Source organism: Symphodus melops (genome assembly GCF_947650265.1).
Source record: "Symphodus melops genome assembly, chromosome: 7".
NCBI classification, from domain to species: domain Eukaryota; kingdom Metazoa; phylum Chordata; class Actinopteri; order Labriformes; family Labridae; genus Symphodus; species Symphodus melops.
Genome location: NC_136697.1, coordinates 17,808,397 through 17,880,485, shown reverse-complemented (window position 1 = coordinate 17,880,485; position 72,089 = coordinate 17,808,397). Strand labels below are relative to the sequence as shown.

Sequence of the window (72,089 nt, the reverse complement as noted above, 5' to 3'; positions counted from 1 at the left end):
TCAGTACTGCAGAAAGCCTATCTTAATTCACAAATATTTTACTTGAGGTTGCCCTCTTTTTATTGTTCAACCCAGCTGAGGTTTAAATGGCTTATTTATAATTGGTTGTCATAGCTTTGTGAAGTATAATCAATGGATAGACAGGATTGTTTTCAGTGCCAAACTTTAACAAAATCAAGTAACACAAACAAAGCCCTTTGCTTAATGTAAAAGTCTGCTGTATTGATCCATGGACCAATCAACACACTGTAGCTTGCATGGAAGCAATAAAGCACAAATATGAACACATGTAATGGCACATACCCAAAGCAATGACGGACAATCATTTCTGAAAGAGAAAAATCAAACCTGACTCACCATCAGCATTACTGAAGATACTGGTGGTAACTGTCGCACAGTCTCAAGATGAATAACCCTCCAGTCATAAGTACACCTTTAGCAGTGAAAAGTCACTTTCCAGGGCCAGCTAAGCCCTCTCATTTTGGTAACAAGCTGCACTCTCCCAGAGTGAAGTATAACACTTTAATGTAGTTCAGTCAGTGTGGAATATATTGTTTGCCATGTAGTGAAACATCCAGGGTGATGTTTCAAATCTATGGCCTCTCTAAAACGCTTCTCTGTTGTCGAGGTTGTACCACCCTCTGAAAAAATACGTATTTTAAATTAATTATTACTTGTGTCTCCAAAGGGCTGTGGTGGCATCTATTAGTCCAGGCGGCTCAGAAGGTGGTGCCGTGAGGGGATGGAGGAGGTAGCCGGCGGGTCACACCTGAGCAGCAACAGCTGGAGAGTCCAGAACTTTGTTCGGCGCAAGTTTCTTCCGTATTTACACATTTGCTTGGTAAAATTATTCCTTAGCAGCTAAAGAGTGATCAGTTTCCATGGGATTAGTAAACAAAGGTAAAATAAAACAATTGCTAAAATCCATCATATTAGCTTGCTAATTCCTTTTTTCGTGCTTAATAATTGTTGTTACATGCATTGTTGTGTACAATTCACAGTTGTTATTGATATTTTAAAACTATTGCTTTTGATATTAAATATTTTCTTTCGTTTTGTTTGGGGGCGGGGGGGGGGGGGTATTAATGGTGCTACACCATATTAATTGTCATCCCTTGTTTCTATTGTTTCTAATCTACCTCATTTTATTATGACTTTGTCTGTTTTTAAGAACAACCCTTTTGATAATTCAACATCAAAGGAAAAAAGAGACCTTATTTTCCACTGCAGTATGTATTTCGGTTTGCATTACCTATTGCAATGCTACTTGAACCTGCTTGCACTCCCTTTCTGTCACCACGCTGAACTAAAAGACATGACTGTAAGCACTGGTACAGCCAGGTCAGAGAGGATGTGTCACTGCTTTTCCAAAGCATTTTCAGTAAAGGCACTCAGGCCAAGGGCTTTAGAGATAACTAAATTGAAGTACTTCCAGGACCACAGTCTAATCTCATAGAGAGCGAATAACTTTTAGGAGGAACCTGGAAGAAAATTCAAAGCAAGGCTGTTGTGCAAAGTGTTTATAAAGCTTATCTGAATAATTACTTTAGACCTTTTTGTTTGTCATTTCAAGGAAAAACTGACTGAAACCTACAGAACTAGATGGTTCATTTGGCTTTGTTTGATTTCCAATACTCCAACAATAATAATAACCCAACTGAGAAACTATCCCCTTTAAGTTTTCGGTGCAATTAATGTCAGTGCTACATTTTTATAGAAGTCATACATAGTCTGTCAGAAGCCAAGCAGCATGCCAACTAATTTCTGTATTTGTGGCCTTTGACAAAGAAAGCTAAAAGTAATAAAAATGAATGCTGGAAAGTTTCACCAGAGCATTCTCATTAGATTGTTTATGATCGCTCACTTTCTGTTGATGCTTTTAAGGAAGCTACATTAATGTGAAAGAAACACTGTTATCAAATGAATAGTAAATCAATCAAATCTGCTTGTTTGCGCCTTCCAGTTATGCTTTTACAACACCTCCATCCATTGACCACATGCTATAATATCATGGAGAGACTATAATAGAGGCCCCTTAGAAAATGAGTGGTGATTATTGAAAGCGATGATGCTCGCACCATTGACAGTATGTAAATTTACCTGGTAATTTGTTTTTTTTTTCCAGCGTTAGACATGTCCCATTTAGTAGAGCAGTAATGAGAGGCGAACTCCATATATAATAATAATACCACTTACTGCAACTGGACAGAATCATCAGAATGTCAGCATGGTGTTTATAGCTTATCCGCCAAAAGAATGGCAACAAGAACACATTAAGCCTTGTTTTTCTTTCATAACCTGCAACCATGAACAACATGAATTTCAAAATTAAAAGCAAGCTCTGAGACTTAGGCGTGCTTGAGTCGATGATTCAGAGGATGTTAACAAATCAATACCACTGACAACTAATTTTTCAGTTTGCCTCATACAGTACGTCCTGTCACCTTGTGCTCAGACGTGCGCCTGCGGTCGCTGTAGAAGATTTATTTTTTTGATGGAGATAACGGAGATTAGAAGCAGGGTTTGGTTACACATCTGTACACGTGAAGACATATCGTGAAGCACACCAAACAAAATGAGAGATGGCATATGATATGAATGTCACATATTGTTTAATAATCAAGTGTATGCCGCCTCTGTTTGCAGATTTATTATTATGTCTGTTTATTCTAGTTCAGTACTTTCTGTTGGAAAATGGCAATCTGTTCTTATTTGGAAATGACTTCAGCCCAAATGCTCAACATCAGTAGTGCAACTCTAATTACACAGACAGCAAGATGTTTCCACTCTATGGCAGGATTAATGGTAATAATAAACATGAATATGGCCCATGAAGGACACTGTAGGAGACTGTTTAACATGTCACTATGCATGTAAGAAATCTAATTAGCTTTGATAAGATTATGTTTTTTCCTATAGTAGTTTGCATGCAGGGAGATGTCCTTCTCAAATTGTTAAGTGGGAATACAAATATGTAATTAACATCATGATATTGCAATGGCAATTTCCAGCATCCTTTTCATAGCCTTTTTTTATTCTTTGTTATTGTTAAGTGACAGGCTGAACATATTTGTGTTGTCTGACGCATGTGAGAAATAGATTTTTCCTAAATCCTCAGCCACATTCACGGTGCTTTCTTTCCTGCATCTTCTGCGAAGGTTAAGGAAAGAACACCAAAGATGTCTAGCTTTTCAGCTCAAAGCTTTTGCAGCGGGAGGATAATGATGAAAGGAAGTCATGAAGTAGTTTCTCTCCATATGTGACTAAGAGGACTCATCTCATCAGTGCACATCAGCAATTAATCATGAAAAAAAAAACAGCTTTCAAATATTCAAGGGGATTAAACATCAGAAATAACATCCCTTTCAAATCAACCATTCTAATCCTTTAAGTAATAATACAGGTTTAAGCAAGGTGATTCACAGCCAATGCAGCAGCATTTTAATTGAATAACATTGAACGCTATAGCACGAGCTAAAAATGCATTTTAATTAAAAGCAGTCAATTAGAGCTGGACAGCTAATTGAAGCTAAGGAGCAAAAGATTAAAAAAGAAACAAAAGCTTTACAAAACTGCATCAAGTGAAAAAAAAAAACTGAGTAAAAAGCAAAGGAAAACAAAATATATAAATCTGACAGTGACGTTTTCTCCTGAGTTTCGTAAAAGCTGCTATTAAGTAGAGTAGACCACAGGGTATGTATAGAACAGGGCAATATCTTTGAAATTCAGAAAGCTCAAAGAGTAGCTAAAAATAAAAGGTAGGTAATGGGAAGCGGTAAATCTCGGCTGGGTTCCTGCTCTCTTCTACAACCATATTTTGTGATTTCAACATGATGCCTTGGGGACGTTTGACTTGTTCCTAGTTTTATTTGGATAGGGAGCTTTGATAAGAAATGGTTATTTCTAAAGATGCTGTTAGATGTTTTTTTACAGCATTTTGTGTCTACTTGGAAAAAATAAAGATGAAAAAAAAAAAGAGATAGACATGGCTCTGTTGAAATGTGAAATCCCTTGGTTCACAGTTATCATTTAAAAAAAAAATTGTTTGGCTACACAGACTCTTCCTCTCAGTGCTTGAACAGTAAGCCTGTCAGGAGTGAACAGTCTTCATGTGCTGACTGCTTCTCTACACCTCACTGCCACCTTGTTTAGCCTGAGCCGCCAACCTCCAGTGGACTAATGCAAGATGACACTTTGTCACCAGAATCCTAAACTCTGCCCACAATACAATTTGTCATCACACTCAGGAGCCTGTGACATTCATAAGAGCTTCTCCGTCAGGATCAATTTCAGTCTTATTTTAGGGGGTCTGGGCCCTGGCATCCTTACGAACAGATGCTCAAACTGTTTCCCTGAGGTTCATCGTGTATTTGTAAGGCAAGAGTGTCCATGACCCTGACTGAACAGCTGGGAATATTCATATGGCACAATGTACATTTCCACTTCATGTGAATGTTTGTTTTGGATTAAATACTCCTTTTGAAACTAACAAAACATGGAAAATACTTCATGGAGAACAAATGGTGCAATGGATTAGGAAATTATGCAAATTAATAAAAACAAACAAACAAACACATGAAAAAATCTAAAAACAGGAACTTGCTGCTACAAAACATGCAGAAGGCTGAAACACCTTCCATGAATGCAAACAGGCTGCAAAAAAACTAATTTGTGCTTTTTTAAAATTATTTAAAAATGTATTGGCCATTACAGCACAATTGCTCGAGTAGGCCGCCTTAAGAGACAGGGTTATAATAATAGTAATTCTTAAATCAACACATGTATTTAGAGTTGTATATGACATCCTGTTCTCTATTCCTGACCTTTGAAGCAGGAACTTTGTAACAGTAACCTCTAATCAAGGTGACGTGTGTCTAATGTAGCCCTGCAGGCAGAAGTGAAATACAGGCGTAATGATGCGTTTATGATAAGTAATTTCTGACCCTCAAGGAAACAAAGTAAATTAGACACTTGGGTATTAACATTTCAGCTTTTGACCTTGTCACTATTATACTAACATTTACGTTACTGCTCCATGTATTTGAGAAATGAGAAGGAGGTTTTAATTGAAGGTTGATGTAACCTTTTCATGTGTAAGGTTGGGCAATCAGTCTTAATGTAGGAGGGTGCAATGCTCGGTTAACCTACTCAGGTTACATCATGTCTAATATATCTGCTGTTTGCAATCTGGCTGCATTAGAAAAGCAAAGTAATGAAGTTAAAATGGAAGCTAATTAAAAGTTGACTGTGAATCTGTATGTCGACAGGTCAGCAGTCTGTCTTACTGTAATCACCAGCCTCACAAAATTGACCTTGTCGAGTTAGATTAGGCGGAAAAAAAGAATCCACGGGCAAATAAAGAAACTCAAATATAAGCAGCTGCTCAATGAAATCGATTCTTTAAAAGGTGATGTCGTAACCCTCTGTAAATTAATGCCAGGCCCTGAAAAGTGATTAATTTTTTCTATTTTTAGATCAGTTTCCCATATATTTATTTCTTTATTTAATGTATAAGGCAGACGGCAGTTCAGCCGACAGAAATACTTTGTCAGCAACTTGATTGCATTTACATGGTAGACTGAAGCCAAAGCTGGAGCAAATTAGAGCGCTAAGCCATGGGCGATGCTGAAATAACAGGCACTCCAATAAATGCTATGTGAGGAGACTTCTCAAAATCAACACCTCAGGAATGTTATTTTCCTCACCTTGTGTGTTTCACACATAACCATCCAACAAACTTCTCTCTATTTTTAACAAACTGTAACAGGAGATGACAAAAGGAATGGTAAGAACCGCCTGCAACAACAGATGGCGTGTTGTTCGCGCTCAAATCTACCTGGGAAAATTCCCTCGTTGGTTACTTTTATACAGTAGATATTTAAGTGTGATGTTCAGAGCATCTCAGGGATTGTTTTACGGTTTGTAATTTAGAAGCATACAGTAAATATGGAACTAGTGCAGAGTCGTCAGGGAGGCTATAAAAACATCCTTCTTTTCTGATTTGATTGATGTTTTTAATGAAGTATTTCTGCTGTGATGTATTTCCTCTTAAAAAGCTACAGCAACGGGGAAAAAAACAAGGCCACACAAGGTGACACATTAAAACATCTGCAAGAGTTAGGCTCAGAGAAGTCGTTTTTGCTGCAATGATTTTGTTTGAAACTGTACTTAATTATTTGGCCCCATGCAGACAGTAAAACAAGTTAACATGACATTGAAATACTAGGAAGTCTCTCTGGCTTACATTTACTTTCATACACATCCAGCAAAAGCGGAGATACACTGGCGTGTATTTGGAGCTGTGTTTTCATTTATCTCAGTTTGGTTTTCCATAACTTCTCAGGAGGATATCTGGCTCTTTCACCGTTTGATGCATCAGTATATAACCAGCTATTAACTAACTCTTTTTCTGCCAGCTATTTGGCACTGGGCAAGTAGTAGAGTGGGTTAATCAGACCTTTTTTGGCCTAAAATATCTGCCTGCTGGAGTTGGGAACCAATTGAGAATGGCAAGATCGAACAACAACATTAACAGTGCAGGAAGCCAAAACAATTCCATTTTTGATTTGAATTGAGTTGAAAGATGCTAAAACACTTCACAGAGTTGAAGGAAATGTAGCATTAGGTGATAAATTAACTTGGTTGTGGAGCTGAAAGGTGTCACTTTAATTTCACAATATTAATTTTTTAAGTGAAAGTCAGTAAGAAATCAGAAGAAGACCGTGGATGCATGAGATATGTTGTCCCCTTTGGTAGGCTTATAATTCAACATGTTTACATTGAAGGCATTCTGGACTGTATATTATTACTGGACATGCTTTGTGGCCCAACAGAGCTCTCATGGATAGCAAATGATATTGCCGAAATTAAACAAAAGCAGGGTTCACACAAACAGCAGTGGCCCATGAAAATCTAAATCAAACAATAAAAGCCCAATTTAAATTGTGAGTTTGGATCATAGCAGTGTGAACACAACAGTTGTGTGAGGCTTGTTCAAGTAATATCCTCTTCTTTCTGGCTCCATACTCCTGCTGACACAGCAGCTGTGAGCAATACGTATGCCTATGTGTGTGTGTGCGTGCGTGCGTGCGTGCGTGCGTGCGTGCGTGCGTGCGTGCGTGCGTGCGTGCGTGCGTGTGTGTGTGTGTGTGTGTGTGTGTTTGTGTGTGTGTGTGTGTGTGTGTGTCAGTGCAGGTGGTATGAGGGAGGGACAGCAATGCCTGTGAGCTGAATAACAAGTCTAGCATACTGCACACCTGAGAAGCTGTCACTGTCATAATCAGCCGTTTATAATGCATGGCAGAAGGGTGACAGGAGTCGAGAGGAGGAAACGAGGACACAGTCGGTATCAAAGCTCTGTCGGTGTTATATCCTTTTCTTGTTATCCTCTCTGTATCACTGTGTGCAGAATTGAAAGGGTAAAAGTTTTTTTTTTTTTCCACTCTGCTCAAATTCCCTTCAAGTTATTGCTTTAGCTCTCTCTTATCCACTGAGTCACAGTCATCACATATGGCACACTGGAAAGCCAGATTTAGTTTCTCTCTGCCTTCCTCCTTCCTCCTTCCTCACACCCCGCCTGGCCCAGCAGGTTTGTGTCCGGACGTCTCCTCTAGAGAGCTCAAGGTGACACACGGTAACTCAGGCACAGATGAGTGGCTGTGTCCCCAGGCCTCTTGATGACCGCCAGTTTGCCCCCCGCCCTACCATGAGCAAGCCTGCACTAACACCCACCCCCCTCCCCCAGAGCCTTTTGTTGTTTCAGTGCAACGCTAATCTAGGGGTTCTGCTGTGAGGGCCACAACAGTGGCAGGTTGACTCACTTCCAGCTCACTGACACAATCATTCACTGCCTGTATTGGGAGAGCTGTGTGTGTGTGTGTGTGTGTGTGTGTGTGTGTGTGTGTGTGTAGGTGTGTGTGTGTGTGTGTGTGTATGTATGTGTATGTGTGTGTGTGTGTGTGTGTAGCCGGAACAGTGCCTGTTAGACATCCTGGCTGATATTTTTCTGCAGGGTCAGCAGAGACCGGGCCAAGCCAGCATCATGGAGGAGTAAATCAATGAAACCCAATTAGGCACCGGGAAAGGTGAGAGAGGAATTGAGCAGCTAAAAAATCACAAGCCGAGACAAAAAGTGATCGTTGAGACTTTTTTTTGCAGAACAAGCGGAGAGTAAATCAAACATCTTTGTTATAGACTCGCACGCAAGAGAGCGCTTTGTGTTAAACGGAGCGAAATCATGCTACGACAAATCTGAACGTAGCCTCATTCAAGATCTGTGGGAGTTTAAAATGATTGTGTGGGACGTGCTTTGTGTGCCTGCGTGACTCACACTGGTGTATCATTCTGCTCTTCTATAACCAAACAAATCTCTGCTATGACTGTGAACTGAGTCTTTTGTTCTTACAGTGCATGAACAAACATTACTGGACACCTGAAATATTTGCCGATTTCCTGTGGTTGAAGAGAGCAGTCATGTGCCTGTGCGGAGGGCGAGAGTAAAGGCAATATGTCTCATGATCACCTCCTGAGCGAGCCAAATGAGGCACCCTTTGCTCTGAGCAACCTGCCACTAACATCTGCTGCTTTGGCTACAAAAGCCCTTTTAAATTGTATAAATCCTCATCAGTATAAAATCTGATTTTTGGTTAAAACCATTTTCTATACTCCCAGAATAAAACCTGGAATAAAACCGCAAACCCATTTTTTGATGTTGCATTTTTCTTAAAGTTCCTGTGAGGAGATCTTAGCTTGTTATGAACTAGACTGAAATTGATGTCATTGCCTTTTTATGAGCAACAAAAGCTAATGAGATTGTCAGTGAGAAGGCTATTTCTATATGGTATGTTTCCTGTAACCACTGCCACGGCAGTATGTAATTTGCTTAAACTGAAGAATAACTTTTTTCTGCTCTTTTTTTTCTCCAGTTTTTTTCCAATAACTATTCACAATTACTGATAGAATTCACTGTTAGGACAAGAGAGAATGATTTTTGTTTGTTTGTTTGTTTGTTTGTTCAAAAAACTATTCAGGTGCACAACATACATACATACAGCTTTTTTCAAAGAGGGTGCCAAAAAAACCCCCAAAAAACCTGAAGCTCCTCACAGGAGCTTTAAACGTATCATATTTAGGCCAGCAGGACCTTGCTTTTGAGGAGGCAAAAGGCAGGTCAGCAGTGCAAAGTCAAAGACTTGGTGTAATGCAATGAGAATCACTACACCAGCAACACTTTTTGTGCCCCATATTGTGTTTTAATCTTTCAGCTATTATCAGATTCAGATGGAAATTCGCAAAGCGTTTCTTTCTGCACTAATGAAAGAAAAACAACATCTTAGATATTTAATAACCTGCTGACTGCTAATGAGCTGTGTAGATAGCATTACGCACAAGATAATAATCCTGTTCATGTTGACAGGGAAGAAAATAGATACTAATACCCACAGGCAATCGTGCTAGTATAGGTACTATGGCAATTATCACCAATAAGGATCATATTCGAACCTCATTACAACAAACTATATTGTGCCAAATCAGGGATACTGTATACAGTAAAGAAATATATAGCTAGCGATGGCATGCTATGACAGAAAATTACAATAATTCACAAGAGTATTCTATGTTTTGGATTATTTACATGTAGCTGCATTTTAACAACTTCGCCTTTATAATATTTTCATGATTCATGATTTTAATTCTTTTAATGAACACATTGTAGCTGTCTGTGCAATCTAACATACTCAGAGAACAAGATAGCTCTTCACCACATTCTTGAGCTCACAGCAATTATCCACAGGTTTTAGTAATCAGGCACCTCTGGCATTTGCATGAAAGCAGTCTTAAACTAAACCCTCCTGAGAAGCACATTTCAATGACCAAGATTAAAATCTAGCTCTTTTTATTATAGTAAACTGTAACCTTATTTACTCAATGATTACCAAAAAAGGAAGAAAAATAAAAACAAGACCTCTTTTACTGACTGACTGCCCTTTCAAAATTAAGCCCATGGGAGGAAATCTCAGTGTGAGACAAAGAAATGCACATGGGCGGATGAGTCCTCAAATAAATCCATCCAGGCACCCGTGCTCAGACAGGCTGTTGGTCCACCACTAAATCAGATAGGCCAGGCTGTCACCACCAAAGACCTTGTCTTCTTGCAGATCAATAGTGATAAGGGAAAATACATTTGAAGCTGCAAATATTGAAGACACCAAAGAGATGCTCAGGTTGGCAGAAGTTCTATAAACCTGTGGACTGCAAATGTTTACGTTAAAGTTTTAAATACTGCATACTGGAAGATATAATTTGATTGACTGCACACATGTAGATAATAGCAACAAAAAAAAAAAAAAGACAAAAACAATAGGTTTCATTATGTAGAATATGATAGTCACCATGCATAAAGCATATCAAGCGTGATGTTAATTGCTGTAATTTTTTGAATCAATTTGGAATACAGCTTTAAATTGTTTGAAACAAGAGACAGCTGATAAGAGCTTTATTATACATATCTTTCAATACTTGTGGGCTAACTTGTTAGCTGTAATGTAGAGGAAGAATGCTAGCCAAGCTAGCTAGCACCAACATTGCATTCCACACGGAGCACCACCTTTTTCAATGATCACTTGTGCAAAACGTACTACCTTTAATTTTATACTGACTCAAATGTTGATTGAAATTGTGCTTCAGAACTATAGATTGTGAACATTACTGGACGAACCCTGAGTGACATCACCCATCTGTTACAGAGGCAGAAAATGGGTTTAATCGATGGCAGCATCCATATTGGAACTGTTGTCTCAACGTAACTTTACAGTACAAAGCGGGATCAACCTAACAAAGGTGCGACTTAACTCTGCCGATGTAGCTCGACCAGCTGGACGCCTGCTAGCAGTCCACTTTACAGAGCAGATAACAACAGCTTTAAATCACGGCTTTCCTGTTCAGAACACGACGGGCAACTGTGCCTAGTGTAAGTACACTCTTAATTTCCTTTTGAACAAACATACTGTCACACAATGTATGTTTTATGTCTTAAGTAAAACCTGGTGGCAAAACGGATATGGCAATAATGCCATGTTGTCCTAAATGTTCAATAATGTTGCATATTTATTCATACAGTTTTGGACTGATAATAATGAAAATAAGCAAAATCTTCCCTGCAGAACAGCCAGTTTTGTTAGGAATAACATAAAAGATAACAAGTGAACAGTGAGTAATAGAGACAACTGCCTTTTTGCACACATGTGCTGTTACAAATCAATAGCCACACTTTTATTGCATCACTTACTAAAGATGCTTTCCTTTCTGCTCGGGTTGCTCTGGAGTTCAACACAATTTGCCTTAATCAGGCAATCAATCACTATTAGATCTGTGTGCCACGCCAGCACACAGCAGGCAGATGTGTCCCCCAGCAAAAGCTACAATTCGTAAATTGAGGCAGACACACACTTGTATGAGCTCAGTGACTCAGTAGACGCTGCCAGAGCTGCTGCCAGAGCTCGCAAAGCAGCATTTCTCCTTTATTTGTCGACAAGGGGGTGGCACCAAGCTGCTTTACTGACATGTCTTTTCACTGGAAATTAAAGTGAATACACTCTGTGGAAATGTGCTTGGATGTCTCTGTCACTGTTTGTCACTTTACACCAAATACAATATAATCAGATCCTTTTAAGTTTACCATTTTTCAGTTAAGTCCTCATGCAATATTTTCATTACATGTCCATCAGGCTTAACATTTCTGGAGAATGACAAGGTGAGACCTTGTTATGAAACGCACTTGAAAACCAAAAGATTAAAAAAACAGACGTGATTTTATAAAAAAAAAGAAAAAAGAAAGAAAAAAAAAGAAAAAGAGGAACACCAAAACATGTGCGTCCTCTGTTTGGCTCCATTGTTTAAACGGCATTAAACATTGAATGAGCCGATTTGGCACAAGAGAAGAATAATCAGAGCATTGCTGTGGTCCTTAGAGAAGCTTTATTGAATGCATAACAATGAAGTTTGATTGGAATTGATAATGGCTCTGAGGACTGGGTTGCTCCTTTCCAAACGCTAATTTGTTCCAAAGCAACCTTTGACACACATTGGATTGCAGATGATGAGATAATAAGCCAGGAGTTTTGAGGGGTCGGGATATGTGTGGGGTACATTCTCCCTTACTTAGTGACTATTAAGGCTTTATAATTTCAAATAAAATGAAACTTTTTCAATGTCAATTAGGAGTAAAAAGAGAGATGATGTATTCAAATGTGTCACTGAATATAATCATTCATTTTTGGCTTTCAGTTAAACTGACAGAGCTCTGAACAGTAACAGTATAGAAGAGAAGAGGGTGAACTGTGTGATATTCCTGTTTCAACACACAGTCAGCAGGAGGAACTGCCGCAGATGTGAAAGTGCTGCTGACCTCGTCCATTTTTCTTCCCGTGCCATCAAGGCCACCATGCTGCATCCAATTGTGCAGAGTAAAAGGTGTGGAGTCAAGGGCTCCTATAGGCCACCAGTCCCTCGGACACCTGCGTTTATGAGAGTCAACCGTGGTGTCAGCACCACGGACAACATGCATCATAAGGCTGCCCCACATACATGCCTGCAACACAATGTTATCTGTCCACACACACACGCAGCACAGGCTGGAGAATACATTCAGCATGGACTGCATAGTGACCTTGGTGCTAAATTTCACCTTTGATAGCACAGTTTGAGGCCCATGCGTGATACAGGTATGCTGCACACAGGGTTCTCAGGGACTCACAGATTGGTCTTATGAATCATGCAACATGATATTGTTTGATTGAATGCACCAAGTCCAAATTGGATTCCCGCTAACGCCTCCTCCCCTCCCAGCCCAGACAAGCACTGATGAAAGATAACCGCCTCTGCATTAATCAAAGAGATGGGGGCATTTTGATCCCCCTCTCAATTAGATTACATTACATGAATTTAACAATTTGTACAAAATGTGATATCAATTATCAACAGGTCATTCACTCTGATCTGCCCTGATTCTTTCAGAGAAAACAAAAAGAGGGCACATTGAATCTGAAACATGATTTTGTCATGTTTCTTAATAGCTGTAGGGAAATCTGTGTGTTAAAGCATCAGGGGCATTTCCAATGGGTTGATTTAAATTAAAAAAAAACAAAAAAAACAACAACATTAATTTAAGAATGAGATAAGGTCATTGCATGCAATTCTGCATGTGTGCACATACCTATTTCACGGCACCCCTTGATAATAAGTCAGTGCCTGTGTTGGGCCCCTCACTCAAACAATTCTACATGTCCCTGGAACACAACACACATCTTTATTTGGAGGGTGAAGAATGTTGGCTTAATTGTGTTTCACTTTCTTCTTTGATTGCATTCATCCCCACCAAACAGACATCTAATTATTTTTAAAACAAGGATGATCAGGTATACTAATCAATGACAAGATTGTGCAGTGACATGAGTCACTTGTTACAAGGTATTCAGCCCTCTCTGTTTGAGTGTCTGTGTGTGCTGTCTATAAGCGGGTTGTGATGGTGCTCACTGTTAGCTTAGGATTACAGCACACTCTTCGGAGTGATTTATAGAAGAAAAGGAGCAGCATCACTCCGATCAAATACTCATGCTCCTCAAAATGCCATTGACTTGAGAAACAACAGATTGCCCAGGAGGAGGTGACCCAATAGTCGGTCCTTGTTTCTTATTTGAGGATATAAAAAAAAACACACAATCTTCCTCATCTACCTAACTGAGATGCCTCTGTGTCGCAGATACAGTACAATCTGTTCTTCTCGTGATAGTTAATTTGGTATCAGCAGCACAACCAAGGTAATTTAACCTTCATCACACCATATCACATGAGAGGATAATATGAGGGAATTATTCATTGCATAGTTTAGAGGAACGTGAAAAGAGCTTTACAAATGGATTCTACACTTAAGTGAAGATGAATGGCTTTAACGCAGAATTCAAAATTCCACAGTGATACAGTCATTTCTTAAACAGTGAGCTTGTTGGGCAGCGGAGAGGGAGCCTGTGTGGGTGTACATTTGTGTTAGAGAGGGAGAGAGTCAAACACACGTGCCAAAGAATTGACACTGTTGATCCCTAAGATCCTTTAAGACGAGACTTGCAGTAAACAGCAATTATTTTAGGGCAATGTGATTAAAAATGTTTTTTTTTGTTTTTTTAAAGACAACCCATCAATGAAGCCTGATAAGCTGAGAAACAACTGACTGGATCCTGAATTACTGATGTTCATGACATTGAAAAAGCAGAATTATGAAGCTAATAACCAAGACACTCAAATTAAGCACATTACTTATCAAACTGAATTTACAGGCTCCTATCAACTGTTTGCAGTAATACCACAGTCTCATTTCATTACAGTGAGTGAATTTAACCAATAAGCATATAAATGGTGACCTGAAAATGCTGATAACTAGGCTACTGTAATCGGAAAATGGGGAGAAATATCTTTAAGAGAGTAATTTGGATTAAAAAGACAATTTTAAAAATATGAAGGAGCACAACATTAGAATTGGTTAATGTAGTTAAGATAGGCTACAGGTATGAAAGGAATGCATTTTAAGTTTTTTATTTTTTTCAATATAATAGGCTGTACAACTCGTTATCAAAATGTTATCTAAGATTTAAAATAACACCGCAGAATCAACTCTGGGTACCACCCACTGCGAGTGTACACGACTACTACGTGTTATACTGTATTATAATACTCTGTCATATGGGATGAAGGGAGGCTAGGGTAGCCCTCTCGGTCCCAGCAGTGAAAATTGGCTGTGTGACCGGTAGGGAGAGACAGTGAGATGGGCGGCTTATAGACTAGTGGCTGGGGCTCTTATTGTTTTTGTGTGTCGGGTAGGACTGGGTGGGAGGGAGCAGCAGCAGCCTCAGTACCAGGCACTGCTCCCCCTCTCAGTACTGAACCGGATAGATAGAGGAGGAGGCTGCTGCTGCATGCCGCCGCCGCTCCTGCTTTACTCCTGCCTTTGTCGAAGAGAGGAACCTTTATCACCGCGGCCACACTTGAGCCAGAGGGATATTCTTTATATTTTTTTTTTTACTTCTTCCTCTTTTTTTTTATTTTTACACTGATTCCGAAGAGGGGGAATAAAGCAGTCACGGCCGTACCAATGTACTCACTACACGAGGGCAGCGGTCTGCTCCTGCTGGCGGTCTTGGCAGGACTGCAGGTAACGTAATTTCAAACCGGGTTTTCAAGCTAGCGGAGGAGTTACACCGGACAGTTTTAGCTGCTTGTTGTTCTTTGGAGATGATGTTTGTTGAGTTACGACCCCGCTGAGGCTGTTTGCTTCTCCTACGGGCACTCAACGCTCCGTGTAGTTGGAAAACAGTGCCTTTTAATGAACGCTGAAGTATATAACACGCACTGAAATACCAGCTAACAAGGCAGTTTTTTACTCTATGCGCACGAGACGCTGTTTTGGTTCAAATTGAGCTCATTCAAATTCATTATTTAATATTTAAAGAATTTTAAATTGAGGTGAGGTTGCAATATTTTTAGAGTTCATTGCTTAATGTTTTTATGCCCTGGAAGTTTAAGCCTTACAGGCACACATTAACCTAGTTTCTCCGGTTATATTTAGGTTTAATATGTCTGTAGATTGCTGCAGCGTGTCCCTGTGAGATGATTGTCTGTCTGCTATAAATGAGCAACAATGAAAAGTAGCCTACTGTAAAGCACACATTATTAATAGCCTGACTGCGTGTAACGGTGAGGGGACAATGATCGAGGTTCAACCACAAGGATGCAAACAGCGAGTATTTTTGACGTGTATTTCCTATTCGACTTTGTTGAATCAGCTCCCGAAGAGGCTGCACAGTTTAACAATGCACTTTCAGCAGATTGAAGTGTTAGTTAGCGAGGAGGTGGTGTTTTCTTTATGTCCAGAAATGCATATATATATATTTATATATATATATATATATATATATATATATATATATATATATATATATATCACGCTGTATCGTGTTTGAATCCCCAGCTCTGCTCCTCCTCCCCCCTCCTCCTCTCTGCCAGTATTTTCCATTTAAATTCCTTTTATTAAGAATGGCAAGTGGCACGGATACCCACAATGCTCTTTTTCAGCAGGACTCCTCTCGTTTTACATTCTTTTGAGAATGCATGCAAAGAAATAGGGCCAGGCCGCTCTCTCTTTCTCTCTCTCTCTCCCTGTTCCTAGGAGTCAATGAATCAATGCTGAGATTGTGTGATGGAGAATATTTTGAAACCACAGCATTTTATCCAGTTTTGATTTCTTGTTAAATTCATGTTTTAGCGAAACATAAGCCCACGCCAATCACACATCCCCCCTCTGCGATATCCAACTCTTTTCTCTAAATCTTTTGTGAAGGCACCCTTGACAGAGTTTTGCTTTGCAAAAAAAAGCACTGTAGCCTATTGATCCCTCTCTTTGCCTTACTGTTTCTTTAGACGGCACTAGTTGTTTTGTTGATTTTTACGTTTATTCTGACTTTGCTCATGTTTACTCCTCAAACAGGGGATCGTTAGCATTTACTTTTTATTCCCTTGTTCCTGTGCTTCAAAGTGGAGTGTTTGTCCAGAGCAGCATGTTGATCAGAGGGGCCGACCAAGAGAAGGAGAGAGAGAGTTGGTCGTAACCCATGCCTGGGCCTGGGCCTCTCCAGGGGGACAAATGGAGCTTGTTCTTGCTTAGCCATGCTTTTTGGCTAATGCTTAACCCTTTTGGCCTCATTATCCTAATTGCGGTTCCTGCTATAAAAACAACAGATGCTTTTGTGCAACGGTGGAGACTTCAGAACGTGACCAAGAGGTTTTGGAGGCAACAGAGTGCATTTTTTTTAAGGTTGATTTATGACTCATTGTGCCCACCCCCCTCTCTACTTCTTTCCCCTTCACACCCCCCTCCCCCCACTGTCACAGATTGTAGCAGAGGGCCGGGTCACCCCACCGTGCCGACTGGGCTTCTCTGAAGACGTATACAAGGTTGTGGTGCCAGATATGACGGAGAGAGGACAGCCCCTTTTCAACGGTGAGTGGTGAAATATGCCTGCCAGCGCCGCCGTTCTGGGCTTGGTGCTTGTCATGTCTACGTTTTTCGAACGTGCTCGTGTTTGTCAGCATACACAAGGAGCTGAGCACGCTCGTCTGTGTCGACATGTGTTGCATTTCAGGGAGGATCAGAGCAAGCGCCCATGTTTGAACAATTAGCTTCAGTGAAGTCGTGCCGTGTTGGAAGTCATGTAGTTTGCCTTGTAAAACAGCTCAATGTGGTTCAACTTTATATAGCTGCTGTTATTGTTGCTTACTTGCTGTTTTTTTACCCCTCCAGAGCAGACACATACACACAGGCAGATTGTTGCTCGTGTTCTAGTCCATACATCGGGTTTAACAGTTTGTGGTTTTGAAATGTGCTTTTAGTTAAAACTATCCGTTTTCTTCTGCTGGCTTTTATCCATCAGAGGCAGGAAAACATTGGCGATTGCACCAGGCACATTATTTCTTGTTGCAATGAATTTAAAAAGCACCCACAGATTTTGGATACTTGCATCTTTAAGGAGGCAAACAGCTTAGTTTCAAGAATGCCATTTCTTGTCCTGGTGCATTTTTCACTACTATTCACCATTATTTTATCTTCCCCTATTCCTTCTTACACTACTTTAACATCCCTTTAAACCATATGCTGGAAGCATTTATTGCAGTTACTTGCCTTGAGATTCATACTAGAATTACGTGGTAATGTCTCCAGTTGCAGTATTACAAACTCTACACCCCCACAAAAACCCAAATAACAGCAATCTGAGCGAGTGTTTGTTGCAGCTATTGCCTTTCTGTAACCCAGCTGTAGTAAGTTTATATTTTTAATCACAACCAGTTGCAGACAAAGAAAGTGTAAAATAATGATTACTTTTGCAGTAGTCCATTACATCAAAGCAATCATGACCAATACAGTCTCTTTGGAGTTTATTATTGGGAAGATGGGGATGCAGCTAGCATGAAATGCAATCCTACAGAAGGTAATAAGAAGTGGAATATATCACCAGTGTGCCATGAGGGAGGTTCGAGCCTTGACGTCATTTGGAGCAGAAAACATTCTGACTTGTGTTGGATTTCACAGCTAGTGCCTAAAAGTTACATGTCGCCGTTGATGTGAGTCAGAAAAGGTGGGGGGGGGGGGCAATGAAGAGGGAAGAAAGGAGGGAGGGAAGATGGGTGGTTGCAGCTTTCACTGGGTCTTACCTTGTGCACAAGTTTCCGTTTGATCCTGCAGGTGATGGATTTCCCTCTGTTGGCTCGTGGATGAGCCGTGACCAGGGGTAATCAGGTTCCCTTTTGTTAGCCCGCACCCCCCTTTTCTTCTTTCCTTTTTTTTCTATACCTCCCCCTCCCCCAGTGAGCTGTTGCTCTGAGGAGTTTTCCTTGACAGAGAGGGGCACTCCTGTGTCATTGTAATGCAGCAGGGCTCAGCAGCGTGGGATGATGTTAATGAAACTGCATTCTCTCATGAAAAGCTCCTTTGGCATGTTTTGAAAGACAAAGCCCCCACGTTGTGGAGAGTATGGTGAAAGTTTTTCAACTTTGCTTGCACCATGCTGTTTTTGGGATATTGTTTTTGACCAGTAGCTGAGAGCCTTTGTCTTTCATAATGGTGTTTTAGCCACATGTGGCTGACTAATGCGTTGAGTTACACTTAACATTTCAGTTTATGAGTCAATGGTGCTCCGTTAGAAATACCATGATTAATGTTAATTAATGAGTGAGTTTCGTAGCTGTTATTATTTACTGTACTTCAATTCTAAACATGGGCTTTTTCATGATATATCTGAGCCCGTCAGCTTTTTACAAGTATGCACACACTCCTTAAATCATTAGTTTCATATTAAGCTTGTTTGAAACGGATTCTGGGTTACTACCAGTACCTCGTGTAAGATGTCAGTAATGTGATCCTTCGGCTCATATTGTATTGCGTTCGACCCCCAGAACATGCACGCCGACGCAGCAGGGGTGAGCTGTTAGATATGGCTGTCCCATCTAATTGCATTCTCGTCTTTGTTATTGATTAGGTGAATACACATCCTGAGGTCTTTAAAGCCTGGAAATGGTAGCACTTCACATGCAAACAGCTGGCATTGTATGCGCTGAATTGGAGACATCCTGTGGATTTGATGATGGCAATCGCGGCCAACCAGTTGACAAAGCTATTTGACTGTAAGATTTAATCACGTTCCTCGGGGCGTACGCTAGACTTTTTAACTGTTTGCTGGCCAAGGGAGGCCCCATTGATTCTCTATAGATGAGTTCAAATGTGTTTCTTCAAAGTTGCTAGGCAGAGCAGCACAGGGAAAAAGCCAGGAAGGACAATTATTCTTCCATAAGAAGTCCTCTCCAGTGATCCATTAAAGGGAGGTTACGCTCATTGTTTGCAGATGCAAAAACACATCAGGCTTAGCAGGGCCCACATGACCTTGCTTTTAGGGTTGGAATATTTGCTCTGGCTTGTTACCAAGAGGAGGGAAATGACCAAACGTCGTTAGCTCTTATCAGGCCATCGAACAGATGAAAGCAGCTTTAAACATTGTGCAGTGTTTTCTCTTATCTTGTTTAGTCACTTGATGAAGTGTCTTGTTTTACTAAATTGCATTTAATTTCAGGTAGCCTGCGGGTGGTTTGCCCCTGGGTGTCTAATGGAATTCTGGTGGCTTTGGAGAGCTGACACACATTGTGCAGGGTTTTTTTTTTCCTTTCTTCCAGATGAGGCCTTTAAAGCAGGGTTGCAGAGTGAGCATTATTCAGCAGAGGTTTCCCTCCCTAAAAACTGGGTTAATGAAAAGCCCAAAAGCCTAATTGGGCTTAATACACTCTCTTATGCTGCTGTTCTTCCATCCCTACCCCCAACCATCTTTTCCTACTTTCATTTTTCCTCCCTGCGCCCCCCCACCGCCCTGTGTTGTACTTCATTTTCTTGACAATTATGCAAGCTCTGGTGATGAAAGAAAAGTGCGTCTGCCGCCTGCTTTAGCCTTAGTTGAAATACTTCAAGTGTGAGCTCGTCACGGAGGTCCAGTGAGGCGGATCCACAGACGAGTTGAAGGGAGGGACTTCCAGTTGACTAGTTTAATAATGTGATTGTAACAATTAGTGTCAACGTCAGCAATGAGAACACAAACTGGAAAGCTCTCTTGGGCTGTGCGGTTTCTCGGAATTTGCAGTTAATCCATCAGTAGGTTTAATCAGCCCTCTTTGCTGTTTGCTTAAATCAAACCTGTTAAACAAACCAAAGCTCTGCCCCTTTGACAAGAAAAAACAATGTGCTCTTGAGACGCTGAAATTTTGCACCAGCTGAAGCCGTTTTCATGTTGTTCTGGTTCTCTGCGCTCTGTTAACATCGTGATAGCTCTTGGGTACAGCTGGGGCCACTCAGATGTGTTTAAGGGGCCCCAGTGTTTGGCGAGACATGACCCTGCTCGACCCTCTCCTGTAAACTGGTAAACTGGGCCAAGTGCTCGGTGACGTACTCTCTCTCTCTCTCCCCTGAACACAGATTCGGGATTGGGCAAGTGGAGTGGGGGGGGGGTTAGGTGAGGAGGAGATGAATGAAAGACCAGCAAACAAGGTCCTGACCCCCACCCCACCCCCCCACCAGGGTGACAGCAATTGTACGGCACCCCTACCTCATGTTGTTGTGACCTGTGGGGTCGATCGTTCATCACGGAGAAACAGACACATCTGACTAAAACAGATTTTCAGGCAGCCTGCAAAGTCAAACTTTTTTTTTTTTTACATTTTCTGCTTCAACCACATGATAGACTGAGGTGTGTGGGGTCTGTATTGATGTCTGGGCCCGTGCTGAATTATTCAATAGTCAAACATGACTTTCTTGATATTCAAATTCTTGCTCAAGACGATGCCCTATAGAGCACAGTGGAGATACCATGCAGTCAAAGAAGAGTGGGGGGGAAAAAAATGAAGAGGCACGACATACAGCAAAGATCATTGACAAGAGCCATCTTTGTCTTTTACATTGGATTTAATGTCTTGGGCTTCTTGTTTCGTGATATTTATAATCTTAAGCAGCAGTTTCATTCTAAGTTTGTTTGTAAGTGCACTTTATTGCCGCCCCTCCCCCCCCATCTTTTTTTTTGTCTGGAAGTGGATCAATGAATGCAGGGTCTTTGTTTGCACTGATCAATATGTTGTAATGAAGGCTACGCTCCAGTTCCCAGCTAAAGCATCAATGGCGGCTTGGGTTTGAATTCCTTTTTCTTTCTTCATTGTCGTCAGCCCGCATACATTTCATTTCATCTCCATGTCACTATTTTTTTTTTCCTCTGGTTGCACCATGGCCTACTTATCCAGCACACATATTGTGACGGCAGGTTGGAGCTTGGCAGCGTATGGTTGAGGTAGTAACCTTTCATGCTATTTGCCCACAGTGAAGCAAGAAGGAAGAGTAAGTCTAAGAGCTTTTGTAAGGGCCGACGAGGATCTATATCATGAAAATGACAAAATAATGTTAGCATGCTGAAGCGATTGCACCCATCCGTGTCTAATTTGTGGGTGTGTTTTTGAGCCTGCTGGGTGGCATGGCAGGAGAGTACATATTTTATTTATGTCTGACCTTTTTTTTTTTTCAAGATCTGAGTTCTCAACAAAAAAAAACAAAACGATGGCTGGCCTGAAAATAATCTCTCCATATTCTGAGGCCGACAGATATCTGAAAAATGCCTCTGCCGAGATAAAGTATTTTGTAGAGGCGGACATTATCCTGATGGCTTCTCGTCACCTTTGCTCATATCACTCTTATCAGCTGCAGGCCCTGCCCTCTGCTGTTGGCACCTAACCGTGTGTGTCTCTGACATTGGTCAGTAGTTAAGGTGTCTCTCTCTCTCTCATGCCTGTGAGGGCGGGGGGGTTTGTCCTTGGCATATAATTAGCTTGAACCCAGACAGCTCCTGGTAACACAGACTTCTATAACTATCGGTTAGTCGAGGTGAAAATCAGCAGTCAGACTTTGCAGTATAATCTGACTTGGACTACATAAATACAGGATGTCATTTGTTTTTCCACAAGGCTGCATTTAACTACATTTGCCAGCTGAAAAGATCGTTGTCCTGATTCAAGGGGGCAGGGTACAGCTCAGCGTAGACCTTTTAACTGTATTTCTCCTCCTCACAGCCGTGTGAAGGTTAGACGGGTTTTATAGGTTATTTGGTTCTCGATCACACCTGGGCCTCCCCCGTCCCCCCTCCATCCCTGACGTTGTATTGCTTCGGTTTTAAAATTGATGTGTGCTTTCCATCTACAGCACTGTCGCAGGAGAAAAAAAAGATTTATTTCTTCCACTAAAACAATCTTTTCCTATTGGTCATGATGTGAGGGGAAGCTCGGAGCTTTCTTGGTGATTTTTCTCTGGTTCAGCTGACACACACTGCTTGTGATGGGATTTTATTTGATACAAAGAACACCCAGGAAGCGCATACTATGACCTGGCTATGTAATGAGTCCGTGTATAAATAGCTAAATTGACCTGACACTCTGCATATATTCCAACTTATAACTAGGCTAGTGTTATTTTTCACAAGAGAAATGTTTGAACGAGTATGGAAGAGAAAATGCCAGCTTGCACTTAGAAGACAATACATCAGCTCTGGGAGTGAATTGTTTACTTTTCTGGGGACTGATTTGTGGATTTGGGTGCCATTTTTCTTCTGTGGGGCAGCCTTTTTTTTTTTTTTTGGGCTGATAGAGCAAACAACACCATATCTCTTTCACAGATCCTGTCTCTACAAAGAAAGCCCTGTTTGCTGTGTTGCCCCAGCTGTTTATTGTGCAATACCCCCGTTGGATTTTACCCACAATTTCTCTCTGCACACTGCTTGTTTTTCTCATTATGTAGAGCTAGATTAGAGAACAGAGAGCCTTGGCTTCATGTTTTTTAATCGGCAGGCAATGTGAACGGAAGCTACAGCCAGACCCTACTTTCTCCATGTCTCGTCGAATCTTTTGTCTTTACAGCAACACATTTTCGCTTTCTTTACCTTTTAGCTTTGTTGCTGTTAGACAAGATTGCATTCACCGGCTGCCCAGATGTAGATTTAGCAGGACTGAATGACACACTGCGTCTTTGTGCGCTGGGTCAAACTAGCCAATACTCAAAATGAATATATTAATGAGACAGTTTGAGAAAAATGTGGAATTAGGGACAGAACGAGCCTTGTGTTTATCCCTGTATACGGGTGACACACATAGCTCACATAGTTAACCCTCGACTGTGTTCAAAAAGCTACATGAGTTGGCACGCTATTATTCCCCCTGACAACAAAAGGGGGAAAAAAACAACATTGAAGCAGGGAAACGTTAATTGACCCAGATAGTGTAACCATGTTTCACAAAGACCAATATCCTGCCTGGGAGGAGACGTCTACCTCCTGCCGGCCACGCCGACTATTGTGTTCCGGCGGAGGCTTCAATTTCAACACACCAGCGCCTCTCTGGACTGTAGCCTCCGATGAGTCGCGAGGTCGTATGCCATGACATTGTCTTCTCTTCTTTACACACCAGCCACCACTCCCTCCTCATTCCCCCCCCCCCCTTACACGTGCGCCTTGAGACGGAGGAGCTCCCTCGACTCTCCCCAGTGATTGATGGGACTTAATTGAGTAATGCAAGGACAGTGCTGGAGCATTTAGTCCTTTATTCTACATCTAAGATTCTCTCCCAGAGTGACCTTGGTTGGTTCACAGCTTCAGTCATGAGTGTGATGGGCGACTTTAGTGGTGTTGGTTATAAATCTGATAGATGGTTGTCTTAGATTTTGTGGAGGTTGTGTTATTTTTTTTTTGATGGCTTTTTGTGCTCAGTGCCTGTAGACATCCGGACAGTACTGGGAATTATCGAGTGAAAGTTGTTTCTATTTTCTTCTGCCTATCCAACCATATAAAGAACATCAGACAGTTTAATCTTGATTGACCAGATATTGAGGACATTGTTGAACTCTTTGTTCATCAGAGAAGCAAATGTGACCCACCATATTCCTTGTCTCAATTGATCTACTGTTAGCAGGCCTCGCTGACACCCATGTCTGCCATCACCACATGGATATTATGATTGACCTGCAGCAATTTCTTGTCCCCCCCATTTGAGCGTACACTATGGCCTCCCATCGCTCTGCATGCAGCCTGCTTTGTCTGAGTTCATATCATCACTGCCTCTGTCGATATTTACTGAAGCATTGAAGAGTGTGCAGCATGTCACCACTTTATCTCCTGTAGCACTGCCTCCTCGGCAGGACAGGGGTTGGGTTGTGGTTGGGGTTGGGGGGGGGGCATTCTTGCTGCTCCAAGTTAAAAAGCATTTAATTTCTCTTATGTTGAGTCCGACTTGCATGAAGTAACCCTGTGACAAACCTTCACCATACCGCAAGTTTGAATGTGATTTTGATTCAATTTGATTCAATATCTCGTTGTTGTTTCTTACGTAATCACTTAAACTGTGATAAATAGAATTGCGGAGACGACACAATGGCTTGGTTGTCTCTTCCTAAATCGATTTGTCATCAAACCAAGTGATTTAGGAATACTCCGTGTCACCACAACTACACCGCAAACCTTGTTTTAGAACAACATCTTGGCAAACACGTTCCTTTACTCCATCCAAAATAAGAGCAGCATTTTGGCATCTCAGTACAGAACTCCTTCTAGTCAGCTGTCAAATATTAAATGTTTGCATCTATAGTTCTGCTCCAGGTCCTGAATGTGGTTCTCTTTCCCTTCTTAATATTTACATTTATCCACCAGTTTCTAAGCTGTTTCCCTGTTTACTCTGAGCAGGTAGGGTTCTCATTGTGTGAGCCAGAAAACTGCCAACTGCCATCCATTAGAGCTGCATGATTAATTCTATTCAAATCAATATTTACGTTCCTAACTCTGAATCCCATTCATACACCACAATGATTTTGTGTTTGGATAAACGGGAGATCAGTTGAATTAAGCTAAACACTACTAATATCTTCCCAAACTGCAAACTGAGATAAAAATAAGTATGGAAAAAATTAAGCCCTGCCGTTGACTTTGAGAAAAAGGAAATACATGAGTCTAGTATAGAAAAAACAAACAGTACTTAAATAAGGGTTAAATAGTTGGAGGGCCCATTGCAGCAAATAAAGGGATCAGCATTGTTCGGTATGAGTCTGGAAAAAAAACTACAACACAATCCCTGTTGCCTTCTCTTGCTGTCTGGAGGGGGGAAAAGTACCTCCTCAAAAACTTTCAAGGGTGTTCTTTTTCCAAGGCTGTTGCATTGCATGTTGGGTTTAGTAACTATTCCAAATAAAGCAAGTCTCCTAGTTCCAGAGAGGCTTTCTATTCTGTTGTCGAATAGTATTTAAAGGTCTCACAGTCTGCCCTTTTTTTGGCTTCACGTATCTATTTGATGTGCCTCGTTCATAATCACTAATGTTCAAAATCAAGTGTCTGTTTTCACGTACTGCCGCTCCATGCAGCGTCTCTCATCTGCAGAGATGTAGTCCAAGTCACGAAAGTTTGTAACACTCTGAATCCCCCACGATCAAGGGTCCCCACACGTGTGGGCCGAGTCACTCTGATGTAATTGGTCAGTTGCTCAGCGCGGATGTCACACGGCCGTGCAGCACGAACTTGGTCACGCTACAACGACGCAAATTTTATGCGGGGGGGGGGGGGGGGGACATGCAGTGTTACATGCAGCTTCTGCTACAGTTAACATGAGGACGTAGGAGAAGACAGGATTCCTTGGACTTTGAATCTGTGCACATAGATATGCCTCATCATACCCTGGAAAACACACAGAAGAGCATTTCAAAGGAGAATATGGGACCTATAATAAAGCCGTACTGTATTTGTATGTAAACTGGGACTGCACACACTGTAAGCTTGACAACAGTGACACCAGTTTTCCAGTGCTCACCAGCATTCCAACGAGTCTCCATCTGATTGCAGCAGAATGTGATACACTCAATCTTGTATAGGTCCTGTGTCAGCCCTTCACTCTCACACTAATTGTTCTAAGCACTGTGACCTTTGTAGAAGATAAGCTTCCTTCGGTTGACTTGAAGAGTTTGGAATAACGGCCTCAACCATTAATTTATGGCATTGCTAACCATATGAGGGCTATGAGCCAAGGTTATTGACCTTTCACGCCTGTCACTAGTGATAGAGGGAGCCAGAGCCAGGAGGAAAATGAATTGGGCTTATTAAGGAGCTGGGCTTTGCATGAAACCTAGGGGGCATCTTTATTCTCCACTTTTCTCTTTCATTTAAGTCATGACTTTTTTTTTTCTTTGCACACCGTTTGACCAATTGTCTCCTGCCAAAGTAGAAACTGAGAGCACATGCACTGAGAGTTTCTCTGAATCATAAAGCTCCCCTTGAGTGTGTCGAGGAGAGATCAGGGTGCAACGCATGAAATGCCTGGAGGATTAACACTTGGAGCACAAAACACATTGAGGTCATGATTATTAGATGAAAGATTTTGCAGACTCAGAATAGCAAATCAAGATTTTTTTTTTCTTTTTTTAATGCAAAGACAATTTAAAGTGCTTGACAACACTGCAGTTATAATTCTCCCGCAAATCTTTTTGTCTTCGTGGGATTTAGCTTGTTATTTACAAGTGTAGCTGTTAGACAATGGAGAAAAGCTGGACAGGCACAAAATGAAACATTTGAACAAAATGTAGCATGCAAAGAATGCTGCGTGGACGCCCATGGTTTAGAGATGATTGAGCACATGTTATTTCAGCCCCATCCTCCCTCTTAGCTCCAAGTCTGTAAAACCCTTGTGGGAGGCAGGGGAGGCATGCATTTATATTGGATCAACATGCTATGATGTTATTTTTTTTCCCCAGCTCCACTACTTGTGTTTATAATCATACCCGGGTCCCTTGTGGGGTTCAACTAAAACCATTTTTATTGACTGGAGAAGCTTATCTGCGCGTGATGCATTGTTTGTACATATAGAGCCACAATCACATCCCAGTGGAAATAAGCAATAGATGACAACACAGAACTTGTACCATAACTGTGTTTTTTATTTTTTTATGATAATTATTAGAAGGCCTCCCCGGTGGGGTTCAACTTAAAGAACTATTTTTAATAATGCATGTTCTGTTTTTTATACATTTATCTTTGAAATTTCAGCTGGCCTCATAGCAATTACCTAATTTGGAGAGCAGGAGCAGAGACCGACTCAGTGATGCTGCTTCACTCCCCCCTCTACAGGATTAATTTAGAGGAGCTTGTTGAATTTTTCAAGTGTTTGTTTATTTGCAGCGAGATAGCCAGAGGATGAGGCAAAGGACGAATGCATCAGTATTTTGTGTGCCTGAGAGAGCTGTTTGTAAATGCATGTACGTTTGTGCGTTGGAGGGACTTATTTCCGCGCTCAGGTGGACCACTTATCAAATCGTACAGTACGTACGAAATATGAGGGGGGAAAAAAACCATTATCTCCACTGCTGAGTAGTGCTAGTACCTTTTGAGTGGGAGGGCTATTTTGGAACTGAAAACCTCACTACCGCTGGAGCTTATACCTCAAGCGGGGAGAGTGGACAAGTGGGAGATTGGGAGGGGGGGGGGAAGACATGCACTTAGGGTGTGATCACACTGCAGCGGTATATGGTTGTCACTTAAAAGCTTTAGGTTCAAACATAGCACAGTTGCAAAAGAGGATGCCAACCAAATACAGGAAAAGCTTGACAATGTCCGTTGAGTTTCTGTTTGTTTGTTTTTTTTTTTTTGGTGCTGGATTTCAGCTGGAAACACATTCAGTCACTCAAAGTGGGCAACATTATGGTAATACCTCGCTTCACTTCTGAGCGGCTCTTTTCCCCACGCAAGATGCAAGTCACTCATGGAGATAGAGATGAAATGTAACATCTTTTTCAATTTTCAATCGAGACGCCGCCTTTAAACTCCTTTTGCCCTCATTGTTGTCCACTTTGTGGCCTGGCACTGAACGCTGCACTTTAAGCTGAGCACTCACAGTGACTACATTTGTCAGGAGAAAAGCAAGGCAGTGTTGGCCGATGATATGATATTACACCTTTTGGTTGTTTGAGGAATGAAAGCAGGCTGAAAAAAAAAAACATTGCTGGTGGCCCCTTTTTATGTTCAAACTTGTGTTTCCGTGGTTACTGGTGTTGGTAATAGATAAGGATATTAATCTATTGGGTCATTTTACTCTACTGCTCTGATATACCAGTACTTGTCATTTTAAAGCCTTGTTGTCAGTTTTTGATACAACTATCAATCATAAACTTTGATTATAAACATCTGAGCTGCACATCATTGTCCATTAGTCACCCTCGTTTCAGGCGACAGAGATGTGTAGATGATGTTTTTTTTATGGTGGATGTGTGTGTAGCTATTATTCATGCTTTAGATCTACAGAAACCTTTTAGGCCCACTAATGTTTGACACCCAGTTTGACACAGTTTACAGTAATATCAACAGACTTAAAAAAAAAAAGGCCTCTCGAGTGGACAGGAAACTTCTCAGACATGAAGAGTCTTAAATAAAGTGAGGAGGGAGGATTTGCTCAACATAAACCATCAGGTTGACATGGCTTTATTGCTCCAGAATTTAGTGTTTGTTTAAAGCTACTCCCCCAACCGCAGCACACAACACACACACACACACACACACACACACACACACACACACACACACACACACACACATCTTATTAGATTAATAGCCGAAAAAGTACTTTGACGAAGTCGTGTGAATGTTTTCTCGTCTCTCCTACCAAGAATGTGTTGTCCTGGAGAGCTAAGGTCAAAAGACACAAACAAGCCTTTGTTCTGCAATTACCCGGCTTATTCTGTGCACACAGACTGCTGTGGACAACACTGGCACACGTTGTTCTCTTATATATCTGTTGATAGATTTTGGTTGTTGAGTGACAGAAGATACTAATTCGTAAGCTGTACAGTATATTAATAATTCTTCTTATTAGAATAAAGTAAAATTATGCACTGTGGGATATTTCATCGACAAAAACAATAAAAAATCAGAATGGAAAGATTCATGACCTACCCAAAGATCATTAATGGTGTTTGGAAAAAAATGAGTCAAATAATATCCTCTGGTATGTTTGAGATGTCAGAAGACTACAAACTTTGTAGGCATCAATTACTGCTAGTTTCATATGGCTTCACACTTATTATCAATTAGCTTAATCAAAATTGATAAAGGAGATCATCTATTATGGAGAAGATTCATTTATATTGTTGCTTCTTGCAAGTATAATCAGTACCATCTCACAGGAAGACCACATGGGCATGGTCGCGTTCATCTGCACGCATAATAACAAGCAGGACATCTTCAAATTGACCATCCCACTGAGGACCATGAACAGGGCGTTTGCAGACATTAAAGGGTGTGTATGTGTGGTGCACTCGGTGTCGGGCATTGATGAAAGCTGCGAGATTTTTCTATGAAACAACCTATGCGGTGTCTAGCCTGCCCTCAACCTATACTCTGATCACCAGCCTTCATTTATTGGTCTGTCTGCAGTCTGCTTGGGAAATGCAATCTCACCAACATTGATTTGTGTCTGTTTGAAAAAGAGGCGGTCCAGATACCAGGCAAATGCATAAAATGTCCCTTTGTTTTTCCATCTTTTTTCACCCTCCTCTCCCTTTCTCTCTTCATTTCCACCACTCGCTCTCTTTCATTCATTTGCTTCTTGCAAATCCATTCAAAGTGTTCCACGCAGACAGGACGGCAGTTCCTTAGCCTCTTATCGTGCCTTCCACAAGACCACCAAAGGGGGGGGGGTAAGCGTGTGTACACAGGCAGCTGTGCATCCACTGCAAGACTCCATTCTGTGCAGGATAAGTAGGGATTGGCATGTTCTCTGCTCAAAAATGCAACAGCTGGGCAGAGCTCTTCACTCTTCCCACATGACAAAGACTGACTGAAATGAGACATAAAGAGACCCGAACGAGAGACGGGACATAGACCCAAAGAGGGGTTTCCTCAGCTTCCCGGCTGTCGCTTGGAGCAAAGCAAATGTTGGCGCATGTGTTATGAGTTAGCACCGACCTAACTGTTTTTGTTGGCGTAACACATGAAAGATGTGTGGCTGACCACTCAACTTTCTGTCTTTACTCTTTATGCTGTAAACACTGAGCGGTAATGGAAGGAAGAGTAATTTATGTGCGGAGGAGATGCCTGAGATGAGCCCTCCCTCTGGGATTAATGGGAGTCTCTGTCTCTGTTCACAGGAAATATGAAAGGCCCTTTGTTGGTAAAGGGCTTGCCGCTGCCAGCAAATAACTACCCCCTGTCATATCGAAAATCCCCCAACCTCTAAATTCATTGCCTCCTCTGCTGCTCATCCTTCACCCCCCCCCCCCTTTTTTTTTTGTGCCTGTGTTTTCTGTCAAAGTCGCTCATTTATGATTCTACGCTGCGCCTGCTGTACAGAAGCCCAGGAGACCCTCGCTCGCATTGTTAGTATTCACTGTCACTTCTTGAGTTCTGGCCATCGGGCGAGAGAAGAAAAGAGTGGGAGAGATAGTGCCGTACAGGTGGAGATCCACACTTTGACTTGGTCTTTTACCTCTCCCGTTTTCTGTCTGCTGTGTTTAATTCTAGAGCTATCACACGAGGCAAGGAACTGCTAGCTTTCTGCACTTAATGTGTGTCGGGTGAACTGTGCTTAGGGTAAGGGTTTATTTTTAGTGTCGGTGCCGGTTTGTGTTGGTCTAAGCACACCTCCTTAGGCTAGACTAAATAAAGAATGGCCTATCAGTGAGGGGAAAAGACTGTTTGGCACTTAACTGGCAGTGTGTCTTTCATCAGGTCACACATTGGTCTCCTCACACCTGCGGCTCAGGACAGGGGGGTGAAAGCCTGTTGGCAGGTGATAATTGCTAAAAAAAAAAAAGGCCTTAAAAAAACTTGGCTGTATGTATCTGTGTGCATCTTCTTCCTCTCTACATAGCTCATGTTTCACACTGCTGAGAATCATTTCTGACCATTTTCTCTTTTTTTTTTTATTCAAAGAAGAAAAACATTTTTACTGTCCTTTGTCTTTGTCTTTTGCTCAACAATTTCAAAACTGTGAACAGATTATTATTATTATATAAGTTAGAAAAAGACCTTTTTCTGGGCTCTGACCTCCAACACCCTCTGAGGAAAGGTTTTCCTTCACATGTGCAGCTTTTCATTTCAGCATGGGTACTTAAACTTCTCATTTACTAGCTCATGGCTTTGAGGGGAAAAACAAACTGTGTACTGGAACATCTCTGTCACACCTGAATACATCTTCAATAAATGCATTAAGAAATAGCAGCTTTGAATTGCTTCTTGCCTGAGAAGATAGTCTTGCTTTAAAAAAAAAAGTGCAGTTGTTTTGAGCTGTCTGTGATAGTTTCAGCTGTGTTTGCCTTCCCTGCCTCAGGAGTTGCACAGTGAATCTATTGGCTCCATATTGACTTCCCCAGGCTGTCTCCAATGGATTTGACATGGATAACGCGGTTGTGTTTGTACCGAAAGGGGGGAGGGGAACTTAATAAAAGCAGGAGACCCCCAACTGGAAAAAAAAAAAAGAACGGGAGGAAGAGTGAAATGAAAAAAGAAGGGGAACTTAAATGGTGAAGGCTCAACTTTGCAAAAGCCGTGGGTTGTCAGGGGCAACTCAACTGACTCTTTGTCACCCCCCCCCCCTTCCCCTGCCTTCAGGAACGCTCAGATGCAGGAACACAGTAGCACAGGAGAATATGAGCCTGACATTGAAAGGATGAAACAAAATACACACATTAGATGTCTGCCTTATAAATGATGTATAATTGAGTTATCCAGCGCTCTGCTTGGAGTGTAGATGGAGGAGAGCTTTAATGAGCTGCATAGTTTCATGTTATTCTATGCTTTAATTGTGATACAGAGGACGCCATTCATTTGTTTAATTTACTAGACTTGGAGCTGATGGCCAGGCTGGCATGGTAAGGGGGGAATTTTATAGCCATCCTCTGGAAAGGATAAGGCTTATTAGGTCTGGTGGCGTCCTGTCTCATATAACCTAATGTGGTCATGATAGACAGAGGATTCTAGGTTTGGATACACAGGGACTATAAATCCAAACATATTTCCCAGACACCGGTCCTCATAATAGCCCATTACGCTCCATGTTTGTAGATGGAGGGGCCAGATGTCCCTCGTGTGGCTGAGGGTCCAATGTAGGCTTTGAGGCAGCACGCGGTTGAAGTGAGGAGGAGCATGGGCAGGACATCGGCACTCATTAAATCGACTTTGCTCTCTGCTAGCAGACCCATTAAAAAAAGACCCTTTTAATGTTCTTACCAGCGAAGCTCCACAATTTGAACATAATTCCACAGCCGTAAAACCGGGAATTGAATTCCATATGAATTCTCTGCTGTCATAGCTCACGACACCAGCTGTCTGTCTGTGTTAAAATCTAACCCTTGGGCGCCACTCCCTCTCCAATCGGTGTGTACTTCCATATGTTACATTGATCTTAAAAAGCTGGACTCCCTCTGGTCTACTTGAGGAGAAGACCTGAGCTTGATTGAGTGGGACATATGCAAGGACAACATCAAACATTTGAGTGTTTTGGTGAGATCATATGACCTTGGATTGATTTATGATGCAAACTGGGACTCCGATGTTACCACACTGCCTCATTTTTCATCCTTACCTCCTCATCCCGGGTACACGTATGCATAAAAGTGTGTTGTTTCTTCTCATGAAATGGTAGTTTAAATTACCCCCAGGCTGACTCTCTGCAAGATCATGTCAGTGTCATATTGTACATGCATGGCAGCACCCATCCCTCTCTGAGCATCCAATCTCTTGTTTGTGTTTGGGCTGTAAACTCCCCTGCACAGCTGCCACCGGGTCATGTCTGGGGGTTTCAGTAATGCCGATGACCTCCTAATGTGGATTCCAGTGAGGCAGAAAGGCAAATGTTTGTGCTTCCAGGTCTTCCTGGTGTCCCGGATCGCTACAGCTGTCATGTTATCCCCCTTCCCGCTCCAGCCTTCCAGCTCAGAATGCAACACAATATCTGCTAGCATCCCAGCTGCAGACGCTTAAAGATATCTGCTGTTATTTTGACAGAAGCCTGCATACTTAATCATTAGGCTTCCGGCACAATAGCCCTCTTTGAGTCTTAACTAGAAAACAACAACTTTAGTTGTTTTTTTTAAGGCAGGAATCTGATTTAATGCCCTCATAAAACAATAAGTCTCCCATTGCACTTTACATGACCCACACTTTTTTAAAGAGAATTCACCCTTTAAATGCTGTCGAGGGTAAGAGGTAGTTAACTCTCTGCTTAGCTACGCCCGCTTAGTGTGCAGAAATCCTCACTCTTCATTGTTTTGTTTTGCTGTGGAATGTTACAGCCCTGTTTGTTTGCTGGTCATAATGAGTGCCAATGGAAAACTTATTTACACTATCTGGGTTTAGTAGTGTTGGCCAGCACAGTGGAAAGTCTCTCCCTTTTTTTTGCCAGTGTGCAGGGACTACACTTAGCCCTGCTCCTGACAAAGGAGGGTTCTTTAACTGTGATAACTGAAAGAAGCCCCACAGTTCCTTCCATGGACCAGGATACAATAAAACAGCTACTAGTGAAGCTATGCATCCACCCCCTCCTTTTTCTTTTGGTTTCACAAGGGTTTGATTTTTTTTCCTACCTATTTTCTGCTTCCTCCTCTCTGTTTCACAGCGCTGGTTTCTCCGTCGTAAATTGATATGCAGACTGCTTCAGGTTACAGCACAGCCTAGGAGATTCTTTTCAAACGGTCACTTGTGTGAATACCAGAATGTAGCAGAGGTTCAGGGATGGAGGAACACATCACCTTGGGACGAGCTGCTCTACCCTTAGCCGCTAGGCTAGAAGCATTCAGCTCCTGCCTATTGTGAGCCTCACTCAAAGGGATTTGTGATGGGTCTGATCTTTGACCCTTCTACGCCCACATTATGTAAATGAGTGTACAAAAGAAGGGGATGATGCCGTTTTCTTTCCGAGACACACTGATTTTAATTTGAGTGTGTGCATGTTGTGAGTGTGCAGACCCTGAAGTGAGTCTTAGTATTAAAGTGTCTTTGTGATGATGCAAAAATGTCGGCCTTGTCTGTACTATATGGACTCAAAACTTTTATTTTCTCCAGTGTTTTTTTTTATTTTTTATTTTTCTCTGCCTAACAATCAGTGTCCTCAGGCACCTAAAAAACACATAGAGAAATATAGGAAGATGGACCTGTTGTCATGTAACTGATCTTCCCCCATATGTTGTTATGACAGTGGTTGGGAAGGTAACAAGATCCCCCTCTGTCAGCCGTGCAGCCCTCCTCCCTCTCCCAAATGCTGTTATTGTCCCTGTGCACAAAGGATGGGGGGATGTGTAACTCTAGATGAAGCAACAAGCTGAGGTTCATGGACAACGCCCTTTCCCAGACTGTATCTGAGCGCATCAACTTACGAATTTCTGGTCACAGAAGTGTGATTTATGTCACCCCTGAGAAACGCTTTGTCAGCATGAAAGGGTTGCACAAGACTTACTCTACTTGGGTCTTGATCCTGGATCCTCCCTACTTTTAGTGTGAATGGGCTGTATAGCAAGCGGAAACCTCCGATGTGGAAAAATGAAGCCAATGCAAAAAATCCTGCAGTTCATCAAGGTTTTAGTCATCATATGGCACGGAGCTGACCTAACCTGACTTATAGGCGGGCGTGGTGTAACTGTTCATCAGGAGGCTTAAACGCCAGTCGAGCTCCAGCTTTCTGCCTGATGTTAGGGTGAGACAGCATTTGTCTGCAACAGGCTTCCAAACTGTAGATCCAGATGTGTGACATCACTCATGCATCGTTCACTATTATGTACAGCCAATAGTATTTACTGGCTATCATGCACCTCCTGTGCTCCCACATGGTTCTGTACGTGGTTTAAAGCGGCTCAGTGACCCAGTTCTACTAGAGTCCCACCCGATGACTAACATAGCATTGGAGGGAGTTTGTACTGTCTGTTTCATGCTCTGTTTGTGGAAGACGATGGTTCCCATTAGTTACTCATTAGTTTTAGCCTTGTCTCTCTCCAGGAGTAAACATTTGCTTTTGCTTTGTGTGTTTGCTTTAACCACAACCTGGAGTCCACTTTTCCCTGTCCTTGTGCAAGGGTTAATGGGTAAAACACATCTCTTTTCCTCTTCTGTGATTTTATGTTGATTCTGCTGTAGCGTCGCATCTGAATACATGATAGCCTGCAAACTCTGTAAACTTCATCAATTCATGTGTACGTGTAGAAGAAGGAGGCCGCCGGGTTTGCTGTGGAAAATTTATTTAATTACATGTAATCGCTTTGATTTCTTGAATACTTCCCACTTCGATAGTGTGTGTGGAGGTTGGGAAAATATCCTGCGATACTTCAGCACCATTTTGGAAAGCCGATTGCTTGATTTAAAACGCATGCTTTAACTGTTCAGTTACAGTGAACTTTAATGACAAACACATCTTAGACTCTAATTTAAAACAGGATTACACAGTGAGCCAAGTATCTTTGTCTCCACATTCGAAAAAAACAAGTTCTTTTGAATTATGTGGCCTCGACACTACAGCGTCAGCATTTCTATACATCAACATGCATTTTTTTTAATGATTTGTTTTCAGTGTTTTAAATTCATCCAGCATTAGCAAATACATGGACCCCTTTGCTTGTTTTTCAAACTCAGTACGACTCTGATGTACTTGACTCGAACCATATGCTGAGCAGGGCTTGAAAGGGATCCACAGCATCAACAGACACAGCTGGCCAGCAGTCTGTGATCTCATCGCGGGCCATGTTTGCCATATTTTGCTGTACTCGTTGGCCTTGCCAAAGCCCTACCTCTGCTAACTAATTATTTGCCCTCAGCTGCCAAATCGCGTCCTGATGAATAACCTTCAAAAGTGGTCACTGTGATGCTTTCCTCAGAAAACAATCGAGCGAGATTAGTCAGACGATGTGGGGGAGCTTTTTGGGGAATTACTGGTTCCACTGAACTGGTGAGTTTGTTAAAAAAAAAGCGTTTGTTCTTTTATGGGAACTGTGGAGGGACATTTCTCAATACTCATGTTAAGTGTTAGCATGAGAATAACAGGCTGTATTGGCGATGTGGTGGCTGTAGACAGTGAGTTACAACTTCACTGAGCTCTGAGCTGATCATTAACAGGTCTAACACACTGGGATATTAAAGTTTGTTTTACTGCTCCCATCAACGAGCATGCAGGCCTATAGACACGTGTTATTGAATTCATATCATGTGAGTTATTAGGCCGTACATCTTGGGTGTCCATGTATATGTCCGGTGTGGTCCTAGAGGAAATAGAGTAGCAGAGGAGATCATATTGGTTATTAAGCAGCTGTGCCAAAAGCTCCCCGCGGAATGTGTGAATAAAAAAAAGAAAACAAAAGGTTGTTTATAATGATTATCACCCCAGGACTTCTTTTTCAATCACAGCGTCCATGTGACTATGCTCACACACCTGGATCGGATAGACTTTGTTCAAAACAACAAATGATAAGCCCACTTTTTTTTTTAATCAACCAATGAAAGTAATAAGATTAAACTAGTAAAAAAAATAATTCCTGTGCCCACTCCAGTGAATCAGAGGAATGGCGAGGAGTGTGTGTGTGGGGGGGACAGCCTTAGATGAGAAGCAGCCTCAGTAATAAAACCGGCCGCCTGGTGATGCAGCCTCCATTATTCCTGTTGGTCCGTTCATGCACTTTAAAAAATAGAATCAATTCCAATGTCGGGAATTGCTGTTCTTATACCTGCAAGCCTTGTCGTGTTCTAAAGAAAATAGCAACCCCGCCTGGAACAATTGAATCCTCCAACTCCTGCTTGTATTATGTGCATGTTGGCCAGTTGTTGCCAACTTTAAAAGCCCCCACCTTTGGACTGTTTTAACTGATGAAATGTAAGAGCTACAGTTGGCCATGAAGTGAGCTTTAGGTCCTCTCCTAAGCATGTAAACGATGGCGAAGCTTTAAAACAAAGGCTCACCAGCACTTTTCAAACACACCGTCTTATTGTGGGATTAATTTCTGAATAGTGTCAGGCATCGTCTCGTCTAAACTTTGCGTACATGCGAGAGAAGAAAGCGAGACAAACGGAGGCGCGTCAGAAACTATTTGGCGGATTAGGGTGCAACAGCGTGGTTTGATGTTTAATCACTCCTTGTGCGTAAGCTGTTCTGAGGAGTGTGTGTGGGGGGGAGGGAGGGGGGGGGGGATAGAAAAGCTTTCCTGTAAGCTCGAGCGGTAGTGGGATGCCTTTCCGGTGAATCTCGCCTCTGTGGGCAGAACTTGCTGTGAACCTGCATTTTTTTTTTCTTGTTTGCCTGAGAGGTTGCACTGAAGCAGAATGATAGGACGGCTCAGACCAAACCTGCCACTTCCCTCCCCCTCTTTCCGTCTCTCTTTCTCTTGGTGAGGGTGACTCAGGGTTGAGGCACTTGATACTTTCAGTCCGCCTTGTTTGACCCTGTACAGATGAACAACGACACGTCCTAATGACAGATCACGCGTTATTTGTGATAACGCCGCACAAGTAATCAAAACAAAAAGGGACAGACCACACGACAGCGCACGAGCTGTCAGCAGTGATTCACATGTTTATGTCACCTGCTTGCTCGTGCCACTGCTTGTGGATGTTAGTGTGACCCTGACGAACATCGCCATCACTGCGAGGAGACAGACTGCTCCCGTGGGTCCTTGCGTTAAAAAACCCAAGGTCTGGAAACATTTCCGCAGGCGGGCTTTCCAAGTGGAGACAGATTTGTACATGGCCATGCTTGTGGTTTGGTGTTATAGCTGCAGACAAACTGAGGACAGATGTGTTTGGAGTCGTTTTCATCCCCTCCTCCTCCTCCTCCTCCTCCTCCTCCCCACGTTATTCTCTCTTTTCCTCTCTCCTTCCAGTTCCCCTAATCTGGGACTCATTGTGTCTGTAATAAAGCACAGCTGCACAGCTCCTTCCTCTGAACCGACTCAGTTCAGCTGATTACATGAGAGTGAAAGGGCTCTACTCTCACGCAGTCACATAGCCCTGCTCTGCACATGCTAACGCTCCGTCTGTTACATAGATACTGCCTGTGAGAGGAGACTGGACTTTTGCCATGGCTAATTATTAACAACCTTTTTTATATTCACCATGGCCAAGATTCGGATTCTATTTCTATCTGTGCTGTATTACATGTCGCATACATTAAAGACATTACATGTCATTCTGTATTTCAACATTTTGTTCCCCTTGGAGCTGATTTTAAATAAAAAATGTAACTAAAGATTTGCAGTTTTTTCATTAGGTGATGACGTCAAGCTTTAAAAGAGCTGAGTTGCATTGCTTAGGAACAAATGGTATTTCAAGAGCTGATGTCTTTGCTGTTCAGGCGACAGCATTCTTTGAAACTTTTTTTCTGATTGGACAAAAAGTTTGTGTACTTTGAAAACGGCTCCTCCTGCTTAACACGAAAGCACGACTCCGTTGCAGTTTGTCAATTTGTCGGGGTTTGACTGTGTTAAATTGCTTCTGCCCTGAAAAAAAAAAAAAAAGAAGTCATGCATATGAAAGTGAGCAGCCCTAATAGAAAGAAAGATGTGTCTCTCTCTCTGCAGCGTCGAGCGTCAGCGGCTAAACTTCTGCATTAAAGGCAAAAGGGGGAAAAAAAACCCCAGCAAACAGTAACAGGGATAAATATCAGCTCTGAATGGTGCAGGAGATGTCTGTATCACACAGCGTTATCAACTTTCAATTCAAATCAAATGAAAGCCGAAGCTCTCGAAATCTTCAAACTGGCCCCGATCTAAAGAAAGCATTTCAATTGATTCCTTTTGTCTTCTGGTAGTACAAGTTGGTTCTATCCTTTTGAAAACATGATTTATTCCGCCTCGAGGTACAGACGTGAAATTATTTTCACAGTAGATGTGTTTTCTTCCACCCTTCTATAGAAAAAAAAACTTGCCCCCCTCCCCTTTGATCTCTTTACAGCACCAACTATGAGTGTGTGTGAGTGGGGGGGGGGGGGGGGGGGGGGGGGGGGGTTGCACAGGTCAAATATGTTTAGTTGCGAGCAGCATTCGCCATCTCCGCTGCAGCTTGATCTCTCCAGGAAGCGGCGCAGTACAAAGGGATAAGCCGGTTGACACATTAAGACAGCGTCTGTAAATTCATACAAATGCCTGCTTTCCTCTGTGTTTGCTTTTCTTCGGCTGGAGCAGCACATAACAAGCTGTCATGTGCCTGAAAAGCTGTGTACGAGTTGAATGCGTAAAGCCTGAGCTACAAAACCTTGGGCTTGTCTTTAAAATCCTCTGTGTGTTTTTTGGTCTTTTTCTGTAAGCACGGGCTAATTGTGTTTCAAGCACAATTTGACACTTATTGATTTCAACGTGCAAATGCTCACACCCCGTGTATTGGCAACTGCCCTAATCCCGCTCTTTGAAGAAGCTTCTTTTTTTTTCTCTCCTTACTGTCATTGTTTTTGAGGAGGGATTTTCTTTTTCTCCCCTCCTCACAACCTTCCAGAGAACTCAGGTCGCTCGACCCCGCGACTCATACATCCACTGTTTGTTTGTTTTTTTCCCCCCTTCCATATGTAAGTTTGTTTTGCTCTCATGAAAGCGTTCCGAGAAGAGAAATTGTCAAGTGTCTCATAATGTGTGGCACAGGGTGAGTGAGTAAAATGAGGATAATGGTTGGTAGCTGCAATGGTAATGGTCTGCCCACTACGATGACTCATTCTCTTTGTTTAGCTGGGAAAAAAAGAAAGATTTCAAATGTCCGCATTGTCTCCTGAGCAAACACTTTCTTTTTATTTTTCTCTTTATTTAAAATTTGATATGAATTTTTATCTTCCATTCCTCCAAGACTATTTGAATTCACTACAGCGTGTACATTTTTGCACAGAGGTTGGTGTCATTCAGCAAGGCACAAAATATAGATCGTATTTTTGCGTGCAAATGACTGGGTGAAATATTTTTCTTTTCTTGGAGAGAGAGACGCAGAAGCAGTCTTCTTCTTCTCCAGAGGCTGTCAGCCTCATCTTCCTTTGTCTGCCGCTTTGTTTCTCAGCCAAAGAGGATTCACATTGCCTTCTCCTTGTTTTTCCCCGTGCCTCGACTTCTCCAAAGAGAGAGGGGGAAAAAAAAGGAAGAAAGCAGGAATTCCATTAGCTTTGTTCTCAAAAACCTCAGCGTGAACTTGTGACTGTGCTACACATAACATAATGGCCTCAGAACCACTCCCAGATCTCCGTGCGTTTAATTTCACGTCTTACACGATAGGTGAGTGCGTCTCATCCGTCCATGTTCTGTCTTGTTACCGACACTCTGTGTTGTGTTAAATCCCTCACTTTATGGTTCTGGTTTAAATGGTGGGGCGGTTCTGTCTGGGGGAAATTGAAGTGTGTGCAAGTGAGGGAGAGAGAGAGAGAGAGAGAGTGCCCCATCACGTGTGCATGTTAAAAAAGAAAGAGAGAGAAATTGAACAGAAAGGGCATGTTTGTGTGTGTGGTTAGGTTTGTAATTGGATGCAGTGGACCGCATCAGTCTTTACCTGAGCCAGTCATTTGCATGGCTTTGATTGACAACACAGCTATGCAAAGCAGGGCACACGTATTATTCTCCATATAGGAAGAGAGGTTGCAGAAAGCATGCCTTTTTCATTAGCTATCGCTTTCCTGTTAATTAGTATTGAGTCTTTATTGCTGAGACACAGGTTCAGACTTGATTTGCATAACTGCGACTATCAAGTCGACCTCGCCATGGTCCATCTGCCGGAGTGTTGGGAGTTCATTTTTGCAGATTAGATCTCAGAGCAGGTTAAACATAGAGGGAGGTTTCCATACTTTTGCTGAAATCATCAAACTTAATGGACTCAGAAGAATCATAAACGTTAAAGCCCATCTTAAAAGCTGCTGCAAAGCTTTATTGATTTTTTTTTTGATTTTTTTTTTTTTTTTCTTCTAAAGGCCATCAATGAGGTATCAGGCAAGAACAGAGGAAGAACATCCTGACAAAAAAAATCCTCATTCATTCAGAGTCATTCAGCGTGTTGGTTATAAAGTGATAAACATTTTCATTCATGGGTTACATTGCTTTCTAGATGCCATTCTACACTTGTCATTGTTGTTTGTTCAGACTCATTCTGTGTATAATGTAAGTTGAAACTTATATAGGAAGATAATGAAGATGTTCCAATTATTAGCAGACAGGAAGCACATGAAGGCGTAGCATTAACCACATGCTGCTGGCATGGCTATGCTCGCAGCCTCCCGTCACGCATGGAGGTTATTATTTATGGTTGCACGATCTGCCTCCTTTCACTGTCCAACCCCATGTCAAGCAATGACACAGGAGGTGAGACAATTGGTTTGAATTTAATCACTTCCTAATGTATAACGGTGTTCATCCTATCACGTTTGATAACTTACAAATCGCTTCCCCGGTGGTCAGTCTCGCAGGCTTTGTCTTCTCGAAAATTAATTTGCACAACCTTTGTCCTGGTGAAAAGTTTAAATGAACTGTTCCCGTCTATCTCTTAATGTCCTGTGAATAATGCAACATGAATACATGCTTTTATAGCTACTTCAACTTTTATTACTATTTTTATTATTAAGCACAAACCAGATCTTTTATAAGTAAATATAGAATACTAAAATAAACATTTTAAGTTAAGTGTTTCTCTGCTAGTCTTTATTTATATTAAATAGTGAAAATGCTGTTAGATTGAAATGTTATTTTGGTGGGTTTTTTGCCTCCAAAGATTTTCTTGAGAACAATAACACTGTTTATTTCTGCCATGATAACACTCTTTCTTTGAAAACCAGCGAGTGTCTCTTTGCAGCAGTGTTAGTGATTGTTGATGTAATTTCCATAAACATTTTCTCTCCTGACTCGGTTTAAATAGGAGAGATGCTGTGCCAATGCTGAGCCATAGCGTTTGGACAGCAGTGTTTGATGGATGATCTCTTTTACAGCTGCACACGTTGAAACTTGAGTCCACAGCCTTACCGTCTGTGATTTAACACGATTCCTTTTCCACTCGGTGAAAGCAGAAAACTAGACATTGACATCATTGCAATAGAAGTCACCTTTTTTTTTCAGTTTTTCCACCCAACGCGGGATAATGACCGTCCCTGCGGATCCATGATTGGTACAGATCGGTGCAGAGACAAATGGGAGTCTGTGTTTCTTATCCCAGCAACAAATCCCAGACAGGACCAGCACTGCCGCTGGGATTAAAAAGTCTTACAAGAGCCAGTGAAAATGCCAGCAGGGGTTACAAAATCACTGGTCACTGCCTTCTTCTTTGTCTCTTTGATTTTTATGATGGGATTTTGACAGAAATGATCAAGGGGAAGAACTAAATAGCTTGGAGTCTGTGCTTTGGAGATCAAAGAGACCTAATGATGTCATATTACAGGTTGCTCAGAGGCGGTTTTAGTGCCCAGCCCTCATGATTGGCCTTCTCAAAAAAAAAAAATATATATATATAGCAGCTAATGTAGCCACTGGCTCTATTATAACACATATTAGTCCTTTATAATCTTCTTCATGACATTAACCACCAGTTTAATTTCAGAACCTAGATTGATTATTCGAGGCAATCCAGCTAATAAATAATTTAAAGTGTGATTTTACAGCGGCGTTAATGCAGGTGTCTGAGTGGTCTGATTCTGCTGAATACTTGACCTCCTTCTTTTTAAAGTAGTGTCTTTGTTTTCATCACAGTGAATGTATAATACATGACTGAGATCAATATCTGATGTTTAATATTCATGGATTATTTATTTTTTTCCCACCCGGCGAGAGCTTCAGAGATGAGTCAACTTTCTGTGCGGCTGGAAAAAAAAAATGCCCGAGACGCAGCAGTGATGGACGTAGAGTTCAGCCAAGCAGCTCCTTAAAATGTGTGTTACTGCTGCGTGTGGGCACCAGAGAACGACCTGCGTAATGCAGAAAACAATAAGAAAGTGACGCATGTGGACATCTTAAAAAGGATTATTATTCGCCGTCTGATTTCCACGACGACGTGTGAAATGTCTCGGACCTGCTTCCGACCTCCAACCTCGCACAGCTCAGGTTTATTTTAAGCTCTACCTGCTTTTGTTCTCCGTCTTTATCCCCTCAACTCTCTTAATCATTAAAGCTTATAGACCCAACAAAGTGATCCATTCCAGCTGTTGTACGTTGAATTAAAGTAAAGAGAGCAATTAAAAACCAGTGACCTTACACGAGAGGGAGGTCAGCGGAAAGCTGTTAATGGTCATTAAGTTCAACACATTATTTTAAGAACTCGGGTTTAGTCTGGGCGCTGTCGACTCGAAGCGCTGAGATTTCGAAACAGGAGACGAGATTGTTATTATAGGATCAAACTCACCTGACACTCGGCCTCATCTTAACCTGCAGTAATTATAACGTTCTTTATTCAGACAGGATCAACAATGGTCTTTGATCTTGAAATGGAAAGGGCTCTCTGCAAAGCGATGAAGTTATCAGCCCTCCTCAGTTTATCCCTTTGATTTATTTACCATCAATTAAACGCAACGCTTTATATAATGACGTTCACCTTCAGACAGTCGCAGGTGGGGGGGGGGGGTCGCAGAGCTCTTCTAAAAAGACGTCATAAAGCATTGGAGCCTGACATCCTGGTAATGTGGTCACCAGACTAAAGCCTCTGTATCGTCTCTATAACTCACAGAACAAAATCCCAGTAGCTATGCACTGATAACTGCAGAAGGATGTAGCTTAGCCTTATCAGCTCTTGGCTCCAGTGACGCAGTAATCCACACAATGTGCGCCTGTCATTGTACTGGAAACACAAAATCATTTCATTTACCCAACAAAGGGCCTGGGAATAATTGTGATGTCCCTAATGCACTTCCGCTTTACTAGTAACCAATTGAGATTTCTCATTTTCAAAGGCCAAATATTATTTATTCAAAAGAGCCCGAATGTCATCATGCATTTCTTTTTTTTCCTTTCTTTCTTTCTTTTTTTATTTTTTTTTTTGTCGTCACAGAGAAACCTGTTCTGCCTCTGGAAGTGTGTCAGTTTAGGATGATCAAAGAAGTTGCGTCTGTTTGGCTCTTCAGTCAGCCAGAACTCAGCGGGGATCTTCTAAGCAATGTAGTGAGGTGAAGACATGGGACAGTCAGTTAAAAGGGGTGAAAGTATGTTCTCCAGGCTGATCACAGCTGCAACATAACAGAGAACAATTGAACTGAAAATGAATAGACAAGAGTCATTTGACATCCTGAAGGGGAAAAAAAAAAGAAAAAATGAGGTGACTCCTGGCGTGGTGGAGAGGGGGGGGGTCTGCTTACCTTGTAATTGTCCCGTTTTAAACACAGTGGTTGTCAAACTTGGTGGCTGTATCCCGAGGAGAACAAACAGCAATCTGCAAAATAAAAGCAATGTGCAAAGAGAAAAGAAAGAACATGTCAAAAGGAATAGAAACAGTTTCCCTCTCCTGAGGGCCAGTATGCTAGATCAAGGGAGCTTAAAAATCCACGTGTTTGAGATTGAGCGAGCTCGTATCGCCACCGCCGCCGCGGCTCAGACATTCATGCTGCTTACATTTCTCTGTGTGTACCAATGTGGGCGTGTGTGATAAGGGGAGGTGGTATCAAATCAGTTTTTGAGGGCTTCCTCATAATTCTCTCATCCGAGGCAGCAGTTTCAGGAAGGAGAAATAGCTCAAACGTTTTGCATATAACACGACAAAATGTTGAGAGAATTGGTCACTGGAATCAAGCTAGGAAAATGAGCCAGCGTGTTCAATGTGCCTCTGCTCTGATGCAATTCCTCTTAAGTTTTTTTTTTTTTTTTTTAATTGCTAGAAACAGTGAACAGAGGACAAACATTCCTTGTTTTTTTTTCATGCAAATCCCTTCCATATTTTAGGCACAGCTATAAATGCATGGAACGCTTTGCGCGTTTGAAGTGCAGTGCATTAGTTAAACGCCTTCAAGGGCTTAGTCTGCCACAAAGGCAGTATCATCACTCCCCGATCCAAGCTTCAGCTACAAACGGTTCACTTTCTCTTGACGAATGCGCTGTTTTAGGAAAGCACAAACAAACCTTTTGTGCCATTCCTGTGTTCACAACTTCTTCAAATGAACGCAATCTCTCGAAATATCTCGATGTAATGCTGACATTGACGTTGTACTGGGGGGAGCAAGCTGCTTATATGACGCGTTATCCTTTCACAACCAGAGGTGTGTGACTGAAGTCTGTACAGTCGTATTTGTTTTATCCAAATAATCTGTCGAATGTATGTTAATAATACATTTTGTGAAAAAAAAAGAATCCGACTTCAGTTTTTTCACATCACGTCAGAGACAAGCTGTCTGCTGGAAGACTTGAAAAAAACAAACATCCCTGGAAAGAAGCCATAATAGTGAAGAATATGGAGGAATAAAACTGCAGAACTGTGTTTTTACGCCCCAGCTTTTAAGATGGAAAGTCTGCATTCATAGTATTATCTTAGATTAAGAGCCCAGTCAGAAACACAAAACCTGCAACAGTTACAACCTGAAGCAGCCATCTTCAGTAAACATCAGCGTGTTGTGATTTCAACAGTTTGGACGATCACTGAAGGACATTTTCGTGTGCTGGCACAAACTCTGCACGCTGTTTCCCAGAGCCTGGTCCGTCATTTTGCCGCGTTCCCCCCAATGTTTTGAACTGGATTAGAATTTCATATCACAGCAGTTTGAATTGAGGTGCCCGAGTGTGAGCTCCACTGGGGCTTAACAGGATCTTATGAACAGCGGCGCTGGCATGAATGTCTCGCGCAGCACATTCAGCTGGAGCCTCTGCTTCATATTGCATTGTCTCAATGCCAGCGCAGGCCACTCTACTAAACCTGCTCGCATTCATTTGTGAAGAATGCATTTTGTCAGGGGTGTCGTAGCATTTGCCCGGGGTTGCGTTATGGAGGGTTTGCCACTGGGGTATTTGCCTGGGTCTGCATTTATCCACAGCTCCTGATGAAACACCTATGCTGAGTATTTCTCAACTGTCAGTGACCTCACTTCCCAGAAATGAGTGATGGTGTATAGGGATGATCTCACGCGAGAGGTTTCAGGCTTGTCACATTTACAGCACATTAGAGGCACTCTCAGCTCTGCTCACTTGCAGCCGGTGATTTTGGCAGGCAGGCATGAAAAGAAGAAAGAAAAAAAAAAAGAAGCTGAGATCGTGGAACATTTTCTTTGCTTCTGTGTGGTGTTCCAAATTCTGCGTTCCAAATTAAAGGCATCTCCCTCGGCCTCTCTCTCTCTAACTATTTGTGTCTGTCTGAGTTAGAGTTATCACGTGACATGAGCGGACAATAGAGAGGCACTTTGGCTCCACTGAGAGGTTAGCCGGGTTTTTTTGTGTTGCTTGTCAGTGAGGGGGGGCATCTAAGCTGTGAATAGGATCATTGAGTCGGAGGTAATTTTGGGCCCCGGTGCAGGGCATTAGTTGGACAGACCTTTCTGCTGACAGGCCTGTTTCTCCCATCCCCACCCCCTTTTCTCTCCCTCCCTCCTTTTTTTTTTCTTTTTTTTTTTTTTTTAAACCCCCAGTCTCCCCCCCTCCCCTTGCTGCATCGGCATTTCTATCCAAACTATGGGCCTTTATCGTTGTGGCCATGACGACATGTCTGTTAGGGTGGGGCCGCCAAGACCCCTCTCAGCCCTGTACCTTGGGGAGCCAATACATCTCGATAAAAGATAAGCTGCAGAAGCCGGGGTTTAAGCGGTGCCAAACTACACAATTCTGTGCTTTTCTAAGACACCAGAGTGTTTCTGATAAATGAAGAGACACACGCTGGACACTCTCATTCATTATCATTGGAAACGGTTGAGCCTGTTGGGACCCTTGTGCAGTGATTGCAGAGGGGGGCCTGACTGTTGAAGGGCCTCTCAAAGGTGTCCTGATGGCCACATTTCAGACTAAGTTAAAGAGCTGGTCTGGAGCACGGCTCTGCAAGAGGATTGGGCTGAAATAAATGGCAGGAGACTTCTGCTGTCAAGTGCAATGCTGCCCATGTTCACCAAAATATACGACCCAAAAAGTGACAGAAGGTTAGAAACAGAAACACATGACCAGCAGATCAAAAGTATTTAGTGTTACATTACTGTTCCTTGAACCATTTATCCACCACATACAGACTAAAACTGCTGAAATAAAACTGTATGTGTCCAGATTATTAGCACTACACACAAACACCTGCTCACACTTTCTTTGTTTATTGGACAGTTCTTATTTGTATCGTATCTGTTAGCTTTTAAAATGTATGCTCTTAAATGTGTTTTGAAAAACTGCAGAATAGGCTGAAAAATGGCTATTTCCAGGAGTCAAAAAAACTGATTGTCAATCCTCTGAGAATTCAAATACACAACGAAAACAGAAAAAATAAAATGTTATTTCGATGATCTTAGCGCAGCAGACAAAGTACGAGCACCTCAGATGGAACGTTTAAGTTAGACCTTACCAACTTCCAGGTGAAATTTAAAATCCCAATCCCCCTGTCTTCTGCTGCATTGTGAGGTGTGTGTGTGTGTGTGTGTGTTCTTTTTGACTGACACTTTTGCTCTGTATTCTCCCTCTGTCTGTGTATCTGCTGACTTGGACCGGCTGGTGATTGCCTGAGGGCTCTGAGTTTACAGGCTGCTGGCTTTAAGGCAAAACCTTCACAGAGAGAAGGTCATCTATCTGATGTCAGATGTGCCAGGTTCAAAGAGAGAGAGAGAGAGAGAGAGAGAAGACAAAATGTAATTGGTCAAGGGTAATTTAACAAAGGCAGCCAGGAAGTGAGATGGTCAATATCAAGTGCATTCCAGTACAGAGAAAAGATTGTGTCATCTTCTGTCTTCATTATTGAAACTGCTGGCTCTCCTGTAAAACCATTTCACCTTGAGAGCTGTTACGCACCATTTAGATGAATTGCTCTTCTTTAAAGTAAAAAAAAATAAAAAATAAGCAGATTTGTCACTGTTGAAATCTTCTACTAATATCTGCAGTGGGCAGCAGCACATAAGTCCTTGCAGAAGATTTGTGCTCCTTGTTCAGGGCTTGATAAAGTAGAGCAAGTTTTCAGATTCGTTCTACACAGGGCAACAAAGAAGAAAAAAAAACAACATTTTGATTACCCAGCATGTCAGTTTGCAAACTTTCCATAAACCACCTCAACGCTCCTTATTTGTATAGGATGTTTTCTCATTCTCTATGAATAATGGTCTGTTTTTAAAAGGGAAGATTTCTCTTCCCTCTCCCGCTGCGTCGCTTTCAGCCATTCTTCTTTTAGTCGCTCACCAGGAAAACACGTTCGTCTTTGTCAGTGCTGGGACCAAGGGCATCTACCTGCAAAACATCTGCTGTTACAAGCAATAAGAAAAGTGTTGAATTCACCCCCCCGTCACCCCTGGAGAGAGGTTTAGTCGGAGGAGGGTGTGGTGCACTTTAAGGACAATTGATTGCATGTGTTTGGGTGATATTACTAAATGAAGCCTGGAGGTTAAAGTTAGGACTTCCTTTGGACCCCGGATGGATCTATTGCATCCTCTCTCCCAAAGCCCAAAGGAACTCAAGCGCTGAGATTGCAGATGATACTCTGAAGACACCATTGGGTCCCCGAGGTAATAGCACAAAGGAAGATTAGGCACCCCCCTCCTTCAAGGCTTTTCTTAAGTAATTCCACATCTCCTTTAATAATTCAGAGCGGCACCAGCAGAGCCTCCACACAAACAGTATAAGGTTGTATGTTGTGATCTGAGTGGCCGGGAGGAATTTGTATCTTTCCCTTTTATGCCATTTGCCGGTATAAGCACAAGTAGGATTGTCGGGGAGGGTGAGGGGGGGGGGGGGGGGGGGCTGCCAGGAAAAACATAACTACACAAAGAGATCACACAGTGGAGATCTTGGTGTTGTGGTGGATGTGTTTGTGTGTAGAAGCTGCCCTGCCACTCACTCGTAACCCGAACTGGGGTTGTACCACGGCCACCGTAGCACCCAGGAGACTCGCCCCCCCCCTGTGAGCCAACCTGTCTGCGGCCTACGTATGCGTGCACGACTTTCAGTGTGTGTGTTTTTCTGTGTGAGCATGCCATTGCTGATGAAATAAACATCACACGCGCGTACTTCTGTCTCAGGAGGAGCAGAGGATCGGTAGTCATCCGCGGAAGGCAAGCCTGTATGTCATTGAGGACAAAGCTAGCATGCGATGGCCTGAGCTGGGGAAAAAAACCCAACCCCATATTTCTCCAGCAGAATTTAACGTTCATCCACCCTGTATATATATTTCTAAAGCCAAGGCAGTGTAGACAGTGTAATTTACACATCTGCTTTTAAGGTAATGCTTTGGGCTTTTGGATTCTTCTTTAATAGCGCTTGAGGGCCACGCTTCCTTTTTTTTTTTTTCTTTAGTTTTTCTCTCCCTACAACTCCCTCCTCCACTGCACCTGTTTTGAGCAATACCTTTGGGGCACAGCTTGAAGTGAATAATGTATGAGCGCGAAGGAGAATCAGAAAACCTTTGTGGACCCTCTGACTGCATGTCTGTCTGTCTTCCACCTCCATTCTCTAACTCTCGTGGATTTTCTTGTTTTTCTTTTTTTCTCATTGTTTGGCTTCCTCCCCCCAACCTAAATCTATCTGTCTCCTTCCATTGCAGTGAGGTTTGTTGACTGTGGCCGAGGCGATCTGGTGAGGTTCGAATGCAGTAACCCATCCGACTTCCGGATAGAAGCTGATGGAGTGGTTTATGCTGCCAGACGTATTCAGCACTCTAAGCTCCCTGCGTCACCGTTGTTGATCAAGGCCAGCGACACCAACACTCAGCAACAATGGGTGACTCAAGTCAAGCTGACGCACCGCACTCAATCCAGCCAGCAGGTAAAATAAACCTTAACCACCTCCATAAGATTTCAAGCTTGTTTGTTGATTGTCTGGCTGATGTTACCGATATAGAAAGGTGGAACGATCAATTCTCCCTTCGCCTCAAATAACTTACACTTATTAGGCACACTGCACATTCACAGATGACTAGTTCCCTAAATTGTAGCAGGTGTTTCCGAGAGACTGGATGGATGCTCGCTAATTAAAACTTAATGTGTCAATTTACTAGCAGCACAAACATAGCGAGAGGGGTAGCAAGAGCAGATGCAAAATAGCTCCTCATAAAGTTGATTTGAGTGAGCGTGCCTCGTCATTGGAAGGTTATTGCCTTATCATCCGAAAAGCTACGCACCTCTTTCGGAGCTTTTGGAAGACAGGAAGCATCTGTCTGAGCTGCTCTGACCGTTCCACTGGACGTGTGCTGCAGTCATCTGCAATTAGTTAGGATGACCGTGCGCTCACATGTGGACACTGTGCCTGGCTGGCGACCGGAGGAATTGCACTCACAGGTCCTATTGGTCTGCATCATAACCAGGAAATGAGAAGAAGCCCTGTTGTTGTTGTAGTGCTTTTTTAACTGCAGTGCCAGTGGATTATGTGATCCTCCTTAATGAATAAGGTAATATCTGTTTACAGGGCTGATGCTAACACGCGTGCTATTTAAAACTCGGTGCTATTCTCTCCATCTTTACCCATTCTGTCAGCTTAAAAGTGAGCATTTCCATCCATTTGTAAATAATCATGGCTGTCAAAGTGCCGTCTTAATGAACACCCCTAAATGTAATAATCATATTTGTTGTACAAAGAAAGCTGTTCTTTTTTTTTATCGGCATAATACACTAAAGCAAATGGTCACAAGTGGCCATTTCTAAATGTGCAGCGCAGAAGATCATCTCCGAACCTCGGGTCGTATTTTATGCTGGTGTAGATTAAAAGTTAGGGCTGACAGTTATGTGTAGTTACAGCGGGCTCAGAGGTCTGCTGGGCAGAAATTAAACGTGTAGCCAGTAATGATTCCGTGGCTTTGAAAACACCATCGTTACCCACTGACACTCATTAACTATAGGGACTGCTGCAGGTATGTGATTTTAATGATACCATCAGTCACTGTTGTCGGCTGGTCAAAGGCAAGTGCACAGTTTTTCCTGTGCAGCTAAACAAGTCACAGGAGGTTTTTCAAAGTTTTCAACTAAAAGGCAGAGGCCCCCCCCCCCATTTTTGAGACGTGTTTACAAATAATCAGCTGTGTCATCAGTCGCTGTGCTCAGATCTGTATCCGCAGAGAGCTCTCGGGTTTGCCCTGATTTGTCTGTAATGAAATCAGCGATTGACTTTCCTGTATCTCGCACGTTTAGGAGGTCATGAGCCGCCGTCTTCCCCGCAGCATAATTATTGTCATGAATCATCACGCATCTCTTAATCACATCAGCGATTACATTTTTTTTTTTTATTAGTCCATGAATGTAGCAGCCTTGGGGGAAACATTTTAATCAATGACAAACCAAACAATATCCTCATTACCATGAGAGGGACACTCACGCTCACTATCTCCACCTCTATTCGAACCTCAGCTCGCCCGTAGTCCGCAAGGAGAAAACATTTATATACTTAAACAAAAAAAAACAAAACAAAAAAAAAGCAATCCTAAAGAGGCGAATACACACACGCCTTATCCTCCCTATACGCCCACAAACACTCAGGCCATCACTCTACCTAACGTCTCCCTGGACTCTAAAGATGGAGGGCGGTTCACACCGTGTGGATAGGTGCAGACCCCCAGTGCTCCAGAGATAGATGCATGTTGTGCCGAACAAACTCACTATGCCATTCATCATTCCAGACACAAGTTCCAAATAATTACTTCTCTCACCCGGACCCATTTTAATAGGGTAATAGATATTTCTGAAGCATGCTCCTTTACTATCTGTCTGCCGCTCTGAATAGCCAATGTGTGAAAGCTGTATAATCGGATTTCAAACATGATTAGTGGAATCTCTGTGACAGCTCCCCAGATGTTAGAAGAGGGGAGAGTATGGGATGTGGATCACATTTTAAAGGTGCTAAAGTGGTAATTAATTTCTATTTGCATAGGACACTCTGTAGTGGCGTGTGGGTCTTAACCACCTCGCAATAATCAATGTTCAAATGATTTCAGGCAGAGAAGGTACTTCAAGGGACTTGACCGTGCCGTTCAAATCCCGACTATCATTCATTGACATTGACAGATTTTACATATTGTTTTTTTTTCTTCTGTTTTGCTTCCCGTCTTGTTTTGTTCAAGGTTATTTTAACTTTCCCTGGCACTACTTCAGTCTGCTCAGTCTCTGGAGCAGCAGAGGCAATTTGAGCCATCTGTGTGTTTAGTGTCTGGCTTGCAGGTACCATCCTCCTTTGTTTCAAATCTCATTCATTACAGCAGAGGGAGGATGGCAGATCCATTATGGGAGCTGCTCTGTCTGTGTAGGTGCATTTTATCAGGACATAAGAAGAGGCCCTGCCATTTAAAGCAAAAGCAGTGCTGGTGTTGTGAGGCTGCTGCAGTAGCCACACCAGAAGCGCTTCATGGCGTATCATCACAGGATGTGCTGTGGATATTTTAAGCTACAAAGGATGTCATAAAAGAATGAATGGTTTGATTGAACGCACACTTTAAATGGGAAGTAAATGACATTTGGAAGCGCTTATTAGGTTTTGTTTCCTTTTTTATCACCACTTCAATTTCCTCAAACCAAAAGTGAAGGGCAATCAATCAATCGGGAATAAGTAGCGAGGCGTCACTCGAGCATGTAGTGCTGCGCTCCAAAAGTTGTAATGGCGACATATCGTCATGCACTCCTTGCCAATACATGCATCAATGCAGATTTAACCGCAAAGCTGTAGTGGTGGTTTTGAAATGACGATAAAGCCAACAGACGGCAGAAAACCCAAACTCCATGATGCACGAGAACAAACAAGCATCGGTGAGAATCATACGTCTAAAACACTACAGCAACACGCCCAACCTCCGTCTACACTGCAACAACAGCTAGGCTAGCTACACAGGGCCATTGTGCGCAATCACCCCAAAAAAAATACACTTACAGATGAAATTTCCATCAGCTTCTAAAGAGATCGAGAAGATCACAAAATCACTTCTATGCATTATTTGTGCTGACTTGTGCCCTTTACGGGTCATTGATAACAAAGGCTTCATGAAGCTGCTCAATAGGTTTGAGTCACGCTCTATAATCTACTCTCATCTGTTTATTACAGAAACTGCAGATGCAGATGTAAAGCAAAAAGTGAACTAGTATTCAAATAAAATCATAGTTGTATCCAACAGAGAGTTTTAAGATTTGAAAAAATAGCAGAAACATTCCTAGAGTAATGCTCACAGCTAAACAAGTGAAGGTGCATTATTCGTATAGGAGCACTACGCAGCTTTTGAACAATGTGATTTTCTTTTTCCAGTTGCAGGAAGGCGCTGTCCCTCCAGTCTCGTCCAAGGATTTAAAGGAAATATCCTTCCCATCACGAAACGTGGACAGCCAGCTGAAACGCATGAAGAGAGACTGGGTCATCCCCCCAATCAATGTCCCGGAGAACTCACGAGGCCCGTTCCCGCAAGAGCTGGTCCGGGTATGTAGTGCGCGCTCGCACACACACACACACACACACACACACACACACAGACACACACACACACACACAGACACACACACAGAACACTCTCAGAACTTGAAGGAAAATATATATTTTTTTCTTGGCATGAAAACCTTAAAGGTCCCTTCTGCCCTCAACTCCCACTCAGAGGTCACACGCATCAGGCTAGGGCTTTCAACAAAATGCTTTGTATTTACAGCACTTAGCTAAAGGTCAGACCTCCTTTCCCCGCTGTAATATTTATCTTCTGTTTTAGAGGGTGGTTGGAATCAATGTAACCTGGTATTATTTAGAGACAGAGAGAAATCTGAAGCGCTCACCATCACAATAGCTCCTCAGCAGACTGTTGAGATATTACACTCCTTTTATCTTGGCTCAAGGACACACACACACACACACACACACACACACACAGCTCCATTCATTTGCATCAATTCTGTGGTCCGGGCTGGGTGTGGGGGTGGCTGACAGAGGACAAGCGATACCGGGGACAGCTAAGAACTCGATCCTTTTCAGCATATTAAGCCAACTTCCTTACCGAGTGTTAAATCCTGTACATGCTATTTGTGTGTATTACATTTAATCCAGCCATATTAGAAGGGATGTTTCTGGGCTTTAGCGGATGATATCTGAATGAGGAAATGCTCTGTTTGCTCAGTGAGGATTCAGGGGGAAGGTACAGAGAGTCTCAGCTTACATGGCAAGCAGAATGGATAGCAAAGCCAAGACATGACTTCAATACTCCACTGACATATCATGTCTTTTTTTATTATTTATTTTTTTTATAATGCAACATATTTATGACCCACAAGGCTCAAGAATTAGTCAAGAAGTTTGTCTGTAAATACAGATTTTCTCAAGCAATTAAATAGAAATTAAAAAAAATAAAATAAGAAAATGATTTGATTGAAAATATGTATTTCTCATACACTGTCGATACATAGATTAAAGAAATAAAAGGGTATGTAAAGTGGTTGGAGTCTGATGGGATATGGCATGGACCACTGTGATAAGTTTAGTGAACCAATCTTTGCACCCACAGATCCGGTCGGACCACGACAAAAACCGCTCCCTCAGATACAGTGTGACAGGCCCTGGTGCTGACCAGCCCCCCACAGGTATCTTCATCATCGACCCCATCTCCGGAGAGCTTTCTGTCAACAAGCCCCTGGACAGAGAGCACATCGCAAACTTCCATGTAAGTTACACATTCTGTTTGAATTTCAAAACGAGGCCGTGTTTATGACTTTGACATGTTGTTTCCCTCGTTCTCTCCGGCCGTGTTGTTTGCTCCTACCAGTCGGCATGTGCTTCTGAGTCATGTGTTGCCCACACAGTCTCCTCAGACACGATGCAGACTGGGGTCTCCCAGGAAGTCTGACTGATCCGTCTGAGAATTTGAGGATTTAACGCGATCTTCTTGAGTGAGCGTTAGATGTATTATGATATTGATATTTAAGTGATTCTTGGCTCTAAATTCAACTTGTTTTCTGCTTTATATGACTTGAGGTTGCACAATACAGTATTCATTATGTATTCATGTATATTGTATCGAACTGTGGGGTACGTACAGAATACCAAGTCCTTTGAAGAACACTGGAACACAGCCTGTCAATCACAAATACATGCTGCTTCAGTTCAGTAAATTCTCAAGATGAAAATGTAGAAGTATCACTGAGTTGAAATCCTGTTCGAGGCACTAACCTTGTAGTTTATATGCAGGAGAGATACACTTGAAGTGCATACAAATGCATCAAACCAGAGTTGTTTTTGTCGAACAGAAGTGAACCTGTGCTGACCTACTGTAGGCAACAGCATCTTCTCCAAGAGACAAACATCAAAACGCAGCTAAAAGGCTTATTTGTTGTCGACTCCTGCAGGTATCTTTCTATATCCTGTCATTTGCTTCTCATTTTGCCTAGCACGTGATTAATTTTGTGGTGGGAAACTCCGCTCACACACTGGTCTGAAAAGGAAGAATTTCACAAATGTTTGCTCTTATCAATAAAGTGAAAGGTTTTCAGTGAGGTTCAGTCGAGGTTATAATTCCCTTTCACTTGTAAGGTCATGATTTATTTCAACTGCAAGTTCTATTCAACATGTCTCTAAGCACCAGTGAATCATTTTTATATCATTCCTGTTTGTTTACATCTTTAGGGAAATTGCATGTAATAAAAAAATCCCTGTTGATTAAGCCAAATTTGCCAAGATCGATAGTTTACCTCTAATCCCCGGAAGTTGTACATTGTCAGTTCAAGACGACTTAATGGCAAGGTTGGTAATGTTTAAAAACTAGCATTATTTTGAAAGTCGCCTTCCCTCAGTGCTCTGTCTGCACCCATGACGGATGTTCTTTGTTTCTCTTTCAGAGCACATGAATTATTCATTTCTGTCAGGACATTATGTGTTGATTAAGCTCAATGTTTTAATTTAAAATCACAGCCACGACACCCATTAACGGTTTGTGAGGTTAATTGTGTGACAGCCGTTCAATATGTGACATGTTTGTGACATGTGCGTCGGATCAGTTGTAAAGTCCAGATGTGTTTGTGTTTCCCGCAGCTGAGGGCTCACGCAGTCGACCTGAATGGCAACCAGGTAGAGAACCCTATTGACATTGTGATCAATGTGATCGACATGAACGACAACAGACCCGAGTTCACTCATCAGATCTGGAACGGCACTGTTCCGGAGGGTTCCAAGCCAGGTAATGAAACCGCTTAAAGTCAACACCGCATCACACTATATGTGCAGCTGATCGGCTTCACGCTGCTGTGTTGGCAGATCAAACAGCATTGATGACGTTCCTGCGGTGCCCACTTTAACTTTTCTTCTGCTGTATCAAAGCGATCCGGGATATTTTTATTTCACAATGAAGAACACTGGATGTCTATAACGTAGAACGTTGAATGTCTGAGAATTGCCAATAAAAAAATGGTTACAAAAGAAAGCTCATATAAAAGTAGATGCATCTTGTCTGTCTAATCCACAGGAACTTTCGCTATGACAGTAACGTCTGTCGACAAAGACGACCCCAAAACTGCAAATGGGATGCTGCGCTACAAGATCCTGTCTCAGAATCCAGAGAGTCCAACCTCTAACATGTTCACCATCAACAATAAGACCGGAGGCATCATCACTGTGGCTGCAGGACTGGACAGAGAGGTGATTGCACCATGCTCTTTCTCTCCTGCTTTCTGCCCTGTGTTTCATTCTCTACGTTTTAAACATTGATTTGTCGCTTAGCTTTCATCTTCTTGACTCTTCTTAAACCTCAACGTTTACACCATTCCACTCCCCATCTCATTCACAGTGGTATACAATTATGAGCATTCGAGTAAAACTTCCTTTAACAAGTCCTTCCATTACGTTTAATAATTGTCTTCTTTGTTTGCTACTTGTCGTACATACCAAATATCCATTTTCCATGTTTATATAAATGGGCTGAGCCTATTTTAAAATGAGATAACCAAACACAGCTTGAGTGTATTTGCTTTTATCCAGACTGTCTGAGACCTAATGAACCAAACGGAATTTTTCTGATTACCGACTAAATGAGAAGTAGATTTGGACTGGATGTTTCACACTTATTTACCCTTACAAGGAGGCAGTGTGCATCACTGAGCAGCTAAATGTTTCTCTTCCTTCAGTCATGCCCCCTTTCTGTCTCTAAAGCTGCAGCTTTCCTGTGGATTGTCTTTCTCACCATTCCCCGTCCTATAAATGCAACTATCTGTCATTTAATTGGATCGCACAGCTTTCTGTGAAGAGGGAAAAAAAGAAAAGAAAAAGAAATGATATAGCAAGCCAAAGCCAGTTGGTGCAATTCTAGCGAGGGCAATCTGGCTAGGTGGCTGCTCAATCACGTCTGCCTTGGGGCCGCCGTTTTATGTTCGCCAGTTGCCACCATGAAAGTAATTTGCCCTACACTCATTACCCAGCAACTGGTCCGTCACCGGAGTGGCTTTTAATGCAAAAAGAGTCATTTGTTAGCTTTATGATAGTCTCCAAAGCAAAGCTGCAAGTTTCACACATTCAATAGCAGACACACATCCCCCACAGAGTAAGACCTCCCAGATTGGGCGACTTATGTGCATTAAGTGACTTGATTAGAGGAGACTTTCAAACCTTTTTGCACTAAACAGAATTGGTCTAGTTTTACGTCCTGTTTATTTCAAATTATAATGATCCCTTTTTTCTTATAATTGAGAAAAGTCGGTTCTACTCCATGGTTCTTTCCTTGACTCTAGTTTGTAGATTTTAGCTGCATTATTTAGACAGTTTTTGAAACTACTCTGATTTTATTTTCCCAGCTGAGGAACGGAATTTTACGCGACACCTTTCAATATTCTTTGTTAATAAAATCAGTACTTGAAAATAACTAGACGGGAGTTATTTTTTGAATCGCATTAAATCATCATAACTTTCCAAATAAACTGCCAATCAGTAAGAAAATCAACTTTTTTTTTCTCCAAACATGGCTACAGAATTCATCATATTCATCAAAAAGATGGAGCAATGTTTTTTTCATCCTATTTTTGCATGCTTTCCCTTTTGCTTCCAGAAAGTGCCTCAATACACGCTAATCATCCAGGCCACCGACATGGAGGGCAACCCGATGTACGGCCTCTCCAACACAGCCACTGCTGTCATCAGAGTCACCGACATTAACGACAATCCTCCGGAGTTTACTGCTGAGACGGTAAGAAACAAACTCATCTGAGACGTCAGTTCAGCAATCTGTGCTGAAGGAAAGCTCCGCATGGGCCCCTGTTTTACTCCGCCGTCGAAACATGCACTGAACCGTCACTTCAGCTCACTTACCTAGTTCTGCTGGCCCAGCATTTCTGAAGCCATACAGATATACAAGTAGCCAGCCATGCGTGAAGTGTTATATCCTCCTCCAAATGTTGACACATGCAACTACGGAGATATCTGCCCGAGTGAGAGAGGCACTTACTGTGCTCGCGAACAGCTGAAATTTGTAATGCCACTGTTGTGCTATCAGGGGAGGACAGGGAACGAGATGACCATGACGACATGATAAGTTACCTCAGATGTCTATTTACCCGAGATTGGTCCTGCTGTGCTGTGCGAGGCGGGGTGCGGGAGTGTTTTCCGCTGCCACAGCAGTATCACTTAACAGCTCGCTCCTCTTCTCTATGTTCATGGTTTATTCATGCAGTTTTTCGGAGAGGTGCATGAAAACCGTGTGAATGTCATTGTGGCCAACCTGACGGTGACTGACAAGGACCAGCCCAACACGCCGGCATGGAACGCCGTCTACAAAATCACCGGGGGCGACCCCACCGGCAGGTTCTCGGTGCCCACTGATCCGACCACTAACGAGGGCTTGGTAACTGTCGTCAAGGTAAGATCCGCTCTTCTCACTCCACCCACCACATCATCCCTCGGTAGACGTATTAATGCCCTACAGAGAGGGTTGGCTCTGAATGATGGTCTGGCTGGTGGAATACTCCTGAGTGTTAATTCTGATATATGTTAAGGGGACGATGTGAGATGATGTTTTGCTGATTTAAACAGGAAGTTAATTGGCCCACAGTCTTATTAGTGGTTTGAAGAATAGTAGCATTGTGTGTATAACAATTTCCTGGGAGCCTTGTTCTGATCAAATTGAACAGACTGACTTTGTCAGCTGACCACAAAAGGATAAAGTCTCTTTATGTCTTCCCACTGTTCATTGTGAGCGTTCACAAAAAGACTTTTCAGGCAGGAGAAAGCCAAAGTGTTAATTCATTGCTTTCTCACCACTTTCACTTCATCAACGACATGACATGATTTCCTTTTCGTGTAATTTATGCCGCATTGAGATGTGTGACTCTCTCTCTTTGTGCACTCGTTCTCTCTCTCTCTCTCTCTCTCTTTTATTTTTCCAGCCCATTGACTATGAAATCAGCAGAACATATGTGCTGACAGTGGAAGCGAGGAACGAGGTCCCCCTGGCCAGAGGAATCCACTCTCCTCGTCAGTCCACTGCCACGGTCTCCATCAGAGTGATAGACGTCAACGAGAGTCCTTACTTCGAGCCCAACCCCAAACTCATTAAACTGGAGGAGGGAATGTTGCCCGAGTCGACGCTGACCACCTTCACTGCACAGGACCCCGATCGCTTCATGCAGCAGAGCATAAGGTCGGTTTGACAGGAGCGAGAGTGACATTCTGTGAACTGTTGCAAACCATCAAAGGATTCCAGTCTTGTTCGAATATGTGAATTTATCTCCTCTGGGCCTCTGAAGATGAATTTCCTCTTGTTCTGTCTCCTTAATCACCCTGCACAGATGTTTATATCACACATTTAGCTAAATTAATTGGCAACAACAGCAATGAGGCTGCTGGTCGGTTTGTCTTTGATTCTGGGTGAAACAACGGTGACATAATAGGTCTAGATGACTTTCTGCATCACTCCTGCTCAAATGAAAGTATGCAGCACTCATTTCTCCTTCTCATTGTTTTTGAACAAGCATTTCTCCCCCCCCCCCCCTTTCATCACCAGACGTCTTGCCTCACAGCTGTTTGGCCGTGGAAGTGTTTATCTGCCTGAAAACAGTCTGTGTGAAATGAGCTAGCTTTGTAATTCCACGGTTTGTCCTACAAATTAGTTTGAGCTACTGATAACAACAAGCTGGTTCAGGCTCCCCTGTGAGGCTGTTCGCAAAAGTTAGAATAATTATGTAAAATGTGCGGCGTCTTAAATATTTATTTCGTGTAAACAAATAGAAACAAATGCTTTTTTTTTTTTTTTTGAGAAGGAAGAGCAGCCTGACTGGAAATGGAGAGTGAATTCTCAGAGATCTTGTCCGGCAGGGACAAAGTGAAACCTTTCCGAGCATGATCACGACTCGCATAAAAATCAAAATAAAGATTATAAATCCTTGTGTTAATTATTGTTTTCTTCTCTCAGATACTCAAAACTCTCCGATCCGGCCAACTGGCTGAGGATAGACCCAAACACCGGTCGTATCACAACAATTGCCATCTTGGACCGGGAGTCACCCTTTGTGAAGAACAGTTTGTACAATGCAACGTTCCTGGCTACTGACAATGGTAAGTAACCGTCTTCAGCGATACTGCAGTTGCCTAAAATACCTTGTTGAGACGCCGTGATGCACACGTTACATGGTCTAGGTGTTTTTTGCCGTGCTCTTACACAAGCACTCTGTTGCAAGCCGTCATTGTCAGAGCGCTCAGGAGGAGATAATGCTGCCTTTTTCAAAAAAAAAAAAAAGAAGAAGAAGCAGAGTGGAAGTCTAATATAGTCTTCTCTTAAAGGTCAGTCTAAAGCTAGAACCACTTTGACTCACTCTGTGATGTTTGTTCCTGTGGAAGGCAGTGCACAAACTTTTTTTTTTCCTATCAGGTGAAAAATACTATCTAAGTTACAGCCACAAAAGACTTCCTCCATGCTTTGAAGGTCAACCTTGTACCAGGCACCTGGCATGTCTGCGACACTGACCACCTCAGTTTGAAGGTTAATGGGCTGGCAGTCCCGGAGCCAGGCAGCATGTGGATATATTCACCTCTTCCTGCACTGGTGGGATTTACCTCTGTTCAGGTTTACCCTGTTCTGTGGAGCATAGCTTAGGCCAATAGGCTTAAAAACTCTACCAATAAAGAGGTTTCTCAGCATTAATGGGTCAGGATTGGATGACTAGCTCCTTTGAGCGTGGCCTGAATGATAAAAAAGCCTCTTAGCTGAGTGAATACATAGAGGAGCCTGAGAGCAGCGACAGTGGGCTCTGTTTGTCTGCTTTAGTATTCCCATCCCGTGTCCTTCGTCAGGAAGACGTTCTGTGGACACAAACACACACACTCACTCACACACACACACACACACTCCCCAAATGTTCTGATATCTCCCTTTTTTCTGTCTCCCTCCTCACTTGAGATTAGATTTTCAGATCAGTATGCAGTTTGGATGGCTCTTCTCCCATGAGAGTCAATAGCTGTTTAGAGTGTCTTATTATGACGCGAAACTCGAATGAAACGCTCCATACTTTACTTTTGTCAGTCACACGCATTATGGCAGAGAGATGGAATTTCAGCAGTATAAATTCCAATCTGTATGTCAATGTGTAAAACCCCATTCCTCATGAATATGTTTGTGTGTGTGTGTGTGCGTGGCTTTTGCAGGTGTACCCCCTGCAAGTGGAACGGGTACCCTCCAGATCTTCCTGCTGGACATCAACGACAACGCTCCAAAGGTGTTCCCTCAGGAGGCAGAGGTATGTGAAAAGCCAGAGCCAAACGCCATCAACATCACCGCACTGGATGGAGACCTGAACCCCAACGCGGGGCCATTTGCCTTTGAGTTAGCCCACCGACCCGTGGATGTGAGGAGAAACTGGACCATCACAAGAATCAGCGGTAAGACACGGAGCACACAGACCGCTATCTGTTACGCTTATATGAAACGCTCGCATGCAGTAGACTTCTCTTCATGTTATGTTGATTCCACTGTTTGACCTGCACAGGCCTTTAGCTGTGTGTTTTTGTAATGAGATAATAAAGGAAGGGACGATGACCCTCTCAGCGTTTCTCAATAACTGGTTGTAATCATTTGAGGGGAAAAGTGTTTAAAAGAACAAGTATGATATTACAGAGAGGTGAGGTGGAGCTGGGGCAGACAGTGGGATATATTATACTGCCATTAACAAACAGTGCTTAATTGTTTATGCTAATTTGAACCAAAAATACGAGTCGAAGGAAACCATTTGTTTTGTGTTAGCTGTTCGACAGTGTGACTGGAAAAGCAGTGAATATGTCTTAATAGGATAATAGCATTTGGATTACAGCTACTGGGAATTTAGCCTAAGCAGCATTATCAAAAGGTATTCAGCAGATTTATAAGCTCTAAATCTAAATCCTGACCATGTTTTGGATTAGATATGCTGATGCAACTTCCAGGTATGAATTCACGCTGCATATTTGTGAGTGTAATCGTGCTGCGAACAGGGTCTACGCACAAACGAGACAAACTCCCGAGTTTTGGATTAATCCCTCCTGAAAGACTTCTCTGCTAAAGAAACATGTTCTTCTAATTTAGTACAATGTCGATCTCTGCGTTAGCTCTAACGAGGAGCTGTCGCTGATCTCGCTCTGATTTTGTTTCCTCCTCCTCCTCTGGCTCCTCTCAGGCGACTACGCTCAGATGAGCCTGAAGATCGGCTTCCTTGAAAGTGGCATCTACGAGGTCCCCATCATAATCACAGACTCAGGCAACCTGCCCATGTCCAACACCTCCTATCTGCGGATTAAAGTGTGCCAGTGCGACATCAATGGAGACTGCACTGACCAGCAGCACATCATAGCTGCCGGTCTGGGCACCGGCGCCATCATCTCCATCCTCCTCTGCATCATCATCCTCCTAAGTGAGTGTCTGGGTGCCTCTTTTTTTCATACAGCTCATCACACGATCACACAGGGATTATAAAGACAGCTAAACATGATCCGAGGACTGAAGGATTACCAAAAAGGATCGCTCCGATCAGGCCCCCATCCAAGCTCTAAAACACGGGATCCGATTAGACTTGTATGGAAATATGCAGCTTGTTATGATTACTATGATTATTTTTTAATATGAACTCTTTCTCTCTCTCTCTCTCTCTGTCTGTCTGTCAGTTCTTGTTCTGATGTTTGTGGTGTGGATGAAGCGTCGGGATAAAGAGCGTCAGGCCAAGCAGCTCCTCATCGATCCAGAGGATGACGTTCGAGACAACATTCTCAAGTATGATGAAGAAGGTGGCGGAGAGGAGGATCAGGTAAGATTTAGACACCTTTCACTCTGTAGCCATTTAAAAGACACGAACAAGCCTTTCTTTTTCTTTTTTTGGTCTGCTTCTTAAAACTACCAATGATTCCTTCATTATCCTCATTTTGAAGATTAAAAAGGGATGCAAGGAAAGTCATCTTAATAGTGATCAAAGAGTATGAAACAGCAACAGCTGGATGTGGGAAATCTAGAATCGATGCGAGTGAGCACATTTTGTTCCAATCAGCTCTGGAAATATTGGAGCTGATTCCTCAACTGGAACTGTCTCCTGCTTGTGCACACAAGCACACAGTGTAAATGCAGAGCCACAGGCATCAATAAAGCCACCTCGCTGTATCCCCCTCCACTGATCAGACACACGCAGACACAAATTCAATTGTCCTAATGACCCCTTGTTAGCAGAATGGAACCATTTTTATTAGAGAAAAAAAATTATTATTCCAAATGGACTCGTGTCTCGCTGCTAGCAGAAGCGCTGCAGAGGCTTAGGTACAGCAGAAATGAGCAGGAGACCCCGGTCTGACCCAGCACAGCGCCAAATTAGCCTCGGAGACTTGTAATTGGTGAGCTGATGTCATTTAGAGATAGACATCTGCTGTGGCCGAATAATGAAGCTCTGTCTAAGGTAACAATATGACTGGTAAGTCATTACTCGCATCAGCCTGTGATTAAGCAGGAGGGAGTCGACCTATTGTGTATACACACATCCTCACTTTAACACACAAAATGCACTAAAGGTTTTGTCCAGCACGTTTAAAAAAGAAAAAGAAAAGATGTAACGCCCCTCAAAGCCAAACAAGCTGGTGCAGCAATTTATTGTGAGAAAAACAAGCTTCCATTTTGAGTGGCACAGAGGAAGGCAGGGCGCCTGGGAGAAAATGGTCTTGTCTGCCGAATCAGGCGAGTCAGCGCTGGGTAAAAAATGTCCCTTTTCTTTCCCAGCGATGTGGTCTTTATAATGCCCACCTCTGTTCCCCCTATCTCCCGCAGGGGAGGAAATTGAAGTGTCAGACCATTGGACGCTCTCAGAGTATATGATTTTAGTTGCCACTGCCATCGCCCTGGTTTGTATTGGCTCGCGAGGCACTCATTTCATCAAAAGCAGACAGCTGATCAGGCACGGCTGCACAGACACGAGGAGGGGAGAAAAAATGATGCAGAGATAATAGCAAATAGAGAAGTTTTTGCGCACAGGTTCACAGGTGAGAAAAATAAAATGTAAGACGGAGATGAGTCATCTGCTTCTTCACATCACCTCCGAATCATTTGATGCACATTAACCTCAGACAGTGTGGCTTCGCAGGCGTGCTTTGAAAAAAATGTTTTGATTTGTTTTCAATCCCACACAGTAAGTGAAACAAAAAGAATCAGACCTGTTTTTGTAGATACTTCAAGTAGCTCCTGTTTTTGCATCTCTGTCAGTTCTGGTTTATTGTAACCTGGGGGTATTTTCGGACCCATTTCAATCAAAACAACAACAACAACAAAAAGTCAAACAAAAGGTATTAACTGCTTTTTGAATCACAACCACGAAACCTGAACTCGGCCTAACACGACAGGAGACAGGAGTGACGGCAAATCTGCTATTTAGCCTTCTAGCTGAGCGTTGGATGAGATGGTAAACATGAAGCTTAACTTGGCAAAAGACAAAAATATTTATTTTTATGTTTTATTTTCTAGTTTGAGGTTTTTTTATGCTAAGCTAGGCTAAGTGGCATTGCACTGAGCAGATCAACATAAAACATTTGATGTATTCATGAGAAAGAACAACCATCTGCATCTGACCCTTCACTGTCAGCTTTATCAACATGCTGGGTTTGTTTCAGGGCAGAAGTGAAGTGAGCATGCTATTAGCGTTCAGTTTGAGTCCATCATAACAAAGGAACCCTATTCACCGACGTGAAAGAGTTGAAGTCCCTCTTTAGACTATGTCGTCTTGCAAATGCGTTGCTTTAAAAGCAGTGTGCTCTTGTTTCTTGCCCTATTGATTTATTTTCCTTTACCGAATGAAATCGCTCGGCTATATCCTCCCGACAGATAAAAAGTGCGTGTAAGGCTTTGTGATGTTCACTCTTCCATTATCGAATGTGGGTCATGAGAGCCAGGGGCGGCCGTTTCAGCGGGACACTGTATGTGTGAAGAGTCAATTCCCTGAAGCGGGCTGGTGTGTCATTAGACCTTCCTGCTTAGTTCAGCCGTTATAAGGCTCCGTTGCAATTCCCGTCACCAACTCCTGACCCCTCCGGTGAGTGACCTCGGAGAAGGTCGAACAGGAAGTCACATTGGAATGAACCTGGGATGATGGATAGCATTATTGCGTGATGTGCGATGTGCTGTGGTTCTTTTCCTGCTGGCCTCGGGGGGGTTTACTGTCATTCTCCATGAAAATCAAATAATACATGAATAATCAATGTTTTTTTTTTTTTTTTTTTTTGAAAGTGCGAGGCGATACGTCTCGGTACAAAGTTGTGTTTGTCAAATGTCCGTGTCCTTCATCATGTTGGCATGTCTGGGTTTCTTTGTTTATCTTCACAGGGTTTCTTTTTATTCTCATGTTTCTTAGCCCTTTTTTTTCTTCTTCTTTGGAATAAGTGTGTGCGCACGGGTGTGTGTGTGTGTGTGTGTGTGTCGGAACATGTGCAACTGAGCAAAGACAATTTTCAAGGGGGATATTAGAAATGGATGGATTACCGAAAATCTTCTAAAGAGGGACAATCCATCATGCACGCTTATTAGGCACACACCCTGATTCTCCAATGGAGTTTTCTCCATCATATCTGCTGTCACAGAGATACCATCCCGTCACTCAGCTCAGGCAAACTCCTTTACTCTCCTCCTCCTTCCCTGCCCCATGACTTTGCACAAACTGCGAGTCATTCAGGTTGCCTTGGTAATGTTAATAGGATTAGCAATGACTTATGCATATCCACCATCCCGTGTCTGGGCATTGATTAGAGCAAAACAGTCGCCTGCACATCCTTCCTGCAGCACACTGCACAAGTACAAACAGTCTGCATCGTATGATGTGGTCCTCAGCCGCCCCCCTCGGACCCCCTCAGTGCCGCCTCTTTAATGTGTCAAATTGTCCCTGGGCTTGTGCTTCACAGACGAGAAGATTAAAGTTTCCCCTCGTGTCCCCCCCCCCCCCCCCCCCCCCCCCCAAACCCTCGACTCCTCCTGCCGCAGTCGAACTTTCAAATCTTCTCCTCTCAGTTGAACTCCTCTTCCTCTGTTCTGTCCAGGATGTTTGACTTTACTTTTTTTTTTTTTTTTTTTTTGTTCTCTTTCTTTTAAACAATCACACACAGTTTGTGGTCTCGTCACGCTGCTCATTTAACTCCCATCTGTCCATGTGTTCCCCACAGGATTACGACCTCAGTCAGCTCCAGCAGCCCGACACGATAGAGCACGATGCCATCAAGCCGGTGGGAATCCGTCGTCTAGACGAAAGGCCCCTCCACCCTGAGCCGCAGTACCCCATGAGGTCGGCAGCACCCCACCCTGGAGACATCGGAGACTTCATCAATGAGGTAAATAGATGAAAGAGTTCCAGAAAAGTGAGATGGTAAAAAAAAAATGTTGTTCTGCATATTTAGATTCTGGGGGGGGGAAAAAACTGAAATGAAAAGATCAGCGCTGTCACAAGGGTTGAATTTATTTTTAAAGTTGAAGTCTGTATATTGGCCCGCGTCTTGTACAGCGCCTTGTTCTGGGAGGCAAAGAACATTTGGAATCTAATAGATTAATAATAATTGTTTCATCTTTTCCCAGCAGAAGATAGAAAACTTTTCTCCTCTGACATACATCCACTCAGACATGCACGAAGCCCAGAAAGTACATGATGCTAACTCGCTTAGATATAATTGTTTTTCTCCTCACTTTCTACCAAAGTGGAGTTGTAGATGTGTCAGCGTAGAAATCGGAGATGAGAGCAGCAATACATTGGCTTTCTATGGGAGTGCAGTGTTCAGAGTGCCCTCGTTTGCCTGAGGCCATCATTGACTCCAGCATGAAGGGAGAATGTAAAATGAAAAAAAAAAAAAAAACCAGTCATGTATTTTTCACGAGCTCCAACAGACAAGAGTTTCACAGCATTACAAATGGAGCTCTCCTCGAGGTTTTGGACGGCGCCCATGTTTTTAGATTAGAACTTGCTCTCTCTCAGCTCTGCTCCCCCCTCAACCAACCATCTTTCTCTCAGATCCCTTCACACGGGCACCGCTCCTTTTCACCCTTGCAGCGCGTGTCATTAATACACCTCGTACACTCGTCCTAACAGCTGATACCGAGCTAAATGTAACATTTTTTTTCCCCCTCCACTCGATAAAGAATGTTTCACGGCGCACGCCATCTTTCATCACACTTACTTTAAAATTCTCACAAGACCTAAGAGACGTTTCAAGCCTGAGCATCCTGACCTAGAAAAACGCCCCGCAAACGAGGCAACGTCGATCTGTTTTTAGTCTCTGATTTGACTGTCGCTAACGCTCAGTCATGGTAGCTGCGGCGCTCACATGGAGCTGGAATCTGACCTAACTGATAAGGGGGATGGCTGCCAGGGGAGCAGAGAGAGGAGGGGGGGGGGGTCTGATCTTCATCCTGTAATGCGCAAACGCCAAAGAAGCTTGTGGCACTTAATTAAATTAAAGGGAGAAATAAATTAGGCATTGGTTTAGCATAAGGACTTTAACCTCACAGGGGGACAAACAAAGGTCTCTTGGTCTGCTCCCAAAGAGGGGGCTTACATTAAACACAGTTGGGTGACCTCTGTTGGTCACAGGTGGACTAAGTGTGACAAAGCTGAAGTGATTACGCTCAGTGTTTGGCTCTGGCGAGGCTGCAACTGAGTAGAAAAGCCGGAGGGTTTTATTACACGTCTCTTTTGTTATCGGAGGGACAGACCGGCTCCAAAAAAAGTGAGGACAGATTCACAGATTGTCTGCAGCACAGTGCACGATTCAGACGTATTAAAATAATGAGTTTCTGAGCTTGACTAGACTTATGAAAGTGCCAGTGGGGTTTTGGTTGTGTGGGTAGGGGGTTATAACCATCAAAGCGCTTATGGTAATAATGGTACTAAACGATTGATTTATCATATTTCACTCCGAATGATCAGCAGCGAAGCCCTTAGCAAACACTTAACGAAAGCTAACAAGTAGAAAATAACAGCGAAGTGCCTGTGCACTTTAATTCAATCCATCTTTTTATTTGAGAGTATTTCAGCGCTGTAATGGCAGCGCAGAGAAAACTATAAATCTTGGAGCGACTTCCCGATGAGCGGTGCTCTCCTTTCTCCGCCGTTATGTTGCTACACTTCTGTTAATTCATTTATTATTTGTCGGGGAGCTTCAGATGAAGTGATGAGAGGGAGAAACCCAGGCTCGGATCCAAAGGGGTTCATGGCCAAAGCACATCTCCACTCCTAGATTAGCAATCCATCAACTCTCCAGAGTCCCGTTAGGGAATGGTGCTGGAAAATCAATAACAATCCACGAGGACCTCTCATGATGCGATGAGGATTTCTAGGAATGTCGAGCACAATCTTCAAAATAATACCACCCACCCCCCACCCACCAGTGCCATGAGCCTGCAGATAACACACCGAGGCACGCATGCGTGGCACACGCGCATACATCCTGCTCTCACCTCAGCACAGTGCCACCGTTCAAGCAGGAGGCGTGATATGTATTCAGAATATAGACATCCAGATTATAGATCACAGCGTACCAGATTGTGACTACTTAACTTCAGTTTAAGGTCGTCTAATTAGAAAATAGGGCTTGAAAAGAGGTCAGTGTGAAAAAGAGGGGACGATTCCAGTGGTGTAAGCCTGCTGGTCCTGCTTCATGTTGGCTCTCGATCAGCTATCACATGATCCAACATCCCAGAAACCATAACACAGAGGTAACTCTCTGAAACACCACAGTCAGATTAGTCTTCTTCACTGAACAATTGGAGGAAGAAGCACCGACAGGTTTAAGGAAGATTAGCCTGTTTGTGTGTGTGTGTGTGTGTGTGTGTGTGTGTGGGGGGGGTCATGATTGTGTCTCCCTCCTTGCTGCAGACAGTGTTGGTGTGCAGACGTGCTTTAATCTGCTCATCTCACTGTGGCTTTATGCTTTATGCCCTCTCTGTACAGGGTCTGAAGGCAGCAGACAACGACCCCACCGCTCCTCCCTACGACTCCCTGCTAGTGTTCGACTACGAGGGCAGCGGCTCCACAGCCGGCTCCCTAAGCTCCCTCAATTCCTCCAGCAGCGGGGGTGACCAGGACTACGATTACCTCAACGACTGGGGCCCACGCTTTCGAAAACTGGCAGACATGTACGGCGGAAGCGATGACTAGGACACACAGCCACTCCCTGAAGGATGAAAAGATGAAGAAGAAGATGGGAAAAAAAAAAAAAGATGAGAAGGAAAGATTTCTTGTTGATGGACACGTACAGCTTCTGATATTCCCTGAGAGAGTGACAGAACTGTGACAGAAAAGAAAGACAAAACAAACACTGATTCAGAAATATTTTCAAAAACAACCAACCTAGGCTTATTGTTGTAGTCTACGCATACATATGCTTGTTGAAAGCTTAGGCATAGGCTGTGGTCCAGTTTTGGAGACTGTGGGAGAGAACACTGGTGGACTGTCACCACTTGGATTGTTGGTATTGAATGCGCTCAGTTACACTTGAATTTCACAGTACAGAAGCACTGGGATATAATGTGCCTTTTTGTACATTTTTTTGGATCTAAATGATTAGTTTTATGTTCAAGGCTTTAATGGTACTGACTTTTTGAGTGATTTCAAACAGTATGTTACACTCTGGTATGCTTCTACATGCTTTTTTTTCTTTGGTTCTACAATGCTCCTGTTTGTTGAAGAATATTTAAATACAAAGAAGAAGAAATGAAGGATCATCTGTTAGCTTTGAATGGAGTGGAAAAAAAACAGAGAGCAGCACTGTACAGTACGCAGGACTTCTAGACTTTTTCACACAAAAAATTAAAATTATGCAGCTGGTTGCAATTAAAGGGAGTTACGAATCATTCTTTTGTAGCAGATTTTCTTTTTTTTCTGAAGTGATGTAGTATTTTACAAAAACAACAAAAAAACTGTTTTGGTCTAATCTATGTACACTTCATTTGCCTTAGTCATCATCTGATATTTTCGAGTTTTACTTCACTGTAAAAAGATGTGTGTACATAATGTTTTCCTTTTATCTTTTTTTTTTTTTTTGATGTAGTATATGAAAAAGTGCAAAAAGTTCCAAACTTGTAAATGTATAATTTGGACTACAAATTCAAGTTTTTTGCATGTTTTTATCTTTTCATGACAACAAAAAATGAAAAAATGTTGTTTCCCAAATTTATTTACAAAGTGAAAAAAAAAATAAAAAGCTGGGTGACATTACATGTGTAGAAGTAAAGAGAGTTTTTGTATAAAAAAAATAAAAAAAACGCAATGATAAAAATTCAAAAAGTAGTGATCTGTCAGCGCAGCTGTTGAATTTGTACCAAAAAGGGGCTGGGACGACATGCTAGGCACTAATTACTGGATCAGCTTTAAGACTGGAAAAGGTTTTGGACTTCAGCCTTGTGGATAACATTGTGTACTGGAAAACAAATTATACATGTCTGACCCCAACCATCCAAATAAAATGCTAATTTTGGAGCTAAAATCTGCCTCTTTATTTATGTGTTTTTGCTCAAACTCAGCATTGTTGCAGAGGCTTAATTTGATAACGAACTGTGCAATCTATCTCAAAGGACAATAGCTCTGAACAAAAAAAGTCTCTTGTACAATACTTTACTGGAGGGCAGAATAAATCATTTATACTCATTTAACTTTTATTATTTGCACACACTGTGTGAGTAGAAAGCTTTGGGCCTATACATGGGTCTATGGGTGATAAGTTGCATTGCTCGCAGGCTGCGTGGTAAACAATAAGCTCATTCTGTAACACTATCTGCGTTCCTAAGCCAAGCCAAGGTCAGAAGCTCATGGAAATGCCAAATCCATCCAGCACCTGTCTGATATCGGGGATTTGTACTGTAAAGTACTGTAGGTCAGATAGGACTTGACCTCAAAATGAAGGATGCCTGCAAAAACGGCCCCCGAGGACTCTGCATGTATCTGCACTCTTGGGACGGAATGAAGATGAGTGTGTGTGTGTGTGTGTGTGTGTGTGTGTGTGTGCGTGTGCGTGTACTATATGCGGTGGCAGCAGTAACAATCTGTTCTCTGTCTGTTGAGCTTCGATGATGAAAGTCACAGGAGGACGGTTGACCATTTAGCCCTCACCTGCCCCTCCTGTCTCCTCTCTGCTCTGTGACTGCAGGACTTTAAATTCATGCATGCACCCTGTTGAATTGATGGGGACATGGGTTATTAATTCAACCCCATTAGATAACAGCAAGTTTTGGTTTCGTAGTCCGCAAACAAAAGCCAATGAACGTGTGTTAGAGAGTAACCAGTGAACCGTCCCTGCCTTTTGTTTTTCACTGTGTAATCATTGTAGCGGTTCTGTGTTAATCAGTTCCACGTCCTGTACCACACAAGAACACCCGTAGTTTTCATAATTCCACGTACGATGCCAGGATCTTTTCTTACAAAATTGTTTTCTAATGACCTTGTCTGACACTTATCTCAGAGTTTATGTTGCTATGTACTCCATATGCCAGAAACAACACCAAATTTGACTTCAACAA

General features: G+C 42.5%; 1 protein-coding gene across 1 annotated transcript; it reads left to right on the top strand.

Annotated features, from left to right (window-relative positions):
* The first annotated feature begins 14,728 nt into the window (after positions 1 to 14,728).
* Positions 14,729 to 71,059, top strand: cdh2 (cadherin 2, type 1, N-cadherin (neuronal)). Its single transcript, XM_079347702.1, has 16 exons — positions 14,729 to 15,202; positions 16,939 to 17,047; positions 49,731 to 49,951; positions 53,405 to 53,572; positions 54,639 to 54,794; positions 56,159 to 56,303; positions 56,589 to 56,761; positions 58,161 to 58,298; positions 58,782 to 58,967; positions 59,494 to 59,747; positions 60,519 to 60,661; positions 61,748 to 61,981; positions 62,752 to 62,985; positions 63,236 to 63,375; positions 66,752 to 66,916; positions 69,526 to 71,059. Exons 1-16 carry the CDS (start codon positions 15,143 to 15,145, stop codon positions 69,730 to 69,732), a joined length of 2,733 nt encoding a protein of 910 aa, XP_079203828.1. The 5' UTR covers positions 14,729 to 15,142; the 3' UTR covers positions 69,733 to 71,059.
* Positions 71,060 to 72,089: the final 1,030 nt, after the last annotated feature.

What these genes read in the sequence shown, in the direction of transcription:
- cdh2 (XM_079347702.1), top strand. Translation starts at nt 15,143, where the DNA reads ATGTACTCACTACACGAGGGCAGCGGTCTGCTCCTGCTGGCGGTCTTG. An exon ending in CTGCATCATCATCCTCCTAA is followed by an intron (nt 62,986 to 63,235) that starts GTGAGTGTCTGG and finishes TCTGTCTGTCAG; the next exon opens with TTCTTGTTCTGATGTTTGTG. An exon ending in GTGGCGGAGAGGAGGATCAG is followed by an intron (nt 63,376 to 66,751) that starts GTAAGATTTAGA and finishes TGTTCCCCACAG; the next exon opens with GATTACGACCTCAGTCAGCT.